At 36.9% G+C, this 60727-nt stretch overlaps 3 protein-coding genes and 1 long non-coding RNA gene across 4 annotated transcripts in view; 2 read left to right on the top strand and 2 right to left on the bottom strand.

Moving 5' to 3' along the window:
- Positions 1-8506: 8506 nt before the first annotated feature.
- On the bottom strand, positions 8507-11302 carry LOC121413343. Its single transcript, XR_005969731.1, has 2 exons — positions 9100-11302; positions 8507-8877 (listed from the first exon to the last, which is right to left on the bottom strand). It is a non-coding gene; the product is annotated as an uncharacterized LOC121413343 (long non-coding RNA).
- A 4935-nt stretch (positions 11303-16237) lies between these two features.
- LOC121413342 (histamine N-methyltransferase-like) lies at positions 16238-39013 on the top strand. Its single transcript, XM_041606126.1, has 3 exons — positions 16238-16578; positions 36882-37208; positions 37768-39013. The coding sequence occupies exons 1-3, from the start codon at positions 16365-16367 to the stop codon at positions 38115-38117; spliced, it is 891 nt and encodes a 296-aa protein (XP_041462060.1). The 5' UTR covers positions 16238-16364; the 3' UTR covers positions 38118-39013.
- Positions 39014-50904: 11891 nt separating this feature from the next.
- Positions 50905-53050, top strand: LOC121412541. Its single transcript, XM_041605332.1, has 2 exons — positions 50905-51115; positions 52568-53050. Exons 1-2 carry the CDS (start codon positions 50905-50907, stop codon positions 52939-52941), a joined length of 585 nt encoding a protein of 194 aa, XP_041461266.1. The 3' UTR covers positions 52942-53050.
- Positions 53051-57535: 4485 nt separating this feature from the next.
- Positions 57536-60727, bottom strand: part of LOC121412540 (histamine N-methyltransferase B-like) — a 5864-nt gene continuing 2672 nt past the window's right edge. The window contains exon 3 of the mRNA XM_041605331.1: positions 57536-57951. Within this exon, the coding sequence (XP_041461265.1) occupies positions 57602-57951 (350 nt within the window). The 3' untranslated portion in view covers positions 57536-57601. The remainder of the gene's footprint in view (positions 57952-60727) is intronic.

Raw genomic sequence — 60727 nt, 5'->3', positions numbered from 1 at the left:
TAATAGTGACAATGATGATAGTCATAATAATGATAATACTAAAGAAAACAACAATGAATTAAGAAATAATTCATCACTAAGGCTCCCCTTTTCGTTATACAAAACAGAAACATAAATGGTTAATTTTTAAGTGACATAAAAAAGGACAAGTTTGCCGGCCGATCCGATTACAAAGCCTTTGACATCTTGATTAAATTCTAATATTCAAACTGTTGAAATTATTCGAGTTCATTAATTTTTAAGACATGAAATTCGATATGAGTACAATGCTCCTATTTCTAATTGATTGACAGTCAGTGAAAATATTGTAGCTAGGAGTTGCCACCTGTATGGGCCCGACCCCTAAATCAGCGCCTTTTTATATAGCCCACATTTTTCAGGGGACTATATCAAATTCTAACTTTAAATAAAAAACATATATCGTCAAAATATATGCTTTTCCTATATATTTTGTGTGATCACTTATATTTTGCTTCTTGTTTATTATCCGTACGATACCGGCGTTGTGATTACAAATTTCAGTGTAGCGTTTCAGAAGGAAAAAACTGCCCTGACCCCCCCCCCCCTCAAGTTTTCCACTCCATTATGTCTTCGGCATCACCTTGTTGATTTTTTGTATTCCCATATTGTTGCCTATTTTTTTGTTGTCCATTTTTTATTTATAAATTGAGTGAATCAAACTTGTATAATTCTTCAAATTAATTTTCAATAAAAAAAACGGAATTGAGCTTTAATAAATATTGCCAGACAATTAAACCAAAATGTTAAAGGGGATCCATCATCAAGCTCTAAATCAAAGAGGAGAAATTACTTTTAGACTCGATTATTATTTCTTCCGGACCTAGGCTAGTTTGCCGAAAATCAATTAAAGGAATAATAAAAACGGGAATAAAAATAGTGATGATTGCCAAATAATTGCATGTGCGCAGGGGGAACTAATCAGCCCCCCATGGCTGACCTTTGACCGCGCGTATCATGTTTTCAGTGCGCGTGTCGCCACTCTGTCTATTGATAACTCTGACAAGCGTGTTGCTCTAAGGAAGGTCAACTCGATACGCGCATGCAACTGAGCTGCGCGCATATTTTATTGTTCATGACAACGAAATCAAATGCCGATCCAATACAACAACAAATTAGTAGTGATCAAGAAACGAATATGAAAGAATATGACTACAACGATATCAAAGATAACATTAAAAAATATGTAGAGGGATATACATAAATATGAAAACATACTTTGATATTTAAAACTTTACAAATGCAAGTTTCAGGAAACTAAAATAATTACCAAATCGGTGATTGTTGTTATCAGCGATTTCACCAGACGGCTGAATTAGGTGACTTGCGCCGAGACGATTTTGTGACCACTCGCAAAGCATTTCGGGATTGAATATGTCCCCCTTATTTTCTCTGGGCTCTTCGCTGAACCCATCATCATTCTATGCTTAAGCTACATTATGCTCCGTCGTCTGCTTAGATTTCAACCTCCTAGTCTAGCACTGGTACGTACTTGTTCTGCTAGGCGTCGATCAGCATTTATCTGCAGTCCATATAGGCCGTGACTCATTTATTTATTTATTAGAGCAGGCAGCAATGCCAATGGGTATTAAAAAAAATAATTCACGTATCTATCAGTAGTATGTTATCATTTCTTTTCACCATTTTCCCCAAAACTTATAAATTTAGAAATACATTCCAATCAGTAATAAGTGAAGTCTACATCTAACCTAGATCTTGATCATGTTGATCGATAAACCAAAAGCTTCAGTCTCTGTATTTTGGTTGCTCTGCTGAACTGCGCTGGCTCACTCACCGATGGAGATTAAAGTAAAATGTCAGAAATTGTTGAATAAATCCCCAGAAACGATGGTTATTCCTGTCTAGTTGATCGATAGACCCAAGTCTAAAGATCTAGAAAACTTTATTTGTCTAACTAGACTGTAGACAAATGCTTTGACCAGTCTCGATCTGTTTGTTGAAGATGTTGTTCCACACTGGATATCTAAGTAGATCTAGAATATATATAGATCTAGCAAGTCTTGTTGGTATGAGTTGGTATGAGTCTATGCAACAATAAAAAAAATACTAAAATAATAATCAACTCAAAACAGACGAATTCCACATTGTCTTTATAGTATAGGACGCCTAAATCTAGACCATTTGAGGGTTGGTCCATGCAAGCTAAGTTTGGTTCAATTAAGGCCAGTCTGCATGGGCTAGCCGCTAGGAGGTTATGATTTTTTAGTCCGTTAAATGCCTACATACAGGGTAAAGTCTAGATCTAGAACTAGAAGATTATATGGTTGACAAGTTACCGTTAGGCATTAGCGTTAGGCATGAAATCTTTAAAATTCAGTCAGAAAATGCATAAAAATAAAATCACGACGAGCTCAGTCACTTTGCTCTTTCACTTTCGAAATTTATCCAAAAAAAAACGCGTTCTGCCAGCCAAGCCCAGGCCATGCAGGCCCATGGAAATTTACCAATTGCAATATGGCAAACAAATTATGTAAAAGTATTTAAACATTGATTGCACAGAATCAATGGTCAAATTAAGATATGGATGCTGTCTATCAAGTCTACTTTCTACCCAAAATCAGAAATTAAGATGGTCTAATCTATCTAGCCCCCATTTCTAGTCTAGGCCTAGATCTATAACTAAGGTTTCTAACGCAAAATGAATGTCGATGATGGCACTCTGCAAACGATGTAACATTGCAATCAATTTCCCTCAATTGGCTGATTTTCTTAGAAATTATTGAAGAAAACCAGGGAAAATGTGAATAGGTGGCCGTTTATTCAAGCTTTAATTTGGCTTTGGAAGTTTGGTTGCTCAATGATTATCGACCTTCGACGCGACGCAGCGCCTGCATGCATGGCTGTGCAGCTCAGCTGCAGCGCAGCGCGCAGCCAATGCAATGCATCCGATGCATGGGGTTTTTTTTCGCCGTCCATAGTCTCGGACTCGAAGTTGAAATTAGACCCGGATTTCGGGGATGAAGCTTCTTCTATTAAGATTTATAGACTTAAAAGTCAAATGCAATTTAAAATTTGAAATCTGACCTTGAAAAATCATCGTTGATAAACATCAGCCCTGAAGCAATTGCACTTCAAATCAGACCAGGCAAATTAGATGTCATTGTCTATGTTGCTAGAAGATCTATGACGAGTCGACTGAAGCCCCAGCGCATCATCAACGTCACTAGTTAGCTACGCGACCGGCCCAGACTCGGCGCACCCAGGCCAGAAAAATGACCTCGATTATTACGGTGGTTGTCTATGCATTTATTAGTGGTGCAGCGAAATTCAGCAGAGGAAAATAAGAGATAAGAGGGATCCTCGTCATAGACTTAATATTCCAAAATGAGAAAAAATGTCAAAATCATGATTATTTAAGCTAAATAATTTCTTTAAAATTAAAATTAATATTTTTAATATTTCTACCCAGAATAACCGATCTAATAATTGTTCATTAAAAAATATTTGAAATTAACAAATGAAAAAAAATCAACTCGACAAATTTCCGAAAAGTCCCCCTTATTTTTTAGAGTGGTCACAAAATTCGAGCGGAGTTGACCTTCCTTAGAGCAACACGCTTGTGTGTTGCTGCCCTCTACGTTCGTTGGTTATGACATCCACCAGAATACCGATTTTGTCATATCTCTGAGATAAGATAAAATATGGAGATAAGACAATGTTCAGAATACCGCCCCAGTATTCTGGTGGATGTCATAACATTTGTCACAAAAATTGTCATAAATTTTGTCTCTTCTCTTTAGCGCGCAGCAAAAATACGCGACTTTAAATGCGCGTAATCCTTTTATACAAGCAAAAGATATGACAAAAGTTATGAAAGGGGGTAGCAGTCATAAATTTTGTCATATCTTTTAGTACCAAATATCCCGATACCCTGCCGACTGAATGTCAAGCAAACAATTATATTATTTAGATTAGATTATGGTATTAGTTTCACTCATCTTCCATGACAATTTTCACAATTATTTTTTCATGCTACAATTAGTTAGGCCCTACATATTTATTCCTCCTTTTTTTCTCTGTTTTCCTTACTTTCTCCTCTAAAATTCTTCACAGCTCCCTGTCTCTCTTTGTAATTAAGCGCATCAATATACGCGTAGTTGTGCGATGCCAGCAACTGTTTTGGGGATACGCCCTACTTGCCACGGGGCTTTTCTATTGGCTAGAAGGGCTCCAACTGGGAACTAACGATGATTTTGATTGGTTTGCTTCCGAAAAGATGGGTGGGAACTTTGAGAGATATGACAGGGAAAAGACAATGTTCAGAATACCGATTTGTGACAATCATAGCGGTGTCACATCTCGGAGAGAAATGACAAAAGTTATGACAGAGTTACAGAATACCACCCCCGGCATCTGACGTCTGTTACGTCACAACCAAGGAATAGGACCCCGAGCCGTGATGTCAGACGTAAATAGTTCAAAACTATTTACGGGTGTGCGGGGCCCGGGGGGGGGTCAAAGGGGGGGGTACTCGACCAAAAAAATAGAAGGTATGAGCCGCGGGAGAGACAAAAAACAGGGGCCTTGGAGCGGGCTTATTGTAAAAAGGAGGGTCCTCGGAACGGGCTTCGGAACTACAAATTAATGTTTGTGAAAACGGGGGTCCTTGAAACGGGTCGCCTGCATGTGAGTGCGTATGCATCCCTGTGGAACGTGCATGCAGCTAGCCCGCCGGCAGCGAAATTATTTTTCCCACCATATTTCTGGACCAAAATACGAACTCATTTGCATACAGCCAATCAGAGACGATTGTTTTTTCCTCTCGCTTTTCGTCTTCGAAGTACGCATGCGCATGGACTTGACGAACTAACTAAAAAGTTTTGGGCAGCGACGAGCTAGTTCAGAAATCAACTTGAAGTTGAATAGATCTTCTTTCTGGACAAAATGTCCAACATTGTGTTGTGCTCGCATTCGACAGAGGCAGAGCCAGATCCTGAACAAGTACGCTGGTTAGAGGTAAGTTCATATTTGTGATAAGATACCGTCTAAAGAAACAAGTAAGGACTTATTCGTAGAACCTACCTCGAGCGAAGTTCGTGCAGGCTCGCTCCACTCCACTACACTAGGGCTAGGCCTAGGGCTAGGCCTAGGTGGAGCGAAGTGCAGCATGCAGCGGTAGTGAAGCGTGGCGTGGTCGTGGAGAAGTGTTGCACGAACTTCGCTCGAGGTATAGACCCCACTCATTAAGGTTATATATAACCTTGTTCTCAGTTACATACATCTCCATGTGTGGCAAAATAAGGGTGGCAGTGTACTGTTTGGCTTATTTTCTATTTTTCTATCAATGAGTATGATGAGACAAATGCTTGATTTTTTTACACTGTCATGACTGTCAGTTTTCATTAGGCCTACAGCTATCATATACCTTGGCTCTTATGTAAATTTAGTTCTTTAAATTAATTTTTCTTAATTAAAAACAGAGATTGAAAAATGAAAATTTTCTTGCCATATTACTTTCCACCAATAGAGGGCGTACACAAAAATATGCCCAAAATTCAAGTTTTTGAGCGCTCTGCCTCTGGTGAATACAAAATTATTCCCAAGTTACTAATGATAAATCAATTGCAACTATGTAAGGAAATTAGTAATTTTGGTCACAAAAGTGATATTTTAATGATTTTTTAAGTGTGTGGTATGTACAGCATTGGCATGCCATAGACATAGTCCTACCTGTAGATTCCCTACAGGCAGGATGGTTGCAGTGAACAAGTGAGTCCCTACTCTTTAATAGACTAGTCTTATGCAATTGTTCTTGACAATGAATGCGAATTGCGTGTGAAACTTTTTTCCTGCTGCTTTATGCACACACAACGTGCGCATGTACCTCGATGGCTGACAGCTGTTTCTGTTTCGAGGAGTTTTTGTCTCACCTGCGTAGCAGAGTGAGACTGTAGGTGCCGCTTTTCCGACGGCGTCAACATCAAATCTTAACCTGAGGTTAAGTTTTTGAAATGACATCATAACTTAAAAAGTATATGGACCTAGTTCATGAAACTTGGCCATAAGGTTAATCAAGTATTACTGAACATCCTATTAGAGTTTCATGTCACATGACCAAGGTCAAAGGTCATTTAGGGTCAATGAACTTAGACCATGTTGGAGGAATCAACATCAAAATCTTAACCTGAGGTTAAGTTTTTGAAATGTCATCATAACTTAGAAAATATATGGACTTAGTTCATGAAACTTGGACATAAGGTTAATCAAGTATCACTAAACATCCTGCGTGAGTTTTATGTCACATGACCAACGTCAAAGGTCATTTAGGGTCAATGAACTTTTGCCGAATTGGGGGTATCTGTTGAATTCCCATCAGAACTTTGAAAGTTTATGGATCTGATTCATGAAACATGGACATAATAGTAATGAAGCATCACTGAACATTTTGCGCAAGTTTCAGGTATCATGATTAAGGTCAAAGGTCATTTAGGGTCAATGAACTTTGGCGAATTTGGGGGTCTCTGTTGAATTACCATCATAACTTTGAAAATTTATTGGTTTAGTTCGTTAAACTTGGACATTAGAGTTAAGTATCACTGAACATCCTGTGTGCATTTCAGGTCACATGACCAAGGTCAAAGGTCAATGAACTTTGGCCGAATTGGGTGTAACTGTTGATTACCATCATAACTTTGAAAGTTTATGGATCTGATTCATGAATCTTCGACATAAAAGTAATCAAATATCACTGAACATCCTGTGCGAGTTTCAAGTCACATGATCAAGGTCAAAGGTCATGTAAGGCCAATGAACTTTGGCCATGTTGGGTTTTTTTGTTGAATAACCATCATATCTCTGTAAGTTTATTGGTCTAGTTCATAAAAAGTGGACATAAGAGTAACCATGTATCACTGAACATCTTGTGCGAGTTAGAGTAGTTTTCAAAGTCAGCACTGCTGCTATATTGAACCGCGTGATGCAGGTGAGACGGCCAGGGGCATTCCACTTGTTAATTTTAATTTCTCCTCGGCCTCGTACACAGACGGCTCGCTATCGTGCAGCCACCATTAACTTGTTACGAGGTTACAATGCAAAAGCTTCCAGATGGGGCTCCTCGATTTTGGTCTTTACAAAAGAATACCAGTTATAACAGGTTTATCATGGTGATAAAATTTGAAATCATTGTCAGAATGTTATTCTTTCTCTCTGTCTCTACAGGTAGCCCATGTACATGTAAACATCAATACCTACATGTAGTTGTCAAGAAGTTTGACATCCGTTGCTGCTGGAACTTCATTTCTGCCAATGATGTACCACTGAGGAAACTGTTGTACAAGGTGGCCACAGGCTGTGCAAATGCCCCAGAAGAATGGTTTATCTCTTTGAACCATCAAAGTGGACCAAAACAATCAGAAACCAACTTGATAATGGAGTCCATAAGCAATACAACTTATGAAAATGATGGTATTGATGAACACAGCATGGACTCGATGAACGATGGGGAAAACAGAAATGAAGAAGCTGTCTGCACAGATGTTGAGATTTCAGACAATGGACACGATGCTGTTACGAATCCATGGCTAGCAAGTTTACACTTGCAACACTCTCTTCAAAACCAATTTGATACACGCGGTTGCACATCAAAATGAAGTGCTGAGAATGGAAGTGACCCAATACTCAATGAGCTAAACAAGGGATTTCTTGCTTTACAGCAAAGCTACATAGGAGACTAAGAATTCCTTGGAGGACCAGTACATAAATTCACCAAGAAACTTCTGAAACTAAATTCTAGAACGAATACTGGGTTAGCTTCCATGCTTGAACCCCCATTCCACAGAGAACAAGACCGCTGTAAGACCTCAACAGTCTTATGTCTTTCAGTGGTCTCCATTCTGTGGAATGGGGGCCTTACTCTGGGGTGGCAGGTGCTCTTGGCAAGAAAAAAAAATCTCTAGTCAGTATGCAGACAATTGGTGTTCAGCCAACTGCATGATCTAGGAGAAAGATGGTTGGTGGTGGCAGAAACCGCATTGGTGCTGGCAGACCGTCAAAGGATTGTTTGAAAACCAGGAAAGAAACTGCCGTTCAGTTCTCAGCGTATTCCTAGACGCAAAGCATAACGTTAGTGAATGTGTTACAAAATAATCAATCTCTTGGTAAAGCACATTCTACAAAGTAATGGCCGAGCTCTATTGAAATAACTACCCTTAGTGATATTTTCCTTTCATGACTTCTAAGAATGTTTTTGTTTTTAATTGTTAAAAGAATGAATTGGCAAGTACATACTGTACATGTTTGTCATGTCATTATGATGAAGTCTTGGACACTCCCCCCCCTTTCATCTAACATGCAGTTTTATTAAATAACTATTAAAGTACATGTATCATGTCTCGAGATGTACTTCACTTTTATATGCTATTTATGATACAAATATTGTTTTTTTTATTTGAGTTTGATATTTACTCTTGCGTGTTAGTATAATAATTGACATGCTTGGTAACAGCGGAAATACTTTTTTTACCCATACCCTACTTTTTTATGAGTATGCCAAAGAGCAATATTTCAAAGTGTGGCATGAAATCTGGTAGTCATGGAGAAGAGATTAAGAACAGGTTCTTTTGTTTGGCGTAATGTCATTTTGTCTCTCAGCTGCATGGCTGAAATGTAAGTCATTTTGCATCTATTCAATATTTCCCATGTTTCAAAGCACTGCACTTGTATAAGATATAATCATAGAAAAAAGTTATAAAAAATGTTCACAATCTTAATTAAAATCAAACATGCATGGATTATTGCTGGGATAAGAGAGCAATAATCAAACTCAGATTTTAATCCAAACCGTAGATGATTTATGAAACTTCAGACATATTGCAGGTTTTTCAGCTTTTGACTTGTGATCTTACCCGACATACGTGTATAGGCCTGGTCACACCGCCCGAGCGTTGTTGGAGCGGTTGTTGAGCGGTAGGGGGAGAGGGTCGAATTTCGCTCACAAAATTGGGGAAAAAATTGAAAACAAAAAAGAAAACAATCGAAATCGAAAATGGTGAACGGTAGCGAGCAGTGATGATTTTTTCTCTCCGCTCCACGACCGCTCCAACAACGCTCGGGCGGTGTGACCAGGCCTTTAGAGCCAGATCAATATAGTTGAACAAAATGAGATTTCAAAACTTTTTTTAGAAGTTTATTTCAGTAAGGTGATTCAGAGAAATTAAAGTAATTTTGGAACACAGCATGCATGTTGTATTGTCCAGGTAGCGGTAAATTTTTAACATTGAGAAACCAAGTTGCCAATTTGAGATTTGTATACATGTCGTGTTCTTATTTTTCAAAGTGCCCTTTAATACATGTACTTCTCATTCCTTGTCGAAATTTCCTTCAAACTTTCATGCTCATTTTTATCTTTTTATTCTCCCTTCACATAAATCTCATTATTACTAAAGTATGATCCCTGAATAAATGGTAAGCGGATTTAGGGACACTTGTAAAATTTACTAATGCACATACTTTAATTTTAAAACTCAAAATTTAAAATTCAATGTTACAAGCTCTTATATCAGCAGTTTAGGAAAATATTTAAAAAAAACTATAGACTGCTTTTGCCCACAAAAATTAGTATTAAAATTTGTTGAAATAATAATGAAATTTTTAAATAGATTTATTCATTTTTTATATCCCCCAAATGTGGAAAAAGGTTCATTTAAACATGTTAGTATATGGCAGGCAATGAATGGTGACATAAGTGACTAGATATATCATTACCCAAGAATAGCCCAATCAGTGAACAGCATCGCACATAATGGTCAATTTTGAATTCGATTAAAATTCAAGGACACTCCAAATTTTGTCTTGATGTTTAGCTGATTATAAACATACATTTCTCAAACCAGCAGTTAAGATTTTAAGCACCCTCTATCCCACTACTGAAATCCTCTTTGAATACTTATGATTTTTTCTCGAATTATTTTATCTTTTAGCATTTTCACATGTCACACTTGTTCACAAATATTTATGGGTGGACCATGGATGCCACAAAATTGTAACGAATAATAATTATTAATGTTGAGAATTTTTGGACCTGCAGAGTTTGATTTTTTTTAAAAAGGATTCTGACTAAATATCATGTAATGTTATCAAGTTGAGGAATTAAACTAAACTTTGGGAAGTAACAATTTTGTTTATGTAGATATATATTCTAAATTCATGGACAAAAGTGGTTTGTTGGTCCTAGTTGAAACCCAGTTGGGAAATGCTTGGTATAGTGTCCTAATATTTCTATCTACCAGTCTATATGATGGAAATATTATATGTGGTCTTGTGTCAAGTATTTATATTTATATAAATATAATATATATATTCCAATATTAATATTCGGTCCTATGATATTTTCATTGATAATATGAAGATCGATCAGAAAGAAACAAAGTTTCTAGGTGTAACTGTCGATGGTAAATTAAACTGGAATACACATATAGCTAATATTGTTACTTCGGTTTCACGTGGAGTCTGTGTATTATATAAGGTCAGATGGTTTATTCCTCGCCAAACATTATTTACTATATATAATTGTATCATACTGCCTTATATTTCATATCGTAATGTTGTATGGGCTTGTCAAAAAAAAAATCAACTCTTTATTTCTTCAGAAAAAAGCTGTTCGTATTTGTACAAACTCAGACTGTCGAGCTCATTCAAACCCATTGTTCCCCAAACCCGAACCTCAACCCAAGAACAGCTCTTGCCCATAGATCTATTCGACATACTGGCCCCGACATTTGGAATTCCCTTTCTATTATATTCGTTCATGCCCAACAAAAAATTCCTTCAAGAGGCAAGTTCAAAATTTCCTTATTTCAAAATATGAAACGCAAGGCTGATAATAATGTCATGTATGTTTATTACCACTGCATGGTTACATAATGTACCACCACACATATGAAATTCATTTTTGTTTTACTATTGTTTATATTTATTATGCAAACAAAATACCTCACGAACGAGTCTTCGTTATCAAACATGGCTTGTTATATATTGTTAAAAATTCTCATATTTCTCTCTTTCTATTCAGTTCTTTCCTTCCCACTCTGTTCTTTTCACCCCTCACTCTATCTCTCTTGCTCTTCTTTTTACTCTTTGTTGATGTTCGCATCATTGAATATATTATTTTAGCCAATGTATAATTATGTATCTTTGTATTCTTTTTTCTCATGGAACATCATTTTCAAGCTCTTAGAGCTTAAGATGCTCCATTCATGTATATATATAAAAAAAATGATTATACTAATATGAATATAATGTAATGTTTAAAATGATGTATATATATGAATAAAATCAATCAAAATATAAAATCAATCAATATTCATGTGCAGGTTTTGATAAGAAACTGAGATGGAAACTGCTTTAGTATTCTGTTTAAGAGTGAAACACTAGTGGACTTTGGTTTAATCGTCTTCATGAGAGGATAAGTTTATACAATTAAAGTTTTTGTTTCTTAAACGTGCGAAATATAGTTTACATTAAATCATTAAATGCAAGGGTGCACACTATTGGTCAGCTGATTACTGACTGGCTTACAAATGATTCAATGCATAAATTGTGCAATTATATGCTCATTTTCTCTTTCATGATGATGATGATAGCGGTGATGATAATGCTGACGAAATTGATGCTGATGATTGTTCTAGTGATGAGGAATTATGATTATTATGATAATCGTGATGATGTACTATATGGTAAAGTTAATGTTCTTTGTTAATGTTGATTTTGATAGTTTTATGGCGATAGCTGTATTGATGATTGTGATGATGGTGCTAATTATGATGGTAAAGGAAAAGACCACCCCAATAAAAAGTTGATTTGAATAAAAGGAGAAAAATCCAACAAGCAGAACAACGAAAATTTCATCATCACAATCGGATGTAAAATAAAAAAAAAGGTTATGACATTTTAAAGTTTCGCTTATTTTCGCATAACAGTTATACTGTATGTGCATGCTGGTCAGTATGCCGATGAGCAGATTGATGACTTCAATCACTCACTATTTGTTTTGTATTTTATTATATGAAAAAAATCTAATTTTCTTGTCATTGTCATGTGAAGCAAATTGTAATTCTCCCTGAACATGTGGAATGACCATCATGATTAAGTTAAGTTGATACTTGTCAAATCTGTAAAAATTGAAATATTGTATGTAATTTAAATAAAAAAAAACACCCAAAAATAGTGAGTGAGGGACATCATCAACTTATTTGCATAATGAGTTGTGCATACAACTGTTCTGTTAAAAAGAATAAGCGAAATTAGGAATGTCATAACTTTCTTATTTTACATCCGATTTTCAGCGGTGAAATTTTCAGCATTTTGCTTGTTTGATTTTGCTCTATCAGTTACAATAAACAATATTCTGGGGTGGACTTAACCTTCAAGATGCTGTTGCTTCTACATTATATTACTTTGATGAATGATGTGGATTATAATGATGACTACATGTATATGATGATTTTAATGATCTTTAGAATATCATTGTCAGATGAATTATCAGTCATCTTCGTAATCACAATCGATGACTACCACTACCAGCACTTAAACGTCAATGTCTTATGAATTGTCAAATCCAAAAACACCAATGGGATACTGATAATTTTGTAATAACCTATGGAGCTTTAAAGAACGTAACTAAAAATCACTCCTAAATTAAACAGGGAAGAGTGGGATAAATAAGGCCACCTTTTTGTATAATTCCAATTATATCTTTTTAATGTAAAGCAGTAGATATGTTAGATGTCTATGACTAGATCTAGAGTAGACCGAAATTATTCATTAGATGTGTTAAATCAATTGGTTTGAAACGATAATTAAACATTTAGTAACAATTATATTGTTGCAATTTAGTTATTTACCAAAACTCCCCCATTTTATAATAGACTAATTAATTCCATCCAATATTATGGGGGGAAAATATTGGATTGTATTTTCTACTGTCAATTATATTATTGTGTACGTGTTTTTATTGGTAGTGGACACATACTTTATCCTACTCAAGACAGTGTTGCGATGTCTACACCACATGCATTTTAAAGTTTCAACAGATGTAACCATAGAATTTTAATTATGTATTAGCCTCATATACCCCATTGGACATGTTGAGTTCACAGGCATCCAGTCAGAAAAAAAGGGAAAGTGGTGAAATTTACTACAGTTATGGCATGCACATGACAATAATACTTTATATAAGTTAACTATGATTGACACGTGCATTCCACTGGACTGTGACACCTTTGGCTCTGCTGAAAATCTGTGCTAAGGAACTGCCTAAAAACCTACTACTCAATCAGAAAACCATTTGAGCTAAAAACTAACATGTGGCCTTATCTACCCACTCTCCCAAATCTCTAGATTAGAAATAACAATTTCTGTGTCAGTATTGTCTCAATACAATTTTGATTCCTTTTTAGTTTGATAGCACTCTTATTCATTCCAGAGCTAAAAAAGAGAACTGAGGAAAATTAAGTCCGCGAGCATGCGTACTCTTACTCCGAAGACGCAGCATGAATATTCATAAAATGTCGACCGAAAGATCGAGAGGAAAAAAAAACAATCGTCTCTGATTGGCTGTATGCAAATGAGTTCGTATTTTGGTCCAGAAATATGGTGGGAAAAATAATTTCGCAGCCCCCGGCAGCACGGGCGCCGGGTGCGCTAGCGAAGAGGCGATGGTCGGACAGCGCTCTACGGCCGCTTTCACCAAAATTGCAGCTCATTGTAGCAAATCAATGCGGTCGGAACGGCGTAACGGAAAATATGCGAAGTTTTGGAGCGGATTTCTTATTTCTTTTTTCTCGATAAGAGGAAAATGCTATGCTTCAGAGGGACTTTCTTTGTTCTTTTTCTCAATAAGACAAAAATGCTATGCTTTGGAACGGAAATTTGAATACAAAAATGGGGGTCCCCTCTGCGGCACAAACCCACTATCCATTGCCCCCCCCCCACGTACAATGCGCGTATCCGGGGGGGGGGGCACTCGACGAAAAAAGTGGTGGGGTGTGCCGCAGGCGAGATAAAAACGGGGGCCTTGGAGCGGGCTTATTGTACAAAAGGGGGGGGGGGGACCTCGGAACGGGCTTCGGAACTACAAATGTTTGTGAAAACGGGGGTCCTTGGAACGGATCGACAGCGTGTGAATGCAACTGTTATTCTAGTCATATTTGACAATTTTCTGGTCGTATTTGTCTAGAACCGAGTTATTTCTGACTACTGGTATAGTCAATTTGACTGATTTGGTGCGCCCCTCAGGAAAATAGTCGCATTCCAGCGTCACTTCGAGAACCATAGTTCCAACTACCTCCTCTGGTGTACATATTTGTTAATTAGTCATGTGAAGGGCTCTTGACCAATTAAACAGCAACAGCTTTTCAGTAAGGAATACAGTATAAGTTATAGACCTACACTGAAGATAGTAAACATATAAATGTAAAAACGTGAAGTCATGATGAATAAAATGATTGTATTTTAATATCATTAATGTTCACATCTGTGTTAGATTAGTTTATAGGCCATTTAATGAACAATTTTTATCAATTTAGCGGGTCGTGTGTTCAAGTGGTTAGAGCATTGGACTCATAATGGCAAGGTTTAGAGTTCGAATCCCAACTCTGTCATTGTCTCCACTTTGATAGAAAGGCCCGAGAGTGATATCTGTCGTCTATAACGTCAGCCACTGTGACTGATTAGCCTAGACGTAAAATGTTTCATATGTAATTTGTTATACACCAGCTTGGCGTTTACCAGCAAAATGCTGTCCTGCCGAGTTCCTACGGGAGTTACACAAACAGGAACAGAAACTTTAAAATATTGTGGTTGTTGGGGCCTAAAGCACGACAGGGGGGGGGGGTTAAATTCTAGATCATAAGCGTAATGACCTCGAAATGTCCCGAATATCCAACTCCCAAATTTGGTCACCCTCTGTACCCCCTATGGTATAGATGAATTTCCAAATCTAGAACAAATTCTGCAATAAATCGTGATAAGGCATATTTCTCAACAATGTCTATTCACCTTGACCTCGTCTCAGATCATTGATTTGCACTAATAAAACTTCACCTTTAAGCAGATAATTCCAAAGCTTCAATAATTCCATATTGTACAACCCATGTATGCTCGTTGATTCATTTAAAAAAGACTGCATGGTGGAGATTTTTATTAAACATTACTCTCACGGGTTTTTTTTTCGCGTCCTAGAAAAATTTGACCTTGTTCGATCACCCACCCCCACCCCCCCCCCCCCAAAAGGAAATAAAAATACGCGATCGCAATGAATTGATTATTATTTTTTTCCTTTATATTACAGCTAGGTTATAAGACGCGTAAAATTTATTTTTGATCTGATTCAGGATATCACTTTATCATCATTTATGTGGCAATGTCAATTTTTTCAGCTCGTGCTCGCATTATTTCATTGTTAATATATGCAAGGTCTTCATTGCTTACAGTACTTAGCAGGTACCTTTTCGATCAGTTCAAAACGCATGTGAAAATTGTCTGCTCTCGCCTAGCGGTCGCATTATTAATGTAAGGAAGATCACCAACTACTCACCCCCTTTATGATTTACAAAACATGAATAGAGTGTCTCATTCATTATAGGTACAAATTAAAAAATTTCTTCTCGCGCTTTGCGCTCGCATTAATTGTTTAGTTATTTTTCTATTAATTCTGTTTAAGTAATAAAAAGTGCTTAGAATTTCCATTCTTTGGGTAAAAATGTCAAAAAAATTCAGCTCGCGCTTCGCGCTCGCATTACTTGTTTTTTAAAATATGTAATTTCTCTATGGCTAACTCCATGCAGTCTTTCACAGGTACCTTTTCCATCACTTCATTTCTGCTCGCGCTTTGCGTTCGTTTTAATTATTTAGTTGCATACACATCTTTTTCACGATTACAAACATTGCCCAGAATGTAAAAATTTTAGGAAAAAATACATAAGGATTCCAAAAATTTAACTGGCGCTTCGCGCTCGTATGATATAAATAAGGATTATGATATTATATATTTACGTTGATTAATAAGAATAAAGCTAAAAAGTGACTATAAGGGCTACCCCTTCACAAGAACCAAAAATTATCTTCGAGCGGCCGATCGGGGAAAATATGGCTGAAAAAAATTCCGGGCCCCCCTATTGGCGAAGCCTGGATCCGCCCCGGGGGGGGGGGGAGTAGACATCCTACTACCATACTCTCAGAATCACTCAAGCATTCTTCCAAATAAAACCAAAGCGCTTGAAGCTTTCTATCTACCACCTCTGGCATTAATCTTTCAAAGCTTTATTGAACGCACTACTGCAGAAATCAAAATACCAGTTTCGTCTTGTATTTCTAGAAATAGAGGGAAAATGTCTGCTGCTATGTGCGACATCAGACCGCTAACAGAAGATGAAGGGCGCTACCAAGATGTGTTTTACAATGCATTCTATCAGATCACACAGTCAGATAATGTTCTCCTTGAAAAAGTGAATCAATATTTTGACACTAAAGTGATGAAGAAGCTGACTGATGTCTTTGGTCGTGACGAAGAGTTCAGCCTTCTAGGTGTAGGAGTCGGTGAAGGTATGTCTTTATTAATTGCCTTGATAACCATAGCCGTCTGTCAGAATGCAATAATGTCAGCACCTAATAAATTCATTAATTTTCAGATGGTTTTTCAACAGCTGTTAAAATTCTAAGGAAAAATACCCCCCCCAAAAAAAAAAAAAATCTGAGCTACATTCACACGAAGGAAATTAAAGGAACCCAAAACCCAAGAAGAGAAGCAATCTTATTAGAAAGAGTAAAATGAGAGGAACAATTAAAAAAAAAGTTTCATCAAAATCGGTTATGAAATAAGCAAGGTATGGGAATTTGAAAACTCTTGTTGTACTTTCTATGGGCATCCTCAAATTGGCAAACGTGCTTCAAAAGGGCTGATTTTGTGGACAACTCTCCTTTTGTTTTGTACACAAATTTTCAGTTTTTCCTCATTATTTTTCAAATTGCATCTTGCCTCCTTCTGAGCACAACATATGTCATGGGAAAATATAATCTCCACCACATATGTCAAGATCAGGAGGAGATAATGTGAAATATGTAAAATAAAGGGGAAAATCTGGAAATATGTGTACAAAACAAATGGAGAGTTGTCCACAAAATCAGCCATTTTGAAGCACGTTTGCCAATTTTGAGGATCCACATAGTAAGTACAACAAGACTTTTTAATCGTCCATAACTTGCTTATTTCATAACCGATTTTGATGAAACTTACTCTTTCCAATAAATTGCTTCTCTTCTTGGGTTTTGGTTTCCTTTAATTCCTAACCGATCAGTGGTCACTCTAAAAATCAAGGATTTATAATAAATCTAGATCGGCTGTTGACTGTGACCAGCCGATTGTTGGATATATTTTAAATCTCTAGGATTAACTTTCAAATCTCAAAAGCTCTAAATTCAAATCTTTTAGATTTTTATTCAAATCTACATTCACTCACTATTTTCTTTGTTATTCAGTGTTAAATCATACAAGTTGTCATCTTTATCTGACAATAAGGAGACTGTTCATCTTATCACAATAATACAATCAAATGTTCAGGAAGGAATCAAACATTGATGAGGAAATAAAATATTCTATATTTCTTACAGCAAAATACAAAATGAATCATGTAAATAGTGACTGGGTGGCTTTATAATTATGTTCTCTTATTTGCAGACCGACCAGAATCTGCAATGTTTAGTAAAATTAAGCCAAACTTCATGAAGTCATAATTTTTATATTTTACATCCGATCTTGACGAAAATTAATGTTAAGCTTATTTTCTCTTTTCTTTTTATTAAAATTAAGTCTTGATTGGGGGGTTGAATCAGCCTTCATAATTCCATAGCAAACCATGCAGGTTTTAGATTTGTATACAGGTTGGATTGTGTGTCTTATTCATGTTATTACTTGACCCTTTTCACTCAAGTTCTATACAGTATTGAAAAACAATATTTAAAGAACTTTCTTTAACAGGTGAATAGAGTGGGGCTCAAGAAAAATGAATGAGAGGAGGAGCCCATCCCTCCCCTCTCCTTCGGCTGATTAATTTTGAAGGAAATACACACTTCGGATGCTTTCTTCGTCTTTATCTCACTATATCGCATCCTATTCCGTTCTCAACCACAAAACGATTTCCAGAATTCCGTTCATGTATCTTTCTCTCTTTCCTTTTTTCGCGGGGGGGGGGGGTGTTTGACCCCCTCCCACTTCATATTACTCATATGCATAATAGTTTCATATCATACTTAAGTATTTCATCAAATTTTGATCGAACTATAAGCCATATATATTCGTTATTTTTGACAAGAACCGTATTATGTTTTCAATAGTAATTCTACTCAATGAAATGGTTTATACCACTGGCGTACTTGTGGGAGGACTCGGGGCCTTAGACATGTTAGATCCCCCCCCCAAAAAAAAAAAATCACGACCAAGAAGAAAGCCGAGAAATTGAAAGAACATGAAAGGTAAAAGGTGAAATATGATATCTTTTTCTTAATATTTGGCCTATGTCGAAAACTGTCACCAAATTTGATTTTTGTGTTTTAAAGGTCAAATTTTCTTCAAAGCTTTTAGCAATTTTGCCACATTTTCCATGATGTTTAGCCTGCCCAAATGCTTGGCTCATTATCCCACTGGATTATTATATGAGCTGACCAGATATTTTATCAATATCATGAATATGACATGTGCACCCTAAACAATATTAGTTAAAGATGTTCCACGAGGGTAATTATGTGTCTAACCAACATTGGGCATTTTTATTTATCCAGTGTGATGAAAACTTTGCCCATTCTAAAGTAATTGCTGCTTATGTTTTTAACCTCACTGGACAACATGCTCCCCGCATTGGGTAATTTTTTACTGTCCTAAATTGGTTGGAAACATAATTACCCGCGTGGTGGTTAAAATTTTACCCAATATTTTTTTAAAGTAGAAATATATTGAAAATCGTAAAAATGGAGAATCATATATCAAATTAAAGGAGAAAGTAAGGAAAACACGATGGTGTACATCATTTATTATTGAGACCGATGAAACTCGGTTAATTGATAGTTTATAAGTTCTCTCTCTGAATGCTTCAAATACGCAGAATTACGTCCGCGAAATTGGGGATTTTTTTATGACGTCACTGTCTGTACGAGAGGCGTGATTGGCTCTCCCACGTGAAGCTCTACTTGCATGCAAAACCTGTTGCGAGGGTACATTTTCTCCACATTGTCACTGAATACTTCGATCCCGAAATGAAAGAAATCCCAGAATTTTATCTAGATTTGGATTTTCAAATTAATGATTTTGATGATGAAGAGAATGATGATGAAGTGAACAACAAATTAAAATTAGATGTAAAAGATCATCCCCAACATGCGCAGCTCTACTATGATTGTGATCTTAAACAAACCATCATCAACATGCCGTCGGGGCCTATTGCTTGCCTCGCCTTGGCTGAGAGAGTAGATCTATGCACGTGTTGCACAGCTCTCAATCAGCAAGGCGAGCAAGGAAGGAATATAGTCCAGGATAGGCCCCATAGAAACTTGACCAAACCTTGTTTTTTATATATACAATATTTTTTGATGGTTTCTTGTCAATTCGAGGGTGCTGATTACGAATCTGGATGATACCACTCGTGTAACCTTGAGCATTTTCCGCAAATTGGAAAAATCCAATATGGCCGCCAAAATATGCAAATTACCCATGAAAATCCTAAAATTGTCCGCACATTGGCTATGGAATGCATGAAAGCGTGTGGCAGGAGTAAAATACACTCTGAAAAAAATAATTGTTGACGAAATATTTATTTTCCTGATATTCAAAATGGCCGCCATAGTCCATTGTATACTCTATTATGTACAATAAAAATAGGGAAAACCAATTTTCACAAAAATGAGCAATAAAACCGCAAAAATTGCGATGTATGAATGAAGTAATATATGCAAATCATCATTACTAACGAGATATATCATTTATTATGTCATAAATGGGAAAATTTCTGTATTTTGATATCAAAAATGGTAGCCACTGGCCCAAACAGTATTGCGTACAATGGCAATGGGGGCCGAAAAAATTCACAAGAGTGATCACAGAAATGCATATTATTAAGATTAAACGAGTGGAATATTGACTAAAAACATAATTGTTAACGAAATATATTATTAATATGTCATGTATGTGATGAATGTTGTATTTTTATATTCAAAATGGCTGCCAAAGGCCCTAAAAGTATTATCCACAATGAGAAAGTGGGCAAATAAATCACAAGAGTAATCACTAAAATGCATATATATGTGATAAATTACTGTTTAAAAACATATTTTCTAACGAAATATATCATTCAGGTTAAAAGTGTGTGTTAAATACTGTATTTTTACTTTCAAAATGGCCGCCAGAGACATTAACAGTATTATGCACAATGCAAAGTGGGAAACCAATATTCACATGAGTGAGCACCATAAATGCAGGTATTAGTGATCTATGAGTAAAATATTGTCTGAAAGCATAATTCATATTAAGCAGTTAAGAGATATCATTTATTCTGCCAGTTAGGTGATACTGTTATTGGAAAGTCAAAATGGCCGCTACAGGCCCTTATGATATTATGCACAATGTGAATGGGAACAAATTATTTCAGCAGAATTTGGCTTTGCTTGGCCAGATGGTGCCAGGTAAAAATGGCAGAGGCCAAATAATGGCAGAGGTAAAAATGGCAGAGGTAAGAACAGCAGATATAAAAAGAGCAGAGGCATAAATGACAAGAGGTAAAAAATGGAAGACGTGACAATAGCAGAGATAAAAGTGGTCGAGGTACACTATAAGAAAAAACAGTAGATTCTACAGAAGAAAAAAAAAAAACAGGTTTTACGGAAAAAAAAACAAAATAATTTTGAAGGAGGGTTTTCCACAATTTTTCTACAATTTTACAGAACAGATATGCTTTAAAAAAGGGGAAAACAGTTTTATTACAATAAATTTGTAAGGGCACATGCACAAAATACCAATTTTCTGTAAGTTTATACATAGATGCGTTACTAGTAAGGTCAGAGTATAAACTAAAGACGTATGCTCAATATTTCTTGCCCTCTATGAAATACCATTTAACTGTCAATGATCTTTGTAACACACGTTTAAAGGATCTGGATGCTCTGTGTAATAGATATATTAAGAAATGGTCTGGTCTTGCCCATCCCGCAACCTTAGCTTTTCTACACATGCCAGAAGGACTTGATATTCCTTGTATTTCTGACTTATATGTCGAATGCCATACCCTTGCCCATGTGAGGATGCGATCACTCGGAGATGTGAAAGTAAATGCTTGTCTCGACTCTAAACTCGAGCGCGAGCAAAGTTGGACTCGAAGAAAATCAATTACATGCACAAACGAAACAGTTTGGACTGACGTTTGCGACGCAAATGCTAAACCTGCTAAACAGAAGAAGCAGGCCAAAAACGAATGCAAAAAACGTGTCTCCGAGTTTTGGCATTCCCACGTTAAAAACCTAGCACTACTCGAACTCATTGTTTTGGAGGGAAACGAAACAAACCGGAAGAGTTTTGCTTACAATCTACCAGAACGGGTTGCAAAATTCTTATTCAATGCCTCTTGTGACACTCTCAATACAAATGTCAACCTGAGTAGATGGGGGAAAAGATCAAAAGAGAAATGTTCGAAATGTAACAATCGTGAAACTCTTCACCATGTTTTAAACCATTGTCATGTCTCACTAGACCAAGGTAGATACCATGGGTGTCGATCACGGGGGGATGGGGGGATATATCCCCCCCAATATTTCAAGTGGGGGGGATGGCCTGTATTATCATCCCCCCCAATAATTTAGGGTAGAAAAATTATAAAAATGATGATGAAAAAATGTAAAGTTTGATCATGATGATTATAGTATGCCATCAATCAGTTTGTTTTCCTCACAATTTGTGTATATTGTTATTAAATAAAAACATTCTTTTTCAGGACTATTCGGGGACTATTAAACAGATGAGTGGAGGTTCAAGATGAAAAAGAATGAAATGTTTATGTATATGATATTTTTTAACACATGGCATAAAAGGACCCCAACGAAAAACAACTTCTGTTGATAGGGTGTTCCATCCCACCAGTGGCGAATAAATTAATTTTGATAAATCAATTAATTCAAAAGGGTGGAAAAATAAACAGGAGTAAAAGGGTGGCAAGATAAATCGTCTAAGCGGTAAGCCCGATGGTGCACGAGAAGCCATACAGTTTGAAATTTGTGCTAGTCTTAATTGGTCCGAATCTGCATTTTATCATCGCGCATTAAGAAAAAAGATACTGCCAGTCGGGTTGTATACACAAAGGCGTTGATCCTCAATAATTCTGCATGTGCCACTAAAAAATTTAATAAGATTGTAATGTTACACTGAAATCAGAAAGCGAGATTGAGATACCAACTCGATTTTGATTCATAAAATTGTGCTCAAAATGTCTGCTTTTCAGATTGGAATATAAAAATTTTCAGCTCGCGCTTCGCGCTCGCATCATTTCTGTACCAGAAACCCATACTTTTCCTGATGAAATAAGTGAGTAGAATGTCCCGTTTTCAGTTCTAAACCTCAAAAGAACTCCTGCTTCGATTTGTAATAATCTTTTTTTTGGATATATATCTTCTTCTTTATTAAAAGCGTCCAATAATCTGTCATTTTTTTCCAGATCGAAATATCAAAATTTTCAGCTCGCGCTTTGCGCTCGCATCTATTGTTCTTTTAGACAAACATCTTAATCATTGGTACCAAAAATGCATAAAATATCAAGCTTTCAGGTCAGAATATAAAGAAATTTCAGCTCGTTCTCTAGTCAGATACATGTATCTATCCTCCTCATGAGTTACAAACAAACCTAAACAGGTACATTTTTCCTGTTTTCATGTCATACTAAAAAATTTCAGCTCGCGCTTCGCGCTCGCATTGTTGGTGAGGGGGAGATATGTGTCTCTTTCTCATGAGTCATATATATATTTATATATATAGGCCTATATGTATGTGGGTGAGTTTGTTTGTTTTGTGTGATAGAGCGCCTTTGGAACGTTGATTCATGATTTGCCCCCCCCCCCCCCATCTGAAAAATGGATCGACGCCCCTGTGTATACATCATGCTCAATAAAAAGATCACTATGTACAATTGTACATGGTCCAGACAATTTTTGTCATTTTTTTCTTTCGCATGAGTTTAGAATAGGCTTACTTGTAACACAAATTAAATTTTCAAAAAAATTATAAAAGTAAAGTACACTACAACAATGAAGGAATTTCCAAGAACACCATGCATATCACCCACTCCCAAATGTCCTAACTTGTGATTTTAGTGGGGGTAATGTTGAAAGATCCCCATCCACAAGAAAATTTGTGTCAATCATCCCCCCCAACCAAGAATACCGATCGACACCCATGGTAGATACACATGGCGTCACAACAATTTGCTTAATTATATTCGCTCAATTGTGTCAAGCGGGATAGAGAGAGGATTTGGTAATGACGATATTGCAATTTATTGTGATCTTGGCTCCGACACTCCCGTTGGTTCACGTGGTAGATCAACTAGGTCGGTTAGTGTGAACTATGAGTTCACACAAACCGACCTAATTCCCGATCTCTGTATTGCATCTAAGCAACGAAACCAAATGCTAATTTTCGAATTGTCTGTTCCGTTTGAAACGAATATCGACAAAGCACACAACTACAAAATTAACAAATACGCACCAATGGTCGCGGACATCGAGGGAAAAAATGTCAAAGTTGTTTTTCTTCCAGTTGAAATTGGTTCGCGTGGCTTTGTTTCGAATGACAACTTTGCAAGGTTAAAAGAATTGTTGTCATTTTGCAAAAGGCCAATCTCTCCCAAAATCTTCAGCAGAGAGTTATCCAAACTCGCCATCGTCTCTTCCTTTGTGATATACAAAGCCAAGGAAGAGCCTCAATGGGAGTGTCGGCTACCGCTCACTTAAAGGAACTCAAAACACGGGTAGGGAGAGGGTCCTGTCGGAGGGGGTTGAGTGGGAGGGCCGGTCTGGGGCTTGTCTTGTCGGGGTCGGTTCTGGGATGAGCGAGGTGTGGAGGTTTAATTTGGAAGTCCCGTCGTGCTCCCTGGGGGTCCTCGGATTGGCGGACGTGCTTCGTAATGGCTGACTCTGTGGGCTGCTCTCCATTTGTTTTTGTGCACAGATTTTCGGATTTTTCCTTTTCTTCCCAATTTGAGGGATAGTGGGGAGGATTCGAGGATTTGTGTGCGGAGGGGGTGGGGGGTTGTCAGCGGGGTCTGTGGTTCTGGAGCGCGTTGGCCGGTTTGGGGGGTCTCCATGGGGTGTGGCGGGATGCGCGTTTCCGTTTTACACCCTGGCGAAGGCATTTTCCGGAAAAGTAGCCAAAAAGCGACTAGCGAAGAGTCTACACACATCGCTGGTTGCATGCAGCGTGCGACACAGGCGAGTCCACCACCGCATGCAATTTGCACAGTTACTGATCAGGGCACAGAGTTCCTCGGCAATTCATGTACAGAGAGAGCGGCAGTCAGGAGTGAAATCCGAACATGCTTTTGCAGTCACGTTATTTAGTTGTTTATGATAGTTTTTTTTTCTAAAAATAAATTATTAACTAAATGAATATAATGACAGACAAAATCAAAATAAACAGATACTTATAAATGGAAAGACAAATTGAAGTTTGATCGATTGATATACACTTAGAAGCTGCCGAAAGATAGATATAGAAGACTGAGATAGAGACAAGATAGACAGACAGATAGATAGATAGAAATAGAGAGAGAGAGAGAGAGAGAGATGTTGTAGATAGAAATATGGACGGACAAAGAGAAAGAGAGAAAAAAGACAGACAGATCGATGCTAGAGAAGGAGAAAGATAAAGAATGAGAGAGACAGAGAAGATAGACAAATTAACAGATAGACAGATACATAGATAGATATATAGATAGAGAGAAATAGAGAAAGACAGACAGATGGATAGATAGAGATAGATAGATGAGAGATAGATGATGTTAGATAGATAAAGAGGGAGAGAGAATATTAACAAATTAACAGATACGGATAAGTTAAAAAAATAGATAGAGAGAATAAGAGAAAGACAGACAGAAAGATAGATAGTAGATAGACAGATAGAGAGAGATATTAAATAGATAATTAAAGAATGAGAGAGACAGAGAAGATTATTAACAAATTAACAGATAGAATCGATAGATACTCTAGTTAAAAAATAGATAAATAGAGAGAAATAGAGAAACAGACGGATGGATAGATAGATGGATAGAGAGATAGAGAATTTGAGAGATAGATAGATGTCAGATAGATCAAGAATGAGAGCGAAGAGCGACAAATTAACAGATAGATACTGTAGTTACATAGGTAGGTAGAGAGAGAGTAGAGAAAGACAGACAGATGGATGGATAGGTAGAGAGAGAGAGAATTTGAGATAGATAGATGTTAGATAAAGAATGAGAGAGACAGAGAAGATTATTAGATAGATAGATACTGCAGTTACATAGATAGAGATAGAATTTGAGAGATAGATATATAGACAGATATAGAGAAAGACAGACATCAGCAAATCGGCAAGGCAAATGATCAAACATTCGTATTGAACCTGGAAAGAATTTGCAAGTACGGTATGTTCTGCGGATAACTTCGGTGCGGACTTTGGATCGCGCGCCCAGCTGATAATGTAAACAAACGTAGACGTAGACTCTTCACTAGTCGCTTTTTGGCTACTTTTCCGGAAAATGCCTTCGCCAGGGTGTAAAACGGAAACGCGCTGGCGGGATGGGCTTCCTCGACTGGCTTATCTCGTCGCCGACTCTGATGAGGCTTGCTCTGGATTGTTCCTCTCATTTTACTCTTTCCGACGGGTTCGCTTTTCTTTTGTTTTGGTTTCCTTTATAGATTCTTTTCTTATCTCTGTACGTCTCTCTCACTTTATACTCCTAATGCAGTGTCTTGCCATTCTATGTTGAACTCGAAACTACAATTAAATTAAAAGGTTATCTATTATCTAGCATTATACACAACTTATGAGATATATTTTTCTGCTCAAAACTTGATCTTTTATATTTTGGTATGATTCTTTTTTTTATTGTTGTCTATATTGTGATTCGTTTTCTTTGTAATTTACATATGTTGCCCTGCATGTAATTTATTAGTTCATGACCTGGGCTTGTTTCCCTTTTTTTTTATTGTATATTCACCTATGTTCCTTTGTTTGATTTTGAATATTGAATAAAGTGATGATTTAAAAAAAATGCATGCATGTAGGATTACACAGAGCAGTAAGATTACAGGTGTTCTTCAGACTCTGTTGCAGGATTTTTTTTTTATTTTTAAGTATAAATTTTCTAACAGTGTAAAAAATGGCGGAGTTGAAAATTGCAAAGTCAAGATGGCATATAAAGCAAAAATGAAAGAGATATCGGATGCTGGTTTTTAAAAAGCCGAGAAGAAAAAAGTTTTCACTCTAAAATCAAAGGGGATTTGGTCAAGGGGGAAAATGACTTTAAAAATTATTTCAACTAAGTGAAGTTCTTTTGACTCAGAAAAAGAATTACAACAAAAATAATAACAATCAGATAATAAACAATATTTTTTAGCGTACCAAGCTAATTATACCAAGAGAGTGCTGCTTATGGTGTACAAAATACCCAACAGCACTTCCGCTTCCAAGGGTTATGACCATCAAGCCGTCTATATCATATTGGATGCAATGGTAAAGAAGGTTCAGGGTCTTCTTTTATGCAAAGAATCTGAACCAGACGGTTCCCCTCGATCGACCCCAAATTGGTTTACCAGTCAAGATTATTATTGATTTTCATAATCAGTTACATATTCAGTACCAAGCCTGGGAACGCATGCTTATTGTCATTCAAATATTTAAAAAGAATAGTACAGACGACGTTACAAATAAGGACATAATATTCAACCACAATCATTCGTGACAATTTCAAGGTCCCGCTATGTTCTTTTCCCACCCCTAACCCTCTCTATCTCTCCACCTCTCTTATGTCTACTCTTCCTCCTTTTTGTAACGGTAAACCTGGCAAAACTTTAGACACAAATAAACAGCTATACAAAAAGTAATGTTATAAAATGATGAATGAGAATAGTGCAGTTTCATTTTGCTCCAGGTAAATTGAATGAAAAAATATTTGTCGTTTGATTTCTTTTTAAAAAGCCTTCACGGTACACCTCCAACGAATTCGTAAATAGCATTGTTAGGCCGATATCGATAAAGACATAATGATATGATGAAATGCCTAACCGTGACATGCACTTCTAATTTAATCTTTGTACATGCGGGGACTTTTTGACAATTCATTGCTTCGGGGTTTGAGGCTGGCCATATTTTACCTAGAGCTGTCATTTTTACCTCTCCCATTATGACTTCTGCCATTTTACCTCTGCCATTTTTACCTCTGCCACTTTTACCTCTGCCATTATTACCTCTGCCATTTTTACCTCTGCCAATTTTACCTCTGCCATTATTACCTCTGCCATTTTTATCTCTGCCATTTTGACCTCTGCCATTATTACCTCTGCCATTTTTACCTCTGCGATTATTACCTCTGCCATTTTTACACCGAGCCGGCCAGATGGTGATGTATGAGTAAAATATCGTCTGAAAACATGATTTATAACCAAATATATCATATCTTATGTAATTTAGGTGATAAATACTGTATTTCATTATTCAAAATGGCGACCAGTGGCATAAAGAGTATTATAATAAAAAATAAATAATAACGTTTTATTTACCCAGGGTAGCCACTTCAGTTAGGAAACTGCTTATGTACAAGGGCAATGGCCGGGGCAAAAAAGTGACAAGAGTGAGCATTAAAATGCATATAATTAAGATAAACTAGTGGAATACTGACTAAAAACATCATTGTTAATATGCCATTTATGTGATAAATGCTGTATTTTGTCATTCAAAATGGCCGCCATCATCCCTATATTTATTATGTACAATGCGAATGGAGAAACTCAAGAGTGAGAATCATAAAATGAGAATCATAAAATGCATATGACTGTGAGATACGAGTAGAAATATTGTCTTAAACATGATTTCTAACTAAATACATCACATATTGGTTGTGGAGGTAATAAATGCTGTACTTTGAAATCCAAAATGGCTGCCATAGGTCCTAAAAGTATTATGTACATTGTAACATTGGACATATAATTTTGACATAATTTGGCTTTGTTTAACTCTAAATATTGCCTATAATTGTGAATTCTGATGCAAGGGTGAAATGTTGTCTAAAACCATGGTTTCTAACAAGATATATCATAATGTCGTGTATTTAAGGTGATAAACACTGCATTTTTAAATTAAAAATGGCCACCATAGGCCCTTATCGTATAATATATAATTTGAGTGTAGACAAATAATGTTCACAAAAAGGGCATATGGCAGCCATTTTGAATGTTGGAATACAGTATTTATCACCTAAATTACATAAGAGATGATATATTTTGTTATAAATCGTGTTTTCAGACGATATTTCACTCATACATCACCATTTGGCCAAGCAAAGCCAAATTCTGTCGAAATAATTTGTTCCCATTCACATTGTGCATAATATCATAAGGGCCTGTATCGGCCATTTTGACTTTCCAATAACAGTATTCATCACCTAACTGGCAGAATAAATGATATCTCTTAATATGAATTATGCTTTCGGACAATATTCTACTCATAGATCACTAATACTTGCATTTATGGTGCTCATAATTGGTTTCCCACTTTGCATTGTGCACTATAATACTGTTAATGTCTATGGCGGCCATTTTGAAAGTAAATTTAAACTACAGTATTTAACACAAACTTTAAACCTGAATGATATATTTCGTTAGAAAATATGTTTTTTAAACAGTATCCTATTAATTTATCAGATATATATGCATTTTAGTGATCACTCTTGTGATTTCTTTGCCCCTCTTTCTCATTGTGTGCATAATACTTATAGGGCCTTTGGCAGCCATCTTGAAAATCAAAATACAATATTCATCACATACATGGCATTTAATGATATATTTCGTTAACAGTTATGTTTTTAGTCAGTATTCCACTCGTGTAATCTTAATAATATGCATTTTAGTGATCACTCTTGTGAATTTTTTGGCCCCCATTGCCATTGTACGCAATACTGTTTGGGCCAGTGGCGGCCATTTTAGATATCAAAATACAGAAATCTTCCCATTTATGATATAATGAATGATATATATCGTTAGTAATAATGATTTGCATATATCACTTCGTTCATACTTCGGTTTTTTGCAGTTTAGTGCTCACCTTGCGAACTAGTTTTCCTCTTTATATTGTACATAATATACGATGGACTTTGGCGGCCATTTTGAACATGAGGAAAATAAATATTTTGTCAAAAATCATTGAATTTTTCAGAGAGTATCTCACTCCTGCCACACAATTTTATGCATTTCGTAGCAAATGTGCGGACAAGTTTAGGATTTTTATGGGTAATTTGCATATTTTGGCGGCCATATTAGATTTTGCCAATTTGCGGAAAATGCTCAAGGTTACACGAGTGGCATCATTCAGATTCGTAATCAGCACCCTCGAATTGACAAGAAACCATTAAAAAATATGTTATGTACTCCTAATTAATCTACTTACTTACTTACTTACGCCTATCGCCCCTCCTGGGACATAGGCCGTCAACAAAGTTCCTCCAGGCAGAGCGGTCCTGAGCCAGCGTCTCCAGTTCTTTCCATGTGCGGCCCATCCTCTTAACATCTGCCTCCATGTCTCTGCGCCATGAGTTACGAGGCCTTCCCCTCTTCCTTTTTCCTTGAGGATTCCATGTCAATGCCTGTCTAGTAATATTAGGCATTGGTTTCCGTAGGGTGTGGCCAATCCACCGCCATCGTCTCTGCAAGAGCTCTGCCTCAATGGATTGCTGATGAGCAATCTCCCACAAGTCTTGATTACTAATTATCTCAGGCCAGAAGATTCTGAGGATACGCCTAAGACAAGTATTGATGAAGGTCTGTATTTTCCTAATAATTAATCTACAGTAATTAGTAATTAAGGCACATAAATAAGCACACGTCTGATACTCTTGGTGTATGATTCCAAAGCAAGTTTATTCCGCATTGCGCCTGCGCAGCTACAATTGTGAGTCATGGTATGACATCATGAATGACATCATTATCAATATATAACATCTCTCCCCCCTTAGATTAAACATACCTTTTCAACATCCCAATTCAATTTGCAACTCAAAACTGTACCAGTAACTATTCAATTGGTTATGAAACTATATATTGAAATGTAACAATTTCTTTCAGTTCCCAGATTCAAATTTTACCTTTAAGAAACTTTTGATAATTATCAAACATTATTAAATGATATACGTCAGTCAGGAACTGAAGTTAAAATCAAAACTAATAAATTCAATGATACTTTTTGTTTCACTGAACCAAACAATTAAATCAGGAATTTTGACAAGGTCCAAAAATAGGTGAGTTTATAATCCAAGACAAGATTTTATTAAAATTATTGTTGCGTCGAAAATTACGAAAATCCATAATAGCTTGGTTTTCTACGCTCTCGTCTAGGATAATGCTTTATACCGTCATCGTGATCGACTTCAGGATTGTCTTCACGATCCGCGCGAATGTCTATCTGATCTTCATTGACATTGCGGTCATCATTGTCGTTATCACGGATGATAACGTCATCTTCGTGTGTCGGGCCGGTGTCGTCGTTCGAGGTCGATGAAGTCGAGATTCGACTTCGCAATTGGTCAACATGACGTTTCCATGTCAGCGTCGAGTTATTGGTATTGACATTTACGACATAGGATACCGGACCGTTACGTTCGACTACTTTTCCGGGTAGCCATTGGTTGCCTCGCCCGTAATTTCTCACAAGGACTTCTTCTCCTATCTTAAATTCGCGAAGTTTGCGAGAAGTGTGAGCGGTCTGTGAGAATTGTTTCTTCTCAACGGTTGCGTTCACATCAGGCAGAACAGAAGATATGCGAGTACGCAACTTTCGGTTCATGAGCAATTCTGCCGGTGACTGGTTTGTGGTAGCTTGTGGAGTTGTACGGTAACTCAACAAGAACCTTGCTAATCTCGTCTGAAGGGGTCCACTCATTTTTCTGAGTGCTCTTTTCACAGTTTGCACTGCTCTTTCCGCGAGACCATTAGTAGCTGGGTGATATGGTGCACCTCGAATGTGATTGATTGCGTTCATTTTCATGAACATAGCGAATTCCTCACTCGTGAAACAGGGCCCATTATCCGAAACCAGCGTTTGAGGAAGACCTTGTGCCGAAAAGACTTCCCTCAATTTGTCTATTGTCGCTTCGCTTGTCGATTTATTCGTAATGTGAACATCTATCCATTTTGAATACGCATCTACTATTACTAGTAACATTTTCCCTTCCACTGGACCTGCGTAATCGACATGAATTCGCGACCATGGTTTACTTGGATATTCCCACTGATGTGGTGGAGCTTTCGACGGTTGTCGCTGGTGTGATTGACATTTTTCGCAAGATTTAACTTTACGCTCCAAATCTTTGTCAATCTGTGGCCACCATACGCAACTTCTCGCCATTGCTTTCATACGCACTATCCCCGGATGTGCATCGTGCAATTCTTCCATCATTGCTTCTCGACATTTCAGGGGAAGCACCGCGCGAGCTCCCCACAATATTACTCCCTCATGAACACTCAATTCATCTTTTCTATTCAAATACGGACCGAATGCCTTATCTTGTAATTCATCCATTGTAGGCCATCCTTGTAAGATGAAGTTACGGACCCGCGACAAGATCGGATCTTTGTCGGTAAGAGAACGGGCGCGCGAAGGCGTTATCGGTGTCCTATCTAATGTATCCATGAGAAGTATGATATCCCCCGGGATCGGAGGATCCGGAATGGTTGATTCTAGCGGTAATCTACTAAGTGCATCAGCATTTGAATTTTTCTCTCCCGCTTTATACTTTATTTCATATTCGTATGCCGCAAGTGTAATCGCCCACCGTTGGACGCGCGGAGAAGCCATCTGTGGAATGGCTTTCTTCTCGCCAAAAAGACCAAGTAACGGCTTATGATCCGTTATTATTTCGAATTTACGGCCATACAGATATTGGTGAAACCGTTTCACACCAAATACAATCGCGAGACCTTCCTTGTCTAACTGCGAATATCTGCGTTCTGCAACATTCAATGTTCGCGACGCGAACCCGATGGGTTTTTCGGTCCCATCCGAAAATCTATGTGCGAGTACGGCTCCGACACCGTACGGACTAGCGTCGCAAGCTAGTATGAGTTGCTCTTCCGGATTGTAGTGAGCTAACACTCTAGTTGAATTAAGCAACTGTTTGGCTCTTCCGAATGCCTGTTTCTGCTCTCTACCCCACCGCCATCTTGCGTCTTTCCTCAACAACCGATGAAGAGGTTCTAGATTTGATGCAAGGTCGGGTAGAAATTTACCATAGTAATTCAGCAAGCCCAGGAACGACCGGAGTTCCTTTACGCTCTTCGGTTCGGGCGCATTTGTAATGGCTTGCACCTTGTCCCCCGTGGGACGAAGACCCTTTTCAGTGATTGTGTGTCCGAGGTAATCAACCTCTTCCTTGAGAAACACACATTTCTCTTTCTTCAGTCTTAGTCCAGCTTTCAGAAGAACATCCAGGACTGCTCTCAGGTTCTTCATGTGGGCATCTGTTGACTCTCCTGTGATGAGAAGATCATCTAGGTAGACGGCCACACCTGGTATACCAGCCAGCAATGACTCCATCGTCCGCTGAAACACAGAAGGCGCAGTTGAAACTCCAAAAGGCAGTCTCTTATATCTGAATAACCCTCGATGTGTGTTGATAGTGACGAACTCCCTGGATTTCTCAGACAGGACTAGTTGTTGATAGGCATGAGAAAGATCCAGTTTTGTGAATTTCTTTCCATTTGCAAGCCTTGCAAATAGCTCTTCAACTCTCGGGATCGGATAGGTATCCGATCGAGCTGCTGTGTTTATTGTGGTTTTATAATCCCCACAAATGCGAATGGATCCATCTCCCTTGACAACTGGGACCACTGGAGCTGCCCAGTTTGAATATTGAACTGGTTCAATTATGTCATCTGCTAGAAGGCGATCCAGCTCTTGATCCAGACGACTTCGAAGCGAAAATGGAACTGGACGGGCCTTCAAAAACTTAGGTGATGCATCGGGGTCAATATCCAGATCTACTTCTACACCTTTCAACTTTCCAAGTTCCCGTGTGAACAGTTCCGCGTAGTCTGAACACAATCTGTCGACTGCGTCATTGACCCTGACCAAGTTTATCTCCCTCCAGTCCAACTTTATTTCGTGCAGCCAATCTCGTCCCATGAGATTCGGCCCTCTGCCTCTCGCAACTATCAAAGGCAAGCGTTCCTCTGTGCTGCCCTTGGATACGGCGACTTCACATTCTCCGATGATGTCTACCAAGTGCTCGGTGTATGTACGAAGCCGCGTTATTGGTTCGCTCAGCTTAGGCCTCTCTCTGTCACTCCACTGAGAGAGCCACGTTTCCTCATTTATGAGCGTTACTGCTGAGCCCGTGTCCACTTGGAAGTTTATAGGTTTCCCTTTCACTATTAGCTGAGTCATAATCGGAGGCGGTTTGGAAGCTTTCGTCGAGTGTGAATACAGCCCGTAGCTTTCGTTTTCATCCTCCTCTCTTGTTTCGATTTGCAGAGTGCGAGATTTATTGGAGGCGGTCCGTTTCCCTTGCTGCTGGAAAACTTTTCTCTGGTCCTTCCTCTCTCCTTTCGCTCTGCATACCACGGCGAAATGTCCCTTTTTCCCGCAGTGGAAACACTCTCCGTCTTTTGCTGGACAAGCCTCTCCTTGATGCTGTCCCTTTCCGCAGCGACCGCATGAGGAATGTTTCTTGGAAACAGGGCGTTGTGACGACTTACGATGACGAACACCATGAGCGATTTTGTTCACCATCTCGCCTTTGTTCTGATCTCTGAGATCGGCTGTATTTTTATCAGCTAATTCCATAGCTAATGCAATATCTTTAGCTTTTTCAAATGTTAGAGTTGGTTCAGCCAATAATCTCCTTTGTATTCTATCATCTGCCACTCCGCACACAATCCTATCTCTCAACATCTCCTCTAAAATAGTATCAAACTTACATTCATTAGCCAATCGTCGCAGTTCAGCAATGTAAGTTGACAGCGATTCATCTGGTCTCCTCGACCTGCTGTTAAACTTGAATCGTTGGACGATCACCGATGGCTTTGGATCTCGATGATCAGTCATTAATTTCACAAGTTCCTTGAACTCAACTTCACCTGGTTTCCTTGGTGCCGCCAAACTTGACATTAATTTGTAGGTTGAGGCTCCACAAACACTTAGTAAAATGGATCTTTTCCTCCCCTCATCAATGATGCTATTGGCGTCGAAGTAGTGTCCCATACGCTCAATGTACTCGGACCAACTCCCTTCGTCTTCCCGAAATTCACCAATTGTTCCAAAAGTAGCCATCCTCAGGTACTCGAACTTTACCAAAGTGAAGAACAAACACAAAAGTTGATCCTCGTCGCCAGATTTGTTGTTATGTACTCCTAATTAATCTACAGTAATTAGTAATTAAGGCACATAAATAAGCACACGTCTGATACTCTTGGTGTATGATTCCAAAGCAAGTTTATTCCGCATTGCGCCTGCGCAGCTACAATTGTGAGTCATGGTATGACATCATGAATGACATCATTATCAATATATAACAAAATATTGTATATATAAAAAAACAAGGTTACGCCTCTTCTATCCTGGACTAATACCAGTACATGTGTTTGAGATGGTTTGTTTGCAATGACATACAAGCACGGACCTATAGCTCTATGCATACAAGCTACGCATGTTGGGGGTGATCTTTTACATCTAATTTTAATTTAGCTAAACGTTTTCCTTCAAAAAATGTTTTATCGTAATTTAAAAAATAATACGAGATGTTACTATATTTTTATGTAGTTAAATAATTCCCCGAGCTTCGTAATTTTGCCAAATTAATGAGATAAAAATTACATCTAACAGAACGAGTGACAATTCCCAGCCACATGAAGTTTATCTTTGGTGCATATCGTCTGCTGCTATTCGTTGAGTTGATTTGCATTCAGGTTTGGATTATAATATTCACTTGTTTGTAAGTACAGTTATATCATTATTTTCCTTCTTCATAGTCACAGAGCCAGGTATGAAAGAGACTCTGTCTAGACAGTGTGGTAATTCATTTTCATGAATTCAATTTCGGCGTAATTATCCAATTTACCACCAACTACGTCACTTTGTTGTTCACTTCATCATCATTCTCTTCATCTTCAAAATCATCAATTTGAAAATCCAAATCTAAATATAATTCTGGGTTTTCTTTCATTTCGGGATCGAAGTATTCAGTGACAGTGTGGAGAAAACGTACCCACGCAACAGGTTTTGCATGCAAGTAGAGCTTCACGTGGGAGAGCCAATCACGCCTCTCGTACAGACAGTGACGTCATCAAATTCGAGTCAATTCAGAGACCGATGTGAGGTATATTTCGGAGAGGCATTTTAGCGTTTTTTAATTGGCGATTTTCACCTTATGTATTATTTTCGTGATTTTTGAATGACCCACTGATAATCCCCACACCTATACCTTTCAAATTATTGATATATAATAAGACCACATTCATATTCAATATATTATCTCTCCTTTAACAGATGCCCATTCAGACTTGGATTCCCAACTGTTAAAAAACTGATTCACGCGACCTCCACTTTAAGGATTAAAAAGAAAAGTAATAATAATATTATTGATAATGATTAATGAGTGATTGACGGGGACAGTTTCATGCGAAACCGTAAAAGTGCTAATAAATAGAAAACTTATAAATTTTACTGAGAATAAAAAACCTAGAAAATAATCTTGTAATAATATATGAATACAAAACCTGTAAATGTGTCCAGGAAATGAGCGCTTTTGTATCATACTAATTTGAATAAGAATTACTAATTCTCTATTTTGACTAAAATGCCCCTAGGCGCTTTAATTGTAACGAAAGATAAAGAGAGAACAAATATATTCATTTTGTATAGGCCTACATATAAAGGTATAACGGAGAACGTGCTATTCAGATCACACTCTTTAGGTTGAATAAATTGTAGTTAATACCTATTTCCTTTTGTAAAAACAAAATACTTACATGATTTACGAATATTAAAGTTATTTCGATTACTTGTGACAATGTGGAAAACAAGAAGATTATACAGATGTATTCGAAAAATATCGAATTTTGAAAGAAGGTTTTATGATTACGTTTTGTTAACATCATGATCACACTTATAAATATACGTCAACCCGATGTCAACTTATCTTCTTTCCTCACAAATATCGTTTGGTGTTTTTCTTAGTGTAAACCTATTAAAAAATTGAATAAAACATTTCCAAAATAGAGGGGTATACTTATAATCCATATCAACATGTTTAAGGGTGTATGACCGTTGATGGCTCATTGTTTTCCAGCTTGTATAATATAGTGACAGTGTCCCTGCTCTGGCTTGCCGGGTCGGTGACACGACATTTACTCCGGCGACAATTGCAACGGACTTTATAGGGATAGGGTTGCGATAGGGTTTTATGTTTGGTTTAGGATCATAGGGTAAATCCAAGGTATACAGGTTAAAGTCGGTCATTATTTGTGTGTGGAATTTACAGCAGAGCAATCGTCGCCGGGGCGAATGTCACGTGTTTGTAAAGGTTAGTCGTGTCATAAATGCGTTGAGCTATTTTTTAAAAAAATATTTTCTACAGGACCTCATGAGTACCATTTCCTGAAGCGGCTTCAGACTTGCTTCTCGACCACATACGCTGTTGCAGTGGAACCCAATGAAGTCTTGCTGCAAACGTTCAAAGATAAAGTCGCTTCGTTGAATTCGAACGGAAATGGTTCTGTCTTCTGTCACGGCTTCCATGGCCCCCTTTCGGAGTTTGTTTCTGGGAGCCCATTGGTGAAGAAACGGTACAATCTCATCTCCTCCATACATTCAATCTACTACACCGGTGACATTGAGACGACCTTCACCCAACTGACGAACATGATGAAGGAGAACGGTCTCATCATCGTTGTTGCTAAAAATGGTAGGTTACTTTTCAGTTGCCAAAAAAGATGTTTACACCCTCGACGCTGTCCTCCATGAAGCAGATCTTTACAGGTCATTTGTTATGCGATTACCATTATATCACTACAGGTCAAATACGACTATACCCTTATTACAGGTCATTTGTTATGCGATTACCATTATATCACAGGTCTTACGACTATACCCTCGTTAAAGGTCATTTGTTATGCGATTACCATTATATCACTACAGGTCCTACGACTATACCCTCGTTACAGGTCATTTGTTATGCGATTACCATTATATCACTACAGGTCAAATACGACTATACCCTTATTACAGGTCATTTGTTATGCGATTACCATTATATCACAGGTCTTACGACTATACCCTCGTTAAAGGTCATTTGTTATGCGATTACCATATATAATGAACTATACATTTTATTTTAATTATTGAGGCGCAATGAGTACTGAAAGGTGGACCTGTGCGCCATTATATTTAATCATTACTACTAGTTTTATTATCATTAAGCTTTACTCATGTTATTTTTATTTTGGTCCTTCTAATTTGTGCAGAAGACCTTATGTCGAAAACGCACAGCAAGTTCACGTGGCTATGGGAAAAAACTCAATCCAACCCCGCACAGTCTTCCAAGAATCTACATAAAGTAGCTGAAAGTAAGGGTTATGACGTTACAGTTGTCGACATTCCTATGCAATGGGACATCACCGAAGTGTTCGACGACCAGTCTGATTTCGGGAACAAACTCATCGATTTCTTCACACAGGGACTGTATTTTCGGCAGACAGCGCCCTCTGAGGTGATGGGTGACTTCTTGAAATTCTGGCGTTCTATTTCGGCAGAAGATAAAGATGGACGTATCCTGTCCCCGTCCCATATTGAATTGCTTCTCATCTCGAAATAGTTTACTGGTTGGCTATCACAGTCATTAAGAGCATGACTGTACGCAGCGTGTGTGGGGGGGGGGTGAGAGGGGGTGGTTGGCAGATGGACATGCCCCCATATTGAAAACTTATATTTTTACTGATTTTTTTAAAACAAAATTTACCAAAATGGTACAGGAATCCCTCAATTTACTATAGAAAATGCAAAAGCGTCCCAATGACAAACTGGTCACTTTGCTCCCTCTTTTTTATAGCTTATTTGAATTTTACGCGTCTTACCCCCCCCCCCCCCCGAAAATCTGTGTACTGCTATGGTTCAGAGCAAAGTTTGTATTTTCATTTAGTTTTTAGGTTGTTCTTTCACACGTTAACAAGAACTTTTACCCCTGGTGATAATCGGTATAGTAGTATAACGGAGTTGTTTTAGAATTAATCATTTATTACGTATTGAACGAGGGGATGGATTAAGTCATTCTGATTTTTTTGAAAGTCTGTAAGTGGACATTTTTCCATCAGTATCACTAATCAAAATTTATTAATCTATTCGAAAATAGATCAATAATTCAATTCTTTTTCCAATCTCTTGCCCCCGTCTTTGGAATACTGACTCCCCCATCTCTCCAAAATATCTCTTTTCTCGACCTTTTAAACCATAAAAACACACCTGTACAACTTAATTCATGATGTTAACAACGCTTTGTAGCCTTTGGAAAAAGCACTATATAAATCGAATTATTATCATTATTACTTATAAAATAATTTAGTATTAATGACATGGATGACGAAAGCTTAAGCGGGTGTTATTTTTCGTCCTAGAATTTTCCGTATAGCTTTTTTTAAAATTTTCCAAACCTATTTTCATCTTCCACAATTCCAACATATTGCACCGAAAGTGTACATCAGCTCACCCAATTTGTTTCTTGTTTGTTTGTTTGTTTGCATTTATTTCTGCGTTCAAAAACACAATACAAAATTATTTATAATTACAAAATACAAAATAATTCATAATATAAACAATGTGGTCATATTACATAATAAATACAAATAAGGATGTGAGTATAAATTAATCTTTTATAAATGTAAACATATACATATAATGTAAAAAATGAACGCAGGAGACCGCCATCGTGAGCGGTTAGGCTTGAATTGATGGCGGCCTCATAAAAGATTCGTGACTAAGATTGATATTTACTGACCAAGTGGGTGCATGCATTGCAAGTGCAGGTGCTGGTGCTGTGTATAGCAGTTGAGTAAAATCAGAATATTAAATAGCGAATGTGAATATTTGAGTGAATGTTTTAATTTGGAGGGTGGGGTTGATAAGATTGAATGATAGTTTTCTTTAGAGTGGCTTTTAATGAGTATATGGTTGAACACGTTTTAATATTGTTTGGAAGACCATTCCAAATGTCAGGACCATGGTGTCGTATTGATTTAGAGGCAATTACCAGTCTGGGGTTAGAGAGGTGAAAGTTTCCGGATATGCGCGTTGGGTAAGTATGGACAGTACTATTAAATTTGAACATGTTATCAAAGGACGAAGGGAGCAGTTTGTTAATATATTTAAACATAATTATAGTTATTTGAATAGTGTATAAGTCGGCAATTTTTAATGTTTTCAGTTTAAAAAATAAAGGATCGGTGTGAGCCAAATAATGTGATCCTGTACAAATGCGAATTGCTCTTTTTTGTAATTTAGACATAGAAGTAAGTTTTGTGGAACCACAATTAGCCCAAACAACGTTACAATATGTTATATACGGGAGTATTAACGAATTATACAATTGAAATAAAGTTTTGTGTGGTAAAATAAATTTCAACTTGGAAATTATTCCAATATTTCTCGAGATACATATAATGATATGGTGCAGATGTTCATTCCAAGACAAAGCTTGATCTATGATGACGCCTAAGAATCTAGATTGAGTATTCCGCTCTAATAGTGTGCCGTCAATCTGTAAGTGAATTGGAGAATCTGTAATATGAGAATGTTTAAAATGGATGAAGTGGGTCTTTTTCGAGTTCAAGGATAGTTCATTAGCTTTAAACCACCGTGAGACTTTAATTAATTCAATATTTAAGATGTTGTTTAAGGAAGTTATATTTTTATGAGAAAAAAATATATTTGTGTCGTCAGCAAATAATACAAATGATAAAATGGAAGATGTATTAATAATATCATTGACATATAATAAAAATAAAAGGGGGCCTAGAATGGAACCTTGAGGGACACCACATTGAACTGGAAGTAAACTAGAATCGTTGCCATTAAAAGTGACATATTGTTTTCGGTTTATTAAATAATTTTTAAACCAAAGGAGTGATTGACCGCGAATACCATAATAATTAAGTTTTGAAAGTAAAATATTATGATTCAGTGTATCGAACGCCTTACTGAGGTCACAAAATATACCAATGACATGCTCTTTGTTGGCTATGGCGTTTGTTATTTTATCGTAAATTTGGATTAAATCCAAGTTTGTGGAATAATTTTTTCTAAAGCCATATTGATTAGAAATTAATAAATTGTGTTTGTTGATAAATTCATAAAGTCTATTATAAACTATTTTCTCGAGGATTTTGGATATACTAGGGAGAAGAGATATAGGACGATAATTGCTTATTTCATGAGGATTGTCTTTTTTGAAAATTGGATTGACTTTGGCGATTTTGAATAAGTCAGGAAATATACCTTGTGATAGAGATTTATTAAAAACATGACTAAGAGGGTTTGCAAGCGGATGAATTATTTCTTTTAAAAGAGACATACTAATTTTATCATGCCCATGAGATTTGGAGCTATTAAGAGACCGTGTAATGTTGAGAATTTCTGTGGGGTTCGTAGGGTTCAGGAAAAATGAATGTGGATTAGGTTCGGGGAGGTAATCTGTGAAATGCGCATTTTGGCTATTGATCTTGCTTGCAAGTTCGGGTCCGATATTTGTGAAAAATGAATTGAATGAGTTTGCATGAAGGGAAGAGTCAACTTTGGAACCATTTAAAGTCATGTCATCAGTAGGTGGGGGATCTGCACTTGTTCCCATTAGTTCTTTGATGATTTTCCAGGTAAGTGTTTGAACTGGCATCTTTTATTCTATTAGTATAATACATTTTACGTGATAAACGAATTAATTTTGTTAACTTGTTGCGATATACTTTGTATTTTTTTAAATTGGCTTCAGTAGGATTGCGTAAATGTGACTTGTAAAGGCAATTACGTGTCTGTATTGATTTTAATAAACCTTTTGTTATCCATGGTTGTTTGGGTGTTTTTCGATTATTTTTTACTTTTCCTATGGGAATATTCTTTTCATAATAATGTTGTAATTTATTATTTAAGAGATTATACGATGTGTTTGCGTCAGTTTCATTATAGACATCCTCCCACCCCTCAAGTAATAAGTCTTGCTTCATTAATTCAATATTACGTTTAGATTCTTTTCGATATGAGTGTTGGTTAATTGATTTGGGGCACGGTAATTTCATTTCACAAGTTAAAAATATTGGTAGGTGGTCTGAAACTTCAGAGCATAGAATTCCTCCTATCATTTTATTATTCATGTTGCTATGTACGTTGGAAAAAATATTGTCAATTTGAGTAGATGAATTTGGGTTGACTCTAGTGGATTTATTGATGAATGAATGGAAGCCGAATGAGTACATTAGTTTCATAAAATTGATTGAATGATTACTGTCGACCGAGGGTAGGAAATTGATATTAAAATCACCAAAAATAAAAGTATGTTTATTTTCATTACCTATTGCATATAAATATTGCTCTAGCTCTTCACAAAACAAATCAAGATTAGAGCCTGGTGGTCTATAAATCAAACCTATGATGATATTTTTAAATCCTGTGTTTTCAATTTCAATGAACAAAGACTCTGCATGCAAGAGTTTCACATCGGAACGGATCTTAAATTTTAGTTTATCAATAATATAGAAGGCCACGCCTCCGCCTCTTTTTCCTTTGCGGTCTGCCCTTATCAACTTATAATTTGGTAAATTAAACAAATTTGGGGAATTATCATGCAACCATGTCTCGCTAATACCTATAACAGAAAATTTGAAATTATTCAATGTGTGTATAAGAGATTTTCAAAATATTCGAAGTTTCTATTGAGACTTCTTAAATTTGCATGTAAAAGGGAAATATAATCGGAATTACTATCAAACATATTATTAAATTCTTGAGGTGTATAGTATTTGCTGTCATGTGAATTGTCTATGTAATTATCAAGAATAAAAGAGAGGGACTCCATCAAAATTGATAAAATGTAAAGTACCATAAACTAAGAAAGGGGTCAACTGCAAGGGTGCTTGTGGTGTAGGTGCGCTTGCTAGTGATTGAACGGGTGTTCATGTATGTCTGTGGTGCAAATGTGCAGTCAATATAAATTACATGTACAAAAAGAACAAGACCCATCTTGGTCAGCAAGAACATATCATTGGAACCATTAGAGCAGAGCTCAACCACCCAAGTACATATAAGATTTGAAATCATTACACTTTAAAAAAAAATAAAATAACGGTCAGTTGAAAATGAATTAAGAGTATACCCAGAAATAAAAGTTAGGTACAAGTCTAGCGAACGATTAAAAAAAATCAGATTGTATCAATCAATTTTAAGTAGCAGATTGATGCCCTTGCAGTGCAGGCCTATTAAACAGTCACTTTATTCCTGTTCTGGTGAGTATTTTGATAGCCATGCATGCATGACGGAGTTGCCACGCCTTCTCTGATCAGACACGGGCAGGGGTGAACATGCGCGAGTTAATAATCAACATAAATGTCGGGCTGTTTTGGAAAAAAAAAACATGTGATGAAATGTATTAAAGCCGGGTGTAATGCCTACATCAATCAGTATTTAAATACCTGACCCGTTGGGTGTTTTAGTGATTTAAAAGCAAAACTTTGTGTGCATTGATCATGCATAAAATAGCCCGCTTTCTCTGATCAAACAACGCATGTGCGAGGGTGTCGGGAGACACACAAGTTAAAATTAACATATTTAACAAGTCAATGTTATTGGTAGGGTAGATTGAAATTAACCCATGCATATAATAGCGAACATAATAGATGGACGTTTGTTCATGCATGTATAGCCACACCTTCTCTGGCAAGGTCGCATGCGTGTTTTTAATCATAAAGCGAATCTGAGACACACGTAGGCATGGTAGGTGTATCTTCATGTTCAATATTGGATAGCCACGCCCCCAATAATCAAACAGTGTACGTACATGAGGCATGCAAGCACGCGACTGGTGTTAATGTCATACCATGCATGAACAATGGAATAAACCACAAGAATTCATTGATCGTTATACAATATTGAATTACAAATCGTTTAACATAGCTGGTATCAACACCAATAACAGAAATAATGAACCTTTATCTATTGCTTGTCAAAGAAATTGGATTACATCGTTTAAAATAGTTGAGGTGATCAATGAAATACCATGGATGAACAACGAAATTAACTACATAATATGCGTTGATTCTCATACAAATTGTTTAACATAGCTGGTATCAAGATCAATAATAGAGATAATAAACACCTTCATTTATTGCTTGTCAAAGAAATTGGATTATACATCGATTAAAAATAGTTGAGAAGGTGATCAATGAAGATGCAATTCATACATCCATGCATGTCTGAGTTGTCACACCTTCTCTGACCAGATACGGGGCTGAACATGTGGAGTTAATACACATGAATATCGTGTTGATTTGGAAATAATGAGATGTATTAAAGCAGAGTATAAAGCCCACATCGATCAGTATTTAAACACCTGATCCGTTGGGCGTTTTGGGGTGAGTTAAAAGCAAAAATAGGTGTGCGTTAATCAAGCATGCAAAAGCCCGCCTCTGATCAGACAACGCATGTGCAAGATATCTGGAGATACACAACATTAACATATTTAACAAACCAATGTTATCAGTAAGGCATATGGAAATCAACACATGCCTGTAGTATTGAACACGTTAGTTGAATAGATGGAGGTTTGTTCACGCATGTGTAGCCACACCCTTTCTAGCAAGGGCGCATGCGTTTTTTCGATCATAAAACGAATCTGAGACACATGTAGGCATGGTAAGTGCATCTTGTTCAATATTGGATAGCCACGCCCCAAAAATCAACAGCGTACGTAGATATCGTGTTGATTTGGAAATAAAGAAATGTATTAAAGCCGAGTATAAAGCCCACATCGATCAGTATTTAAATACCTGATCCGTTGGGCGTTTTGGGGTGAGTTAAAAGCAAAAATAGGTGTGCGTTAATCAAGCATGAAAAAGCCCGCCTTCTCTGATCAGACAACGCATGTGCAAGATATCTGGAGATACACATCATTAACATATTCAACAAACCAATGTTATCAGTAAGGCATATGGAAATTAACACATGCCTGTAGTATTGAACACGTTAGTTGAATAGATGGAGGTTTGTTCACGCATGTGTAGCCACACCCTTTCTAGCAAGGGCGCATGCGTTTTTTCGATCATAAAACGAATCTGAGACACATGTAGGCATGGTAAGTGCATCTTGTTCAATATTGAATAGTCACGCCCCAAAATCAACAGTGTACGTAGATAAGGCATGCAGGCACGAGACTGGTGTTGGGCATGGAGTTGAAAGAGAGATGCATGAACAACATAATCAACCACAAGAATTCATTGATTGTGACTCAATTGGATTATAAATCGTTTAACACAGTTGGTATCATGAACAATAATAGAGATAGCACCTACATCGATTGCTTAGTCAAAACAAATTGGATTACAAGTCTATTACATCGATAAAAATAGTTGAGAAAGTGATCAATGAAGGTGCAATTACCATATGAATTTATCTGAGCTTCGTTCAGTGTTATGGTTTGATTGTGAAGAGTCTATAGGCGATCGAACTATTAAAAAAGATGACAAAATTTTAAATAAAGTGGTTATCAATTCAGAGATTACATTAAGCGGGTAATTTTTTAGAAAAAGATACAGAGAACAATGGATTTTACACGCTTCTCTTTGTATCTAGCCATGGCATTGAAATGATGATATTGTTAAGAAACATGAAGAGGATTCAAAATGCCATGCTCCCCTTGTGCCCTCTCCTCCCTTCTCCTTTTTTCTCTGATCTATAACCAATTTGATAAAACGTCAACATTCTGTTGGTAAATATTAAATGAAAATTTACAATCCAAACAATATGCCTGATGGGTTTCTTTGATAAAGAAAAGCAGCAAATTTGATTTCATTGAATGTATATACACACAGCAAAAACCATTAAGCATTAAAAAATGTGGATTATATATGTGTTTTCCTTAAGAAAAATAGTGTTGAATGCTTTTTGAAGATTAGAAGTCGAAGTTATATTTAACCTGACATATCAGGGGTAAAAAGAGAAGAAAAAAAGAATCGATTTTTTTTCTTGTTTCGTTTATAAAATACAAAATATAGGTTCAAGTCTAGAAAATGAATAAATATATTTCGTATTTTATCAATCAGTTTCAAATAGTACACTCATGCCCATGCAGTGTAGGCCTGTTTAATAGTCACTTTAATCCTGTTAAGGTGAGTATTTCATGTATATATGCAAGATAGCCATGCATGACGGAGTTTCCACGCCTTCTCTGATCAGACATGGGGTTGAACATGCGGGAGTTAATGATCAACATGAATGTTGGGCTGATTTGGGAAAAAAAAACATGTGATGGAATGTATTAAAGCAGGGTGTAACGCCCACATCAATCAACCTGACTCGTTGGGCGTTTTAGTGATTTGAGAGCAAAAATAGGTGTGCATTAATCATGCATAAAATAGCCCGCTTTCTCTGATCAAACAACGCATGTGCAAGGGTGTCGGGAGACACACAAGTTAAAATTAACATATTTAACAAGCCAATGTTATTGGTAGGGTAGATTGAAATTAACCCATGCATATAATAGCGAACATAATAGATGGACGTTTGTTCATGCATGTATAGCCACACCCTTCCCAGCAAGGTCGCATGCGTGTTTTCAGTATTAATGCGAATCTGAGACACACGTGGCATGGTGGGTGCATCTTGTTCAATATTGGATAGCCACGCCCCCTATAATCAAACAGTGTACGTACATGAGGCATGCAAGCACGCGACTGGTGTTAATGTCATACCATGCATGAACAATGGAATAAACCACAAGAATTCATTGATTGTTATACAATTGAATTACAAATCGTTTAACATAGCTGGTATCAAGACCAATAATAGAGATAATGAACCTTTATCTATTGCTTGTCAAAGAAATTGGTTTACATCGTTTAAAATGGTTGAGAAAGCGATCAATGAAGGTGTAATTACCACATGAATACCTAAGTTTCATTCAGTGTTGGGATTGAATTATCAAGAATCTAGAGGTAATTGAAGTATAAAAAGTTTTAGACAGATTGGTGTTTATGCACAAGATTTTTTATTTTTATCATTATTATTTTTTTAAAGAAAGACACAGAGAGCAATACACGCTTTTCCTTGTATCTAGTCATGGCATTAAAATATGATATTCTTAAGAGACAGGAGGGGGATTTAAATGTCATGTTCCTAGTGGGGGTCCCCCCCTACAACGATCTATCACTGATATTCATAAAACATCAACTCCTAAATCAACTTGGAAGTATGCAATATAGTTCCAATTACATTTGTTACTTGGGTTGTGTTAAGTGCAATGAATAAAATCTGCAGATTTCGAGAATTAAAGGGGAAAAAATACATATATTTCCAAAGTGTTGCAGACAATTCGGTTTGAATGGAAAGTAGGCTACTTCTTAATCTTGATATCTGCTGTACTTGACTTAGTGCTTGGTTATAATTTGAAAAATCTCAAATATTGAAAATGAGTACATTTTTATATAGACATTGGATTATTTTATTCATGTATTTTTTTTCCTCCCCACATGTGTTTGCTGAAGAAATATGTCTGCTTGGCATTAAAAAAGAACAACTTCAAAACAAGCAGAATTTCATCAATGTATCTGGCTTTGAAGGGAATACAAATTATCTGATTGAAAAAAAAAAAACAATTTGAAAGTAGTTTGAAGGTTTACAGACACATTCAAAATAATTTTTTTCCATGTAGATTGGGGTATTAAACGTTCACTATCACAATCGAAATATATTTATATTCAAAAACAAGGCAAAGAAAATCAGATGACACTCGGTAATAAACACACGAATTCTGACAGGGGAAATGCGATAATGTTTCATATTTTTTAGGGGAAAACTGTTAAATCTTCAGTCTTCGTTGCATTAAGAAGGTGAAGGAGAAAGATAGAAAATTTAAGTCATATCACCTGGTAAAACGTTGAATTTGTTCATTCTCTGTAGATATTCCATATGGTTGTGCCTTTTTCCTTCCACTGAAGAACGATTTTTGTACCTAATAGCTTTATTCTCGTAGATTGGTTTTTCTCCTTACGCAATTTATATGCGATTTCTGCGAGATGGCCGCGGTGAATCTTCAGGCTGGGAGGGAGATCCATTCTCACTGTGATGCGAGGGGGAGGTAGTGGTGGTTGCATTTCAGCTGCTAATCCTGGTTGCTGAGATGTCTCCTTCGGGCGTCTCAGGCTCTCAAAAGTAGAAAGAATGAGATCTCTGTCAGGCATTTTCTGGAACTTAGCAATTATCGGAGCGGGTCGGGGACGGGCTTGGGCACCGGCGTCTGGGGTCCTGGGTTGGTTGCGGGAGGGTAGTCGGTGGGCGTTGACGAATTGGATTCCTTTGGCCTTTTCTTCGTCGATTCCAAGCAAGATGAACACCTTAACTAGCGTGGTATAGATATCCTCATTCGGGTCGCTTTCAACACCGTAGAATAACAAATTCGGCTTTCGATTGTAAATCTCCATCAGAAGCAGTTTCTCTTTCAGATTAGCGATTTCGTCTTGTAGAGGCGCGAGGATAGCCGGTATAGAATTTTCCACATCACATATTTTTGCAGAATTATGCTCCACTGTAGATTCCACGTCTGTCAGGCGGCGATTGAATGATTGCAGCTCGGTGTTGATATTATCAAGTTTGGATAATATTTTGTCAGAAAAGTCTGCAATATCTCGCTGTAAAACAGCGTTAGAGGGATCCGGGGTAGTAGGCGAGCGAACTTTGTCAGTCAAGGGTGCCGACGGGGCCGGCTGCTTACTTGCAGTTTGCCGTGTAACAGGCCTCGGACCATGGGATGCCATAATTTCTATTATGTAACGTGTAATCTCAAAGTGTGGTGGGAGCTCTGCTCAATGCGTCCGTTTAGCTCGAAGTCATGTCACCTTTCCTCGAAGTCATGTCACCTTTCTTAAATCAGTTCGTCTCATTCCTTTGCTTATAATATAAAAATGAATGTAAAACATATATAAAGTACATTACTACACTGTAAAAATGCTGTTTAAACATTTTAAGCCCACCCCTCTAACAACTACTGTTTGAACTTTTTAAACAAAAACTGTTCAAACTTTTAAACAAGTTGTTTAAAAAGTTTACACAATTACAAAAAAGTTTAAACAATTACAAAAAAGTTTACACAATTACAAAAAAGTTTAAGCATCCTGTTGTTAGAGTGACAGGCTTAAACAACGTAGTATTTGTTTTTTTTTTACTGTGTATGTACTTTTCAAATATTCCACGTTCTGCCCCATACTCCATCGTTGCGTCGCGACGCGTCGGTGCCAGGCACCCTTTGTCATTAATTTTGACTAATAAGATTTTATATACCAAACTTTTTTTTCTTCCCTAATTGTGTATCCTCATTTTTTCTCACCATTTGAATAAGTAATCATAATAGGGTCGACTTTGCCTCCCGTAACAGAGCCCGGCATGGTTCTATAGTTCATTATGCCCCCCCCCCAGAAAAATAGAAATAGAGGGTATTCCAAATATATGAATTGGCGACTGGTACCTATCTGAATATAACCTACCTCAGTGTATTATCTTTACACATTGCACACAGTGCATGGCCAGTATGATTATGTCTCGTTTGACCATATATTTGACCTTTATATTAATACTATACACGATCCGTTGTGTATGGAAGCAAAAGATAAGATGACGAGATCCTGGATCTCATCATGTCGACATCTTTTAGAAGAGATGATGAGATGACAAGATCCCGGATCTCATCATGTCAACATCTTTTAGAAGAGATGATGAGATGACAAGATCCCGGATCTCATCATGTCAACATCTTTTAGAAGAGATGATGAGATGACAAGATCCCAGATCTCATCATGTCAACATCTTTTAGAAGAGATGATGAGATGACAAGATCCCAGATCTCATCATGTCAACATCTTTTAGAAGAGATGATGAGATGACAAGATCCCGGATCTCATCATGTTGACATCTTTTAGAAGAGATGATGAGATGACAAGATCCCGGATCTCGTCATGTCGTCATCTTTTAGAAGAGATGGTCAGATGACAAGATCTTCGATCCATGATCATGTCATCTAATCATCTCTTCTACAAGATGTCAACATGATGAGATCCGAGATCTCGTCATCTCATCATCTCTTCTAAAAGACGTCGACATGATGAGATCCAGGATCTCGTCATCTTATCTTTTGCTATCAAGATGTCTACTTCCCAAGATAATTATCTCAACATCTCGGTGGCACTTTTAAGCTTCAGTGTAGTAATTTCCTACTATACTGATTACTGTACCACTGCTTATTACATTATATTACATGTATTTATCCATCATATTTGATTATTATATGCATTTATCCATACTTATTATAATACATAATCAGCTTGCTCATGTTACTTGCTTTTTTACATCCCCCCCCCCCATTTTTTAGTACCAACATATTCAATATTTCATGTCATACGCACCAATAGACTGATTTTAACTATCCGTGTACAAATATTATTGATAAAGGAATCAATTACATACCAAATTATTATTCTGTCATGGTAATTACTTTTCTTTGTGGTGAATAATCTGTTATTTTAATAGTATGTATTGGAAGTTTTGAAACGTATGTCATTAATTGAACTAATAAACGAACAAAATGTAAACAAAAATATTACATTTCTTTCCCTTTTTGTGTTGTTGTTGGTCCAGGGTATAATAGAAGTTACCAACATGTGCCGTAAGGGGGGGGGGGGTGGTAAAGAGTTCCCCTTCAAACGCTGCCCTATAATTTTCCATTGAAGCAGAGATTCGAGTCCTGGTCATTATTTTCAGATGGTGGCGTTCGAGGTGGGACCCATGTCTGGATAACTAATTACACACACAAAATCATTGTCGGTGGATGACCGTGTTCGCTTGATTCACATCTTGAATGATCTACAAAAGAAATGAAAATAGCCTGATTCATAAAGATATCCACGGTTTTGATTGTGTTCCTCTTTGTAATTGTATTTAAACAAATTCAATATTTTCGTTTTACTTGGAATCTGAATCTATTGCTCCATACTTCATGGGTGAATAGGTTACAAAGAAATATACTCTGTTGACAAAGTATAAATAACCAAATTGCATTACCATGCATTCGTTTGTGCACTACTGACATGACTGACGTTAAACAAATGGGGTGTAATCAGTAGCGTACCTAGAATTTTCCACGGGGGGATATAAAGTATAAAGGACATTTCGCACAAGAAAAAAAAAATGACATCGGGAGGGGGGAAGGGATACGTCCCTTGCATGGGTTGTGACTCGTCAAGGTACGCTAGTGGGTGTACTACCTATTAGTCATGTTAGTAGCCTCTGATTTTAGAATTGAATCAAACCAACTATCTTTCCATTGCAAAGTTATACATTATATGTATAATAATAGTCTAATAATGTCTGTCGCCGTTCCCAACCTGAAGCCTTTGACGGAAGATCCTGAGCGATACGAAGAAGTATTCTACAAGGCTTTCTTCAAAGTTTCCCAGACAGATGTTCTTCTTGAGAAGTTGAATCAGTTTTTCGATGAGAAGGTGATGGATCTTCTGACTGGTGTCTTTGGTCGTGAGGAAGTTGTCAGTCTACTCGGAGTAGGAGTTGGTGAAGGTAGGCATTTCGTAATAGTTGAGTGCCTATTAAGAAATCTAATGATGCCCACTAATCATGCTAATGAAGTTACATTAATTTAAATAAAGCGGTACCCAGGGATAAAATGGACCATGGTGTTCATATAGCAAAATGGATCAAAAATCAGAGTTTTCGAGAAAACCTGGAAAATGTATTTTTAATATAGCAAGTGTAACTTTGTTAAATTCTAGGTCCCTTCTATGATCACGTTTGTAGATTCAATTGCCTTTATAGCGCATCAGACAGAGTACAGGGTTGTTTTCATTGTGAGTTGGTCGCCATTACGACAAACTTACGTGAAGCTCAAGGCCGTAGCAAATTACTTTACTTGCAGCGGCGTGGGCATGGTGAGTGTATGTTTCTGATTGGGGTGGGGCAAAAGTGAAAAAAAAGATGTACAAAACCTTAGTCGTGCCAAATTATAATACATTTTGCGCGCGAAGCGCGCCTGAACTATTTGATATAATTTTATGCGAAGCTTAATGGTTTTATAGTGAGTTCCATTGCTTTTTCAAACTATACATAATGAATTTTCAATTTTTCAATACTAGGGGGGGTCGATATGTTTGCTACCCCAAAATATTGTGGTTCTTTCTTGGTACCTACACCCCCCCCCCTCGTATCAATGCCCCTATATCTTTATGGATATACGGTGACGACATTCGCTTCTGCAGCAATTCATTCAGGGTTAATTTCGTCTAAGATGTAGGTTATAGGGTTGCAAAGGGGTTTATTTAGAGGTTTAAGTTAGGTTTAGGGTAGGACATACTGCACTGCACTGTCAAACCAAGGGTTGAAGTTAGTGAGTGGAATTTAGAGCGGAATAATTGTAGCAAGAGCAAATGTCATGGAACCGGATATTCATAATTTAGTCCATGACACATGCACGATCAACGCATCTGCTATAGAATCCGATTTGATTGCGTGGAATGAGACCAAATGATAAGAATCCAGGGGCTGATTGCACGAAAGGGTCTTTGCAAGGACGGTCTTTCGTGTCGCCCATCTTTTACGATGCGCCATGTGAAACGCATTTTAAATAAATCATCTGCAAACATATTTCATTCGTCCGTTAAAATTAACAAAATATTTGTTTATAAAATGATATGATATATCATGAAATTGTATAAAAAATGTGATTTAAAAGCAAGCTAACGAATCTTATTCTTTATCATAAATTTCAGAAACACCCCGCTTATAGCGTATCATAAAAGATTGGCGACACGAAAGACGGTCCTTGGAAAGACCCTTTCGTGCAATCGGCCCCAGATTTCCAAAAATGAAATAAAGATTTAATATCAGAAGATACTAGTAATACATTTTCATTTCTTTCGATAAATCACAATAATCAAGGGATAATACCCTTGGAAGGTCTTATGATGAAACCCCATTCATTAACTGCACTGAAATATCTTTTTAAATTTGTTTTAGGTCATACTGAATTTCACTTTCTCAAGAGTCTTCAAACTCACTACTCATCGATGTGTAATATTGCTGTGGATCCTAATGAAGGCATGTTACAAACATTCAAAACTAGAGTTGATACGTTGAATTCAGATGGCAAAAGTTCTATTTCCTGTCACTGGATCAACGGTTCCTTGTCTCAATTCCTGACTGACAGTCCTATGGCCAAGACCAAGTATAATCTCATCAGCGCCATCCATTCACTGTTCTATGCCGGTGACTTTGAGACGACCTTCACCCAGCTCGCATCCATGTTGAAAGACAAAGGTGTCACGGTCATTGTTTGTAAGAAGGGTAAGTATAGAATTGATAAAAAAATAAACAAACGGTGCACCGTGTGAAGGATGAGAATTATCGTTTAACTTAGCTGTTCATATATACGTTTGTGACTTTGACTTCTGCGATTTTTGTTTTGTAAGTTAATTATTTTTTAAGAGATTGAAAATGAATGAATTTGACTTGTGTGTGTGCATTTCAGTTTTGTCAGACGTGTTTCAATCAGATATGATTATTTACAACTCGGACCGACCTTTAACGTCACCATCCGAAAGACGTGGCCAGGGCTCCTCTGCATCAATTTGTAACTTCCCCACATAGCTTGGATTACAGGCGCACGCCACGACGCCCAGTTAAATTTGACTTTAAGTTATAAGCTAGAAATTAAAGCCAGTCTAAAATGTCATTATAATCAGTGAAATAAAAAACCCCTTCCGTTTTCGCCGTAGACCAGTAATTCTTGTTTTCTTTTTTTCTGATATCAAAATCTTTATAGAAGATCTCATGGGAAAAACGCCCGAAAAATTAGCGTATCCGAGGTTCAAATGGCGAGAACACAACACTCCATCAAACGAACGAGTGTTTTCAAAGACCGTACGAGATAACTGCTCATAAAAAAGTCAATATCAACCAAGCGAGAAGTTTATGGAAGGTCATCATGGTTACACGTAATCTACATGGAATTTTAGAGCAATGTATCACGTATGTGTTTCCTTGAATATTTATATGTCGGATGCTTATTTGCATATGTAAATTACAATTCAGATATTAAGCTGATTATTAATGTATTAGGCATTCTTAGTGATCACATCATATTTATCTAGACTGAAATGTTTTCATAACTGTTTGTGTGAGAAAAATCAAATTTTCTGGGTTTTTACCCCATATAAGGATGCTCACATACATTATAGATGCAAATGAGGTATATTTAATTACGATTCTTTTTTTATTAAAAAATAAATGAATTTGTAAAATTTATCATTAGCTTCCGTTCAATTTACATTGTTTTCTGCGCAATAGATTATTTTCCTTATTTGCAACTCATTATGGCTAATTTGCATAAAATGCAAATTTTGTGATTGTCCTATGATTGTATATTTTAGGACTTTTAATTTTGGTGTTTAGGAAACCTTCCTGTTAGACATTGCCATGTTCCAATTTCAATAGATAATCTACTTGCAATTTTTGAGGGATGTATTAACAGTGTATTTTCTAGAATATTTATAATATAGATACTTATTTGTATTATATGCAAATTACAGACACTAAACTGAAAATGTGTTCAACGTCCTTAGTGATAGCAGCATGTAAATTTCAAAATCAATCAAATGTTTTCAAGCAGTCATTGTGAGAAAATCACAATATCTTGACATTTTTTCCATACAAGAATGCTTATTTGCATATTATGCAAATGAGGTAGATTTATTGGCACTTTTTATTAAAAACATTGAATATTTATCATGAATATTCGCTCAAATTAAATTGTTTTGGACTCTTAAATTTCTAATCTTTGGGCTATTTTCCCTATTTTTCTAACTTTTTATGGCTAATTGGCATAATATGCAAATTTCATACATTTCCACTGCTTGGATTTGGGGGGACTTTTAGTATGTTGTTAAGGGGACCTTCCTGGAAAGCATTGCAGTGGAATATCAAGTGTTGCAATTAGTGGTGGGTCAAACCCTACTGTATATTGACTGGACTATAAGGACGACATTCATTCATTCATACTCTATTTTCCAACCTCACTTCTTACTATGTCCACTTTTATCTCAAATCCTTCCAGGACATGGTGTATAACAAAATATTTTCGCGATCGTTCATACCACCATGCAGTGTAAGAAATGAAGTGCTAATTTAGCACTTAATGGGCTTTTATAGTAACTGCACTACGAGTACTGATTTTCTAGTTCAAATTTAAACTAGAAAATCAGCACTCAAAGTGCAGTCACTATACAAGCACATTAAGTGCTAAATTAGCACTTCATTTTTAGAGGGTACATCAGATAAAAATAATCGTATAATATCTTTATAACACTTAAAGGACAAGTCCATCCAAACGAAAAGTTAATTGGAATAAAAAGAGAAAAATCCAACAAGCATACGAAAAAAGAAAATCATCAAAATCGGACGTAAAATAAGATAGTTAAGAAATTTTTAAGTTGCTCAATTTCACACAATGCTTATATTCACATCCTTGTCGATATGCAAGTAAGGGGACGAATGACATCACTCACTCACTATTTCTTTTGTATTTTATTATACGAAATATGAAATATTCAAATTTTATGCCTGTTGTCCTCTGACACAAAATTTTATTTCTCCCTGGACATGTGGTATTACCATTGTTTTAAAATGTATGGCTCAGTCAGGTTGGTCCTTATTGTAAAATCTGTAAAGATTGAAATATTGTTTAATTCAAACAATAAACAAACAAAAGAAATAGTGAATGAGGAACATCATGTCACTGACTCTCTCATTTGCATGTCACTGAGTTGTGCATATAACTGTTTTGTGAAAAATAAGCGAAACTTTAAAACGTCATAACTTTCTTATTTAACATCCGATTTTGATAAAACTTTCAGCTTTATGCTTATTTGATTTCTCTCTGTTTATTCTAATCAACATTTTTCTGGGATGGACTTGACTTTTAATGGCATCAGACTGCTACAATCGTCTGCACTCAAACTATGAACAATTTTCGTATCCATGTATTTATTTATCATGAAAGTAGTATTCTCATTATATAGGGACTGGTAAAGATAATGTAGATGCATATAAAAGTTATAACTAATTCAACTCAAAGTGGTTATATATAATTCAAAATTTTTATATTCAACTCAAAGTGATTATATATAATTCAAAAGTTTTATATAATTCAACTCAAAGTGATTATTTATAATTCAAAAGTTTTATATAATTCAAATCAAAGTGATTATATGTAATTCAAAATTTTATATAATTCAAATCAAAGTGATTATATATAATTCAAAAGTTATATATACTTCAACTCAAAGTGATAGTTCAATGTAATAGATAATAATTGACAAATTATCCCCACTTTTTCATGATTATGAAAAAGGCCACCATTACAATCATATTCATTCGATCATAACCAACGAACGTAGAGGGCAGCAAAACACAAGCGTGTTGCTCTAACATGTCTAAGGAAGGTCAACTCGATACGCGCATGTTACTTATCTTGTCTTGTACTGTCCTGTCTCTTGTTTTGTCTTGTCTTCTATGTCTTGTCATCCCCTCTCTCTGTTTTTTTTCTTTTTTCTTCTGTCTTGCGCAACATAACCTTTACAACGAACACCTCTTTGTATAAAAAGCTTTGCATCATTTCAATAATTATTGTTTGCATCAATATGATTTCTTTTGTTCTCTTTTTCTTTCCTGTAATACATGCATGTACACATAAGAATAAGTCAACTATAATTTCTTGATTTCCAAGGAGGATCCACACATTACAAGCTTTGCTTTTTAGTGGATCCCCCTCATTTCCATTTATGCTCTATATTATACTGTTTTTTTCTGTTTTACGAAGTAAGAATGCCCTATGAAATTGTACTTGATTTGTATTGCTTTATATTACTTTGTATTATGTTTTGAATTGAAATGAAATAAAGAATTCAATTGAATTGAAATTGAATCATAAACTGTACCATTGTCATGATAGTAAAATTACGTCATAATGCATATATGGACCTACTCAATTCAATTCAATCGTTGTTGCAACCAGTTTGCAAATTTTGCATGTTGGATTATGCACAAATAAAATTGTTTGCAAATGCATTTTACATTTCAAAGACTGATGATTACTAATATCATAAAAACATTATTTTAAAGGCCCACTCTTAACATTTAAAAGAAGGACATCTACACTTCGGTATCTCAATTTTGTATCTCAAATCAGAACCAGAAATGTTGTCTTGGGGAAATTTCATGTTCCATCAAATATCACAATTCGATGGGGATTAATGTTAGCAGAAGGAGAACACTTTGAGCATGATTGGTGTATGCAAAATTCTGCCAACAATGCTAACATTATACCTTAATGATTTAGAACTACACTATTCAAAATAGTCAGTCCCAGCTGCCAGTAATAATTACTGTTTTTTTTTACAGTGACTGTAAACAAACATTAATTAAAACAGTTATTATTTTATTCAAATTACTTTGTTTTACATTTAACCTGTAATTGTACGTTACATATCACTGCATTAATACGTTTTTTCTATCATTGTGTCGTCTGTTTTTAAAAGGTAACTACTCTCTACATAAGTTTACGATTTTTCTTTGTAAAATTACTAGTATTTTTAACAGTGGACTCTTGATATGTCATTTACATCCAATATTTTGAGACAATCAGCAATCGCTTGCATGTGCAACCCACCCTAATGGGCTAAACTAGTATTTTCTTTAACTTTTGTTGAGGTGAAAGTATCATAATCTAAAATTACTCTACAAAAACCATTATACACAGCAAAAACTGTGGTATTAACCGGTGTACGTAGAGGACCACACCAGTTATTTTACACCGGTGTTAAATTGGTTTTACACCTATAGGTGTTATTACAACACCTACGGTTGTTACATTTACACTCTTTGGTGTTATGTTCAATCTCTACGGTGTTATGTTAACACCTCAGGGTGTGGTCCTCTATTAACACCAACTGGTGTCAGTTTTAACACCACAGTTTTTACAGTGTAGGTCCTTGCTTATTTTGAGATGACAAGTATTTCTTCATAGGATGGTGTAAAGATACGTCCATCTTCATCTTCTGTCGAAACAGAACGCCAGAAGTTCATCAATTCATCCACCAGCTCAGAGGGCGCTGTTTGACGGAAAAATGCGAAATGGGTGAAGAAATCCAAGAGTTTGTTTCCTAAGTCTGACTGGTCGTCGAACACCTCTGTGATGTCCCATTGCGTCACAATTTCAGAAGAGGTGACGTCATAGCCTAAAATTTCAGCAAACTCTCGGATAACCGTTGAAGAGATTGAATGGTTTGCTTGTGAGATTTCTTCTACCCAGCTAAACTTGCTGAATGACTTCAGGATAAGATCGTCTACGTGAAAACCACAAAAAAGGAAGGAACGTATGATAGCAGCACATCAAAGTCTCCTTTCATGGATGAATTTCATATTGATATGATCATTGACTTACAACGAAATCCATGATATGATTGATGCAATCGTGATTATTAGTCTACTTCATTCTTGTAAATCCAAACGTAATCTAACACTGAAAAAACTAGATCAAATAACTTCCTTACACAACATGTGAAATCATCACCCACTCACTATTTCTTTTGTAATTTATTACATGTATATGAAATATTTGATTTTTTCTCCTCAATGTCATGTGAGCAAAGTTTCATTCTTCCCTTAACATGTGGGATATGATTGTTTTAACAATTTGTGGTTCAAACAAGATGGTCATAATTTTCATATCCGTAACAAAGGAAACATTGTATAATTCTGGACCCGAGCTAAACAATAAAAAACAAACGAAATAGTGAGTGAGTGACATCATCAACTCTCTCATTTGCATAAAAATTATCACTGAGTTGAGCATCGAGCTGTTTTGTGAGAGATAACCGAAACTTTAAAATGCCATATTTTTCTCAATTTTACTTCCGATTTTGATGAAATTTTTAGCGTTATGCTAGTTTGACTTTTCTCTGTTTATTCTAATCAACATTTTTCTGGGGTGGACTTGACCTTTAATCGTAAAGTCAATCGACATGGTGGCTGCACCAGGATTTTTAAATATGGGGAGGCAAAAAAAATTGGGGGTGGCAAAGGTGGACACAAATTTGTTTGTCATTTTCACCAAAATTTAGCGCTAAGCGCGAGCATTATATATATATATATATATATATATATATATATATATATATATATATATATATATAGGCCCTACTGACTTGAAAGGGTTTACTTAATCCTAAAAGGATTGGGGGTCATGATCCCCCCCCCCCCCGACGCTTCGTGCGATATTTCCAAAACGCAAAAAGATAGCGCCGCAAAATTTTTGAGACTAAATTCGCGACATACGGGTAAAGCATCGCGACGTCACGTGACTTTTTACTGGACAATGTTATTCTGAAAATGGCTCATTTTTATACTTAGTGTACAAAGTCTATGGGAGATGAAAATTAATGAAAGGGTGATTTTTTCGTTCTAATTCGTCTGCTTAATCAATATAGGGTTTAATTTAGTTGTTTAGTAGTCTGTAATAATTTCCATTGGAAAAAAATATGAAAAACAAAAGATGAAAAAAAAAGAATTCTAAAATAAAGAAATACTTTCGCAATTTTTCTTTGTGGAATGCTTTGAATTAGATTAAAATGATGACATCTGCAAAAAAAGAAAATTTCAAGTGAAATCGGGTGTTAGATATGCAAGTAATGTTTTTCATGAATAATTTGAATATTTTATTCATAACAGATAAAAAAAATAATTGTTTTCAGAATTTTTAAAATACTAGTTTGTAATTTATGTGGTAAAGAATATACGTCGGAATTTTGGCGCGATCGCGCTAACGGCGGCCCAGATCAGAAGGGGGGGGATCATCATGCCTTCCCGGGCTGAATACATATCAAATAGCCCAGTCCTTTATAGGGAAAGGAGGGGACGGGAATGGAATGGAAATGAAAGGATGGGAAGGGAAAGGAAAGGAAAGGAGGGGAAGGTAAAGAACGGGAAGGGAAGTGAAAGGAAGGAAAGGGAAGGGAAGGGAAAGGAGGGGAAGGAAAGGGAGGGGAGGGGAAAGGATGGGAAGGGAAAGGAGGGGAAGGGAAAGGAGGGGAAGGAAAGGGAGGGGAAGGGAAGGAAGGTAAGGGAAGGGAGGGAGAGGGAAGGAAATAAAAGGGAGGGAATGGAAAGGAAAGGAGGGGAAGGTGAGGAACGGGAAGGGAAGGGAAAGGAGGGTAAGGGAAGGGAAAGTAGGGAATGGAAAGGAAATGAGGGGAAGGTACGGAACGGGATGGGAAAGAATGGTAAGGGAATTGAAAGGAAAGGAGGGGAAGGCAAGGAACGGGAAGTAAGGGAAAGGAGGGAAAGGGAAGGAAATAAAAGGAGAGGAGAGGGAGGGAAGGGTTATGTAAGGGAGGGGAAGGAAAGGGAAGGGGAGGGAAAGGAAGGGAAAGGAAAGGAGGGGAAGGTAAGGAACGGGGAGGGAAAGGAAAGGAAGGGAAGGGAATGGAAAAGAGAGGAGGGGAAGGTGAGGAACGGGAAGGGAAGGGAAAGGAAGGGAATAGAAAGGAAAGGAGGGGAAGGTAAAGAACTGGAAGGGAAGGGAAAGGAAGGGAAAGAAAATGAGGGGAAGGGAATGGAAAGGAAAGGAGGGGAAGGTGAGGAATGGGAAGGGAAGGGAAAGGAAGGGAAGGGAAAGGAAGGGAATTGAAAGGAAAGGAGAGGAAGGGAAAGGAAAGGGAAGGGAAGGTAAGGAAATGAGGGGAAGGTAAGGAACGGGAAGGAAAAGGAGGGGAAGGAAAGGGAGGGGAAAGGATGGGAAGGGAAAGGTGGGAAGGGGAAGGTAATGGAAAGGGGGGGAAGGTAAGGAACGGGAAGGGAAGGGAAAGGAGGGTAAGGGAAGGGAAAAGAAAATAGGGAATGGAAAGGAAATGAGGGGAGGTACGGAACGGGAAGGGAAAGAAAGGTAAGGGAATTGAAAAGAAAACGAGGGGAAGGTATGGAACGGGAAGGGAAATGAGGGAAAGGGAAAGGATAGGGAAGGGAAGGTAAGGGAGGGGAAGGAACGGGAAGGGGAGGGAAAGGAAAGGAAAGGAAAGGAGAGGAAGGGAAGGGAAAGGAAGGGAAGGGAAAGGAGGGGAGGAT

This window comes from Lytechinus variegatus, chromosome 4, assembly GCF_018143015.1.
Source record: "Lytechinus variegatus isolate NC3 chromosome 4, Lvar_3.0, whole genome shotgun sequence".
Classification (NCBI taxonomy): Eukaryota; Metazoa; Echinodermata; class Echinoidea; order Temnopleuroida; family Toxopneustidae; genus Lytechinus; species Lytechinus variegatus.
Note: the sequence above shows the minus strand (reverse complement) of the source record. Positions and strands in the feature narration are given on the sequence as shown.

Excerpts from the sequence above, each read along its gene's own strand:
- LOC121412541 (XM_041605332.1), top strand. The coding sequence starts at position 50,905 with ATGTCTGTCGCCGTTCCCAACCTGAAGCCTTTGACGGAAGATCCTGAG. Across the intron at positions 51,116-52,567 it reads CGGAGTAGGAGTTGGTGAAG|GTCATACTGAATTTCACTTT; the intron begins GTAGGCATTTCG and ends AATTTGTTTTAG.
- LOC121413342 (XM_041606126.1), top strand. The coding sequence starts at position 16,365 with ATGTCTGCTGCTATGTGCGACATCAGACCGCTAACAGAAGATGAAGGG. Across the intron at positions 16,579-36,881 it reads AGGTGTAGGAGTCGGTGAAG|GACCTCATGAGTACCATTTC; the intron begins GTATGTCTTTAT and ends TATTTTCTACAG. Across the intron at positions 37,209-37,767 it reads CATCGTTGTTGCTAAAAATG|AAGACCTTATGTCGAAAACG; the intron begins GTAGGTTACTTT and ends TAATTTGTGCAG.